We start from the raw sequence: 62,630 nt of genomic DNA, 5'->3' as shown, positions 1-62,630 counted from the left end.
TATATAAATTATTAAGTTTTATTAACATTACAGCTTTCGCTTGTAAAATGTGGGTTTTAATTTCGTTTAATCAACATAAATAAAAATTTGGAGCTTTTAATTTTATATTATAGACTGCATTGATAAAATAAATGCGAAAAAGTAGTATTATATTTCTATAGTGTATTTTAAACCATGATATTAAAATTAATCGAATTGAACTGTTCAAAAACATTCTCAGTCTAGGTTTATCTGTATTTTATACAGATAAAATTGAAAAGTCTTATTTTATCAATCGAAATTAAGTATAATAGTCATTACTTAATTTTAAGTAAGTAGGATGTATTTTCGTACACAATAAACATAATTATGAAAACCCTCTTGTATGTTTGGTTTTTATTTCTTGTGCTATACCACCTATAGTCCTACTTACCCTACCTGGTATAGACCTATAGTCTATACCAGGGGTCGACAACCTTTTGAGACAAGAGCCAAAAGTTACAATTTACAAAATTTCTCAATTTTTAGAGCCGCTAAAATGTTGTTTCAATATTATAGTACTTGCTTATAGGTACATGTTGTTAAAAATAAGCTACTTAAAATATGAAATTATATTTATCGATATACTTCAAACATACAAATATTTTAGCACAAAACATATTTTAGCTATAATAATGAAATAGATAATCCAAAGTTATTGAATAGTAGATAGTTACATCAATGTAAGCATTGGCTTTGCACGCCTTTTAAAAGTTTTAGGTAAATCTGGCTCTTGACTTTTTGTTTTGAGTTTGAAGCACAACTAGATTTTCATTTGTTAGTTAACTAGTTAGTATTAGTTCGTTTCTTAGTTTACTTTTTATTAAGTACTAGCTGATGAAGAAGCCCGCGACTTTGTCCGCGTGGATTTACATTTTTCAAAACCCCGCAGGAACTCTTTGATTTTCCGGGATAAAAGTAGCATATGTGTTAGTTAATCCAGGGTATAATCTATCTCCATTCCATATTCATCCAAATCCGTTCAGCCGTTTTTATTATATTCATGCAAGAGAACGCTTGCTCGCACGAATATTATGTTGACCTAAAGATCTTAATTAAGGATAGATTGCACGATTTCAAGGGTTTTGATAGAAAGGTATTAAATTGTATGAAACTGGAGAGCCGCAAAAGTTGCCGACCCCTGGTCACAGTTACTTACTAAAGGGCCTTCGACACGGTCAAGCACATAGATTTGTTTTGCTTGATGCGCCCGTCAAGCTTGATCTGCTTGCCTGGCTTGATCAAGCAAACGGTACTTTTCTCATAAGTACATCGAAAACTGTCCAAACGGCGCTAAAAAAAAATTAAAATCGCATCAATCACGCGTCAAGCTTGCTTGTAAATGCTTTGCTCAAGCATCAACTATCAAGCATACATTGTAAAGGAAAGGGTCAAATGCTTGACTTGAGCAAGAATATACGTGAGTGACCATTTGTTTACAATCGTTAAACTTTTAAAACTACTGAACCGATTTTAATAATCCTTTCACTATTAGAAAATATCTACTTTATCCAGAAGTAACGTGGGCTATAAGGGCTATAAATTGCATTTGTACCACAGACAGTCATGGGCAAAAACTAGTCTGAAATATAATAAGCGTCTGTAGTTTTTAATTCCTACAGTGTACAGTGTCCTAAGGAATCCCAAAGGTTATAACGGTCAGTGTGCAATACCACAGTTCAACAATACAAGGATCAAGGAAAAGCTGTTTTTAAAAATCGCGGGGCGTAAGCGCCGCGCGATTCGCGATGTATTTATGTCACGTGACTATCATCGATCCAATGGTTGAGCGCGTCTCGGGTCCATTCAACTCTGTTTCGGGCAGTGCCGGGAGGGACACTTCACAACACCAATTCTATTCATACATAGGAAATATTTATATTTCCATCTCTCTCACTCGTATTGAGAAATAATTAAATGAATGGTGAATGAGCGAAATAGGAACACGTTCGAGTGGAAATTATTATGGGCCAGGCGGCAGTCACCGTGTAGTTGCCATGTAGATTTTTTTTAGTGTGGTGTTTTGTCTCGATTTGTCAAACGCTGCAATGCAATGATTATTATTTTCAAGTGGACATAAAATTGGTGCAGAACGCTATTTACCTATTCTAATCGTGGAATTTTTCGGTGCAAGTGTACATATTTCTTTGTGATGGTGAACGATTAATGTGCAGTGAAGGCAGATAATAAATTGGTGGGGGGCTGCTGAAATACTACGACAGCAGGATAGTAACAACGTTTTACAACTATAGAGGTGTTCGGACTTCGGATTCGGGTTGCTCATAAAATTTCTCATCTCGGTGCGGGCGAGTCGGACATCCATTTTGTTTTATTATGTGGTTTAGTTGTTTACAATGTGCGTCGTGCTCGCGACAATGGAAAGCGACGGTGAGTTGATTCGAGGGAGTAGCACTAGTAAACAACGAGACGTGCGCATGTAGGCCGCACACGACAATAATCTTGCATCAGTAAATAAGTAATGGTATTCGATTTTGTGCATCGTGTCGCGCAGCCGTGGTTTACAGTCCACTGTACGCAGGGCTAGGGCGACGGGATCACGGCACGCTGCTTATATCATTAGTCATAGTGTTGAGCCGCGAGGTGCAAAAGCCAACTCGACGTATCGCGTCGAGACTTGAGTGCAGGCCGGGCAAAATTGATTTCGACTAGAATCTAAGCATGCGCCTACAGTATGCAACCTGCCGTACGTCGCTCGCGGCCAGTCGCCATATCGCGCTTATCAGCTGATTACACTACAAAATGCACTGGCAGCCTTGCTACATGAAATGTTTATAAATCATGCACTAGCTGTGGAGTTGGTGACTGCCCTGTACTGTAAGTGCAATACTTTCTTTCTGCAGCTCTTTTGTTATTATTATTATTATTTATTATTATACCATAATGTGCACTGTCCTTACAGGGGTCCTAATGCGACAGTGTACTCTAATCTATCTTATACCTATTAACAATAATTATACTTAAAAAAAAATAAAATTATTTACAACGACCATTATTAATCTACTACTTAACGGCTATCTTATAGTTATGTGTAGCTAATATCCACATTGCTATCCTTGTGAGCTCAGTCAGAGAGCAACAAAAAATATCTATTTTTTCGGCTACAAAGTTAAGGGTGCGGAGTGCGTGCGTCAGCGGCGCCTGCCTGAGCAAGTTGGTACGCCCGTACGGCACGGCCAGCAGCGGCGCCGGCGTCTCCGCTCCACGTACCTCTCCGGGGCACACAGACTAACCTGCGCCAATATGTCTGCATCGCAAACCTTCCCTCTCAATATCTTGAAGATATATAACGAGCGCAAGTTCCCTCCTTACCCTCAGCTCGTTATATCCTACCATCCCACTATTGTGATGATAGTCAAACCATGCACACATACAAGCCATAATATTATTCTGTGCTAAGTACCATGAATAAAATAGCTCGCCTATCTATGTTCATTTATAGCTACAAACAAACAATTTGATTCACTAGTTATTATCACAGATTTACTTATTTGTAAATATTATTTACCCACTGAGAAGGAAAATTGTTACGCTATTGTGATTAACATTGTATTAAAATATTTCTATCATATTACTTAATAATTGTTAATCACATCTACCTATAAACTTATATCTATGCTTATAAAAGGAGAAAAAGATTTAAAATACAGCTCAAACCTCAAGGTCTAGAAGTTTGAAGTTTTGTATGGTTATAATGTAGACTCCCACAAGGAAAAGGAAGGATTTTGAGAAAATTCAAAATGATCTTTGAAAAACATAAATCAACACACAAAGTTGCAGGGAAAAGTTAGCCTATCCTTTTCTTTAGAAGAAGAAGAAGAATAGAATTTATTTGCTGAATATGAGTCATTACTCAGATTCTGTCAAATATTCCCTCCTGTGTGGTGATTCTTATTACAATTTTCGTAAGGATCTAATTTTAAAAACTATATAGCCTATCACTCACTCAGGAATAATGTAGCTTTCTACTGGTGAAAGAATTTTTAAAATCGGTTCAGTAGTTCCAAAGATTACCCCCTACAAACAAACTTAACGACATTACCTCTTTATAATATTAGTATAGATAATAATAAGTATAGATTAGCCTGCAGGAAATATTGTATCTGTCACTTAAACCTATATGACGTTTTGTCGGTCTGAACGACAGAGACAATGCTCTACAAATCCTTCTAAAGGTTGATGTACATTATTTTCTGCCGCGTACTGTATAATCCAATTCTTACAACTGCTACATAGAGTATTTTGTTCACTGTCTCACTGTACCTATCATTCGTCCGGAAATGATTTAACTTCTAGGAATGCTCTTTAGCATTATAAATATTGTAAGGTGGTATTTTTTACGCACGACAACTTGCGTCATTCTACACGTTAACTCAGAGATAGGCAAGGCAAAAACCACATCTTAATGATTTAGTCCTGTCCCTTTTAACAATAGTTTTTAGTTACTTACCACTAGACCTACCTATTGCTTCAAACTTATTTATTTTTAAACAGTGAAACTCATTTAACACAATGCATTATAGTTAGGTAGGTATACAGTTATTGTTCTGCGGTATTCCTAAAAGCTTATATAGAGAGAGCCAGCGCGTGCCAGACCTTCCTTATTTTGTAAAAGCTGGATGTTTGTCTGCGTATTGTTCCCACTATGGGAGGAACGTTTGTTTTAATGTTTGTTTGGATCATGGTGGCTTTGGAAGATGAAGAAGAAGTGACTTCAGATTTTTTACACCTGTATTACCTGTTATCTCCCTAAGCCACCATGATTCAAACCATCGTTCCTCCCAGTGTTGGGGACAATACGCAGAGAAACTTTCAGCTTTTATAAAATAAAGAAGGTCTGGTACGCGCTGGTTCTTCAGCCATAAGTATAGAGACGTGGTAGCCCGTAAACTTATTTTAGTACTTTAACGGTGATTTGGGTTGTCTGATGTTGCAATTAGCATTTTTCTCAAGCCCTTGAGACTTGTAACAGTATTTATACATTACTTATAGATCAAAATACGAATCAAACAAGTGCACAAGCGTAAACGTACGTTTTGTATGACGGCCACTTTGAATCATTTTTTCACAAATCACGAAAACTAATCTAATACGAATGAGTGCACAAACGCCCTAAGGGCGTTTCCTCCCCGAATGCCATCTCGACCTGTCGGGTTCTATACCTATTCAACAAATTTTACTGTGTTACTGCGAACCATATTGAGTCAACTTATGGATACCATATGTTGGAAGTTTCGGGTTTCCCGGATTTGAGCATCGTTGTAACTTGTAAGACTTCGTGTTCTTTAGTCGACCGTTCATTCAAGCTTTATGTTTTTCGGTCAATAACTTCAATGAGGATTTCAGCCTGACATCATTTGTGTTAATATACCTTCAAGGCCTGGATTTACTCATAGGTATTGTATGATGTTACATGGCGCGTTGTGCGCACCAAAAAAAAATATTATGCAGAAAAAATCACAGTAGGTTTTTAGTCGATTTTATGAAAGACTAGCTGATGCCCAAGACTTCGTACGCGTGGATTTAGGTTTTTTAAAATCCCTTGGGAACTGTATGTCACTCTCCAGGTCTTAAACCGCGAACTATATTAAAAGTTAAAAAACTGTACTTACCCACCTACTTACTTAATTTTTTTTTGCCTCAGTCATAAAACGTAAACCAATATTTAGATGCATTTGTTATCTCGTAAATAATCCTTCACCCATGACTAAGTGAGGATTTATAAACAAGCTAGCACATTATCAAGGCCTTTTCGACTTGCTCTATAATGTGTAGGCTAACCAAGTATTGTTGTGAGGTCAGGTTTTCCCATTCCGATAAACAATCTTTTCTAAGTTTTGTGTCGCTGGCCGCTGCCTCTGGTTCATGTCTGTTGCCCGAAATATTTTTAATATGGACCAAATACAATTTCATCATATTAGGTCACAAGTTCACTACAGGAAACTTGTAATAAAACGTCCGTCGTCCAGGCTGCACCTGCACTGGCAGGTGTCAAAATGTAGTCGACTTTTATGTCTTTGATCATTACTTCTTTCTTTCCGCTTCACTCTGCAGGTCTTTAAGTACTTGGTACCTAAGTTTTAAAAATTATGAACGCGTCGGGCTAGATTTTACGCGTTTCTCTTTTTCGTCTCTTCTCAAGAGAATGCTCTCTCCGTCATGTTTTAGTTTGCCTTTTTGACTCTTCCCTGTTCCCAATCTTCGATATTTATTTCGCCTTGTACTTTTTCTTTAAATTCAGGTTCTATTTGAATAATTCTATCACGGCATTGTATGGTTGATAAACTTGATATTGTCATGATCACTAGTCTTGATTTGATTCTAAAGATGATGGTTAGCAGAGCAGGCACACTGTAATAATGAACATGTCGGAACTTGCCTCAGCTCGCTAAGTTCTGCGAACTACTAATCTAACTAGGCGATTCCATTGTGAAATAGGTATTACATCGATTATTCCTATGTTTTTATCTGTATTGATAAGAATTTATTTCAAACTTGCATGAAGCTTGCATCATTATTATAATTTTTGTGCTTTATCAAAACGTGTCCTTTTTCGATGAGAAACAAAGAAGAACCTTTCAAGTAAGTCCACATTTCAGGCTCGTTTGTTCGTCAATTCTTTCTGTTAGATTCTTATGTTAGGTTTAGAAGATCGATTAGGAGTGAATAAATCACAGGATCGGAAAGTAGATTAGTAGATTACAAGCTGTGATAGCCTAGTGGTTAGGACGTCCGCCTTCTAATCGGAGGTCGTTCGGGTTCGATCCCGGGCACGCACCTCTAACTTTTCCGAGTTATGTGCGTTTTAATTAATTAAAAATCACTTGCTTTAATGGTGAAGGAAATGTCGTGAGGAAACCTGCATGCCTGAGAGTTCTCTATAATGTTCTCAAAGTTGTGTGAAGTCTACGAATCCGCACATAGCCAGCGTGGTAGACTATGGCCAAGACCCTTCTCTCTCTGAGAGGAGACCCGTGCTCTGTAGTGAGTCGGCGATGGGTTGATCATGATGAACTGACATTTAGAAAGTAAATAATATGAGACAATTTTTAGAAAGCTACATAATCTGTTTACAGGTTTGAGCTCGATATTTATCACCTAAAACAATTAAGTAAGTAGGTACTAAGTAAGTAGTTAAATTAAGATGGAAAACACTTACCTGGGAGAAATGGCAATTAAATCGAAGTCCTCCTATAAATAATTTCAAGAATTGATAACTATGAATGCACCTCGGTACTCGGTAGTACCTACCTAGCAGTATTAACGCAACTGTTTTAAATACTGGGAATGTTGATCAATTTAATGGGTAGGTATTGTAGCTTGTTGTATCTTGAAACGTCGCTCTTCACTAGGCAGTGTTAAGTTACATTGTAAAGAATCATCATCATCATGATCAAGCCATCGCCGGCTAACTACAGAGCACGGGTCTCCTCTCAGAGTGAGAAGGGTTTTGACCATAGTCTACCACGCTGGCCATGTGCGTATTGGTAGACTTCACACACCTTTGAGAACATTATGGAGAACTCTCAGGCATGCAGGTTTCCTCACGATGTTTTCCTTTACCATTAAGCAAGTGATATAACTCCGAAAAGTTAGAGGTGCCGGCCCGGGATCAAACTAGGTTATCACAGAGTAGAGAGAGTATCACAAGAATAGTCAATAGCGGATTGCTTTCTAGAAACAGCACACGTAATTCTCTATCGATTAGATTACTATTAGACATGTACACAAGAAAGCTCCAGTCTCAGCCGCCCCTTTTCGAAAAAAAGTCGCAAAAAACCACAAAGAACGGTCCCACCCTTTCGTTGCTAAGCAAGCGTACAGTGCGCGGCAGAAAATAATGTGCATCGACCTTTAGAAAGAGGTAGCCGTTTTGTAGAGAGGGGTTCCCAATTTTATTTGGCCATGGAATCCTAATTGATCATACTTTTGTTAGCGGAATCCTAGCTGGCTATTTTGATAATGATAAATAATAATTATTATAAGTATTGCAAAAAATTTATTGTGACCAAGAAATACTATGACGTTAATTACCTTCGTGGCGCAGTGCGTGCACTATTGTATTAAAAGTTGGAGGTCCCGGGTCGATTTGAGGCTTCGGCCGCGGCTAGCTACCACCCTACCGCTAAAGACGTAACGCCAAGCGATTGAGCGTTCCCGGTAAAATGCCGTGTAGAAACCGATTAGGAGTATACCTACCGGGTAGCTTCCATCTTGACTGCCGTGTAGGCGTGCCGGTGCGGCGCGGTTATGGGTCTTTTCCACAAACGTTTTATTTAGATAGCTCTCGGACAGACCGTGGAACCCCTGTGACCCTTCCACGGAACCCCAGGGTTCCGCGGACCACCAATTGGGAATCGCTGTTGTAGAGTATTGTCTCTATCGTTGAGACCGACAAAACGTCACATAGGTATGAGCATAATATGAGTGACAGAGGCAACGCACTACAAATCCGAAATCTCATTCTAAAGGTCGATGTACATTATTTTCTGCCGCGTACTGTACGTTTCGTGTTTCATAAAAATAAAAAAATCGGTCCATAGCGAGTCGGACTCGCACTTGAAGGGTTCCGTACCATCGTACAAGAAATAACGCTTTTTAATTTAGTCTTAAACATGGCAGCAACAGATGTTAGGACGTCCGCCTTCTAATAGGAGGTCGGGATTCGATCCCGGGCACGCACCTCTAACTTTTCGGAGTTATGTGCGTTATAAGTAATTAAATATCACTTGATTTAACGGTGATGGAAAACATAGTTAGGAAACCTGCATGCCTGAGTTCTCCATAATGTTCTCAAAGGTGTGTGAAGTCTACCGATCCGCACATGGCTAGCGTGGTAGACTATGGCCAAACCCTTACTGTGAGAGGAGACCCGTGCTCTGTAGTGAGCCGGCGATGGGTTGATCGTGATGATAATGATTACGGTTCATGAGATACAGCCCGCTGACAGACAGATAGACGAATGACTGGACTGCGGAATCTTAGTAATAGAGTCAACGGGACTCTACGGTCACCCTTCGGGTACGGAACCCTAATTACTAGAGCTACCTGTAGTTACTTGCTCGTAGAAGTCAACGCTCACGCATATGTCATTCAAAATAATCACCACCTTTTGTGGTGTTCTAATGTTTTTGTAATGCGAACTTTTGTATGGTTTTAAAATGTCGGAGATTCTTTTGTGTTCGTCATGTTTCAACAACTGGCAATTTTAACGGATTTCTATAAATTAATGCAATAATATTTCCCCCGTCGTAGATTCAGATGACACGATAATAAAAATAAGAAGCTACTAGCTAGGTATATATATATAATATGTCATTACTGGCTGCCCTGGCGAACTTCGTTCCGCCTAACAGTCGATTAAATTTTTTAAATTTTTCTCTCCGTAAGAACCATCCTCATACTTCAAGGAATATTATAAAAAAGAATTGGCGAAATCGGTTCAGCTGTTCTCGAGATTTGCGATGAGCAACATCACATTTAGCGATTTATTTTTATATATAGAGATAATTTAGAAGAAGATCTTTTACAAAACTGCTTTACCTCAGAAATTTGGTACAGAGGTACCCGACCCGTAGTCAGACATAGGCTACTTTATATCCCGGAAAATCGAAGTTTACACGGGGTTTTTTAAATACCTCAATCTACGTGGACCAAGATCGCGGGTATCATCTAGTTAAGTAATTATAAATGTGGCCAAGAATGTCATTCTTGTTTAAAAGGGGCATCCTCTTATCCCAGGTTATTGATTCACGTGGACCAAGATCGCGGGTACTAATTATAAATGTGGCCAGAATGTCATTCTTGTTTAAAAGGGCCATCCTCTTATCCCAGGTTATTGATCCAGACTAAATCTATTTCGAATTAAACCAAAATAGCTAACTCACATCTAAGAGTTAGTACTGGAAAATTTTCATACATATATTTAAATTATATCAGGATTGATGTTTTGTATTTTGATGTGGATATTGAACTAGTTAGATACCTATTTACGTTTGTAAATTCGTACCTGATAGTGATAAGCGTCATTCAGAAAGTTGCCAAATTGTTTTGATAAGATTTTATTATAAATATGGATAGCATCGTTTGATATGACTAATTACAGTGTGCTTGTGATTAGTTGACGCCAATAATTCTGATGTGTAAAGTATAGTGCGCGATAGGTTGAGATGGCAATCGGAGTATGACGCCCCGCACACCCCGCGCGACACCCGCGCCCGCGCCCCGGGTTAGCGCGGGGGCTGTCCGGGTTTGCGGGGTGTTCCCTCCCCGATTGCCATCTCGACCCATCGCGTAATAGGTACGTTGTACATAATTAGTAGGTACAAGTAAGACACGTGTCATACGTAACACGGATACTCTATCTGTGTTTCTTTCAGGCTGATCTTAAATCGGCTTAAAGCTTGGTGTTTGGCCTGGTTTGGTCATTTCCACTCGACAATGATGTCAAAAACTCGTTTACCTCTGTCTATTATTTCATATTAGTTTTACTAGGTACATAGGTAATAGGTATATTCTATGCTAGATGTATCTAGATATATCTAGATATATTTGGAGTCTATCATTTCTATCTATACGTAGCATAATAAGGCACAGTCTGTGTTTGCATGAAATATAGTTACATATTTGAATTTAGTTAGTTATAAGTTATTTCTGTACTACTTAAATCTCACGTAAATGGTAGGTATCTATTTAAATAATTAGTACGCAAAACAAACCTGAAACCGCCAATTCAGCCAATTCAGCGCGCGTGAACCGCGTTAGCGAGCGCTAGTTTCAAGATATTCGTGCGATTACGTGAAAAGTTATTTCAAATTACCCACTTGTAAATAATATTAGCTATGGCAATGGATGTTATGAGTGACGGTAGTAAGTGTGACGAAATTCAAATGTATAGTGACCAAGAACTATGTGTGGTACAAAGTGGCGAGTGTGCAAATAATGAGTTAATGCTGAAAAAAGTCGATAAGAGACCGCGGGAGACCGAAGACAGTAGTGAGGACGGATTTATAACAGTGTCGAGAAGGAAATCAAAGAAACATGTTAGAACCGAGTCTTTTGAAAAGGACAGGTCATGCAATGAAAATACAGAAGACATGAGCGGTGTATATTATGAAGTAAGTTTATTTGGAGTGCAAATTCTTCCAAAACAGATGGCTTTTGCTAGATTGTTAAGAGACGAAAATATTTCGAATGTGCTTAAAATAAAGTATAAAAGTCCATACAAAATTTTTATACATTTTAGTGACAAAAATCAAGCCGAAAGACTTATAAATTTAAGAAAACTAATAGATTTGGATATAAGAGCTCAGTTTACAAATCAAGGTAATTTGTCTTACGGAATAATTAAAGGAGTTGATATAGGTACAAGCGAGAAGGAGCTTTTAGAAAGTTTGACGTGTGACTATGATATAATTTCAGCTAAACGATTGAAACGTCTAAATAAGGAGGGTAAGTGGGTTGAGAGCGAATCTGTACGATTATGCTTTAGAAACCCCGTTGCGCCGTTATCAATATATGCATATGGATTTAAATTTGACGTCGAACGATTTGAGTTTCCAGTAACTAGGTGCTCTGGGTGCTGGTCTTTTGGGCACATTAAGAAATTCTGTAAGTTAAATAAGAATGTTTGCCCGAAATGTGGTGGAGCTCATGATAATTGTGAAATCAAAGAATATAAATGTATTAATTGTAAAGGTCCACACATGGCACTAGACAAGTCTTGCCCCTTTTTTAGAAAAGAAAAAGAGATTCGATTTATAATGAGTGAGCATAATGTTACATACAAAAATGCGTTAGAAATATATTTGAAAAATCAGAAAGAAGAGAAGACAAACAACTTGAGAGAGGAAGTACACATAGATCTTGACAGAAGCTATACAGATCCGGTATCAGTGAATACAATGGGTAGAACTTACAGTAGCGTGCTGAAAACGACGGCTATAGTACACGAAAATGGAAATAAGGATGACCAATCAGATAAGATAATAATAAATCAAAAAAATAAGGACAAAAAGAAAAAGAGAGTTAAGAAAACGGATACTGTGAATAGCAGCGAATCTCAGAACGACAGAATAGATTATGATGGAAGTGAGGAAAGTGATCAAGATACACAAGATGAATCTACAGAAAAAGAGGGGAAAAGAAAACAAAGTAGATTTAATATTTGGAATCTGCTTAACAGAATTAAGGAAATTGTACTATCAAAAGAAAATTGGTATGATAAAGTGATGTTAGTGGTAAGAGCTGTTTTTGAAGAGTGTAAGTTGTTTTTAGTTAATTTTTTGAGTGAAGGAAAATTGTATGACATTTTTTCAAAGTTTCTTTTTAATGGATAAGGACTTTTACTTAAATATCATTCAGTGGAATGCACAAAGTTTGAAACCTAAGTTATTAATGTTAGATAATTTTTTGCATCAAGAAAAAATACATATAGCTGTTATTTCTGAAACATGGTTGGATGCAGACACTGCGCTCCATATTAGTGGATATAACATTTATCGAAAAGATCGGCATGATTCTTATGGGGGGGTTGCTATTATTGTTCATAAGTCTATCAGATCACACCTTTACTCTGTTGATTCGATTAATCCAGGAATAGAAGCTGTTCACATTAAAATATTGAACTGTAAATATTTGGAATATGTTGTATCTATTTACTGCCCCCCTTCTGTTCAAACCCGTCAATCGGATTGGGATTGTTTTTTTTCAGAAACTACCAGAAAGACACTTATATTAGGTGATTTTAATGGGCATCATTCGAATTGGTCAAATAAAATAGACCAAAGAGGAGTACATTTATTTGACTCAACACAGGAAAGTGGATTCTTATCTCTAAATAACGGAGATGCCACTAGAGTTAAATTAGTAAACGGTGTTTTACAAAGTTCGACTCCTGATATAAGTTTTGCTTCGTCGGATATAGCTGTAAACTTCAGATGGCATGTTGTTAACGAAAACTTGGGAAGCGACCATCTTTTAATTAAAATGTCGACAAGTTACCAAGATAATTTAAACCTCTCTAAAAAATTTAATTTTAAAAAAGCAGATTGGAAATTATACAATAATGACTTAATCAATGTATTTCCAAACATCGATAGTTGCAGTTGTGCGTCAAGTGACGTGCAATTATATTATGATTATTTATTGGAAGAAATTAACATCGCAGCGAATAAAAATATTCCTCAAATCATTTTTTGTACCAATCCGACGAGCAAATTTAAGCCTAAAGAATATTGGGGACCCTCATTATCTAAAATCGTAGGCGAACGTAGGCTGTCATTGAGCACTTTTCGAAGAAATCCAACTCCAGGAAATCTTAAAAAATTGGAGGAAAAAACTAGGGAATCTAATATTTTATTGCAGAAAGCTAGATCTTTGGATTGGCAAAAATTTTGTATGAGTGTCAATGAATCAACTTCTACATCGATCATGTGGGATAAGATGCGTTGGTTTAAAGGTTATCGGAAATCAAAGTTTTGTCCATCCAACGATAAGGCAAAAGAATTGCTGTATTCTTTAACTCCAGATTCAGTCATTAATTGTCCACCCATATTTAATTCAAACAACGAATTATTACAAAGATCATTTACAATGCAAGAGTTAGAATGTTGTTTGAAAAAGAAAGATACAGCTCCTGGTAGTGACGGTGTAACTTATTCGATGATTTTTAATTTACCGCCAGCTGGTAAATTATATCTATTAAATATTTATAATGCTATATTTAGGTTAGGTGTTGTACCAGATCAATGGCGGAAGACGTTGATAGTGCCAATTCCCAAAGCCACGACTAATGAAAATACAGATCCGAAACTTAGGCCGATAGCACTTATTTCTTGTCTCTGCAAAATATTTCATAACATGTTAGGCAAAAGGATTGAATGGTATGTTGAAAAACATAAAATTTTGTCTCCACATACAGTTGGTTTTAGGAGAGCCCAATCTAGCCTAGATTGCTTATCAAGACTTGTGACATATATACAAATAGGATTTTCTCAAAAAGTATCCACAGCAGCTTGTTTTCTGGACATCGAAAATGCCTATAATAACATTTTAGTTGATAGAGTAGTTAAAATTTTAGATGAACTAGACATAGGAAAAAATATTTGTAAATACTTATGGTCATTTTTGAGTGATAGACAATTAATGATTAAATATGAAAATGATGGTCAGATAACTGAGGTTAGACATGCAAATAGAGGACTCGCTCAGGGAGATCCCTTGTCACCATTACTTTTTAATATAACCACATATATGATTTGCCATCAAATAAAAAATGTTTTTATCTCGCAATATGCAGATGACTTTGTAATTTATCTCCATCATAAAGACTTAAATATGTGTGAAAAATACCTACAAGAAGCTTTAAATTATATGGTTAAAAATTTAGATGAAATAGGTCTTCAGTTATCGACTAGCAAAACAAAGGTATGTATATTTGATAGAGGATTCAGAAGAAAACAGATAAAGCTAGTCGCTAATAATAATATTACAATAGGTATAGATGAATATATTAAGTATTTGGGTTTGTGGTTGGATAGATCGTTGCGCTGGAGTAGACATATTAAGGAATTAGTAGAAAAGATATTAAAATTTTTAAATGTGTTTAAAGTGTTGGCTGGTCCCGGTTGGGGTATACACCCTAAACACTTACGGAGTCTTTATATATCACTAATTAGAAGTAGGTTAGATTATGGGAGCTTTTTGTATGATGTTAGTGCAAAGACACATTTGTTGAAGCTTGATCGAGTTCAGAATCAGGCCCTTCGAATCATTGGAGGATTTATTAAAAGTACACCTATCCACGTCATGGAGAGCGAGGTGTGCATACAACCATTGTTTTTAAGACGTTTGTATCTTGCGTATAAATATGTAATTAAAAATATGACTTGGTCAAATAATGTAACTGTCAATCTCTTAAATGATCTTGGCTCAAGCTCTCATGATAGATATTGGCGGTCCAAAAAAAAGCCATTATTGTTAATCATATATAATGAATGTAAACAATATAACATTTATTCCACTGATTTACTAGACATGTATCAATCTGAGACTTGGGTGTCTTATATAAATTTAAATAGGGTAATCAGGACGTATTTAGATTGTTTATCGGTAGCAAAAAAAGAAGTTGAACCTGGATGTTTAAAATACTTGGTAATTAATGAACTACAAGAAAAATATGAGAGCTGGGTACACATTTATACAGATGGGTCCAAAAATAATATAGGTTTGGGAGCAGCTTTTTGCCATTTGAGTGAAAGGAAATCAGTTATGTTCAAAACAAATCAACAAATTTGTATTATGACGATGGAGCTCGTTGCAATTTCCGAAGCTCTAAAATACATTTCTGGCTTAAGCGGGCAACATTTTGTTATCTTTTCAGATAGCAGAAGTGCCTTGCAACACTTAGCTCGATGCGCCTCTGGATACAGCAGAGGTCTACCGATAGCTTTCGAAATCTTGAAACAAATATATGATTTTAGGCACATAAATCTGCGATTGCAATGGGTTCCTTCTCATATAGGCCTAAGAGGAAACGAGGAGGCTGATATACTAGCAAAATTAGCAATTAATGTTGGTAAAGAATTGTCCATTGTACCATTTTTTACAGAAATCTTAAATAGTTTTAAAAATAAATGTGGTGATAAATTTAAGGAATATTTTGACATAAGAAGTAGAGAAAAAGGAATTTGGTATAAAACTATACAATGCGAGCCTCCGTGTTTCCCTTGGTTTGGTAATACTCGTTTAAGTAGGAAATATATAGTTGTAGCTCATAGGTTGCGTTCTGGGCACTATCCTTCTAATAAATTCGCATTTTTGATGAAAAAAGCTGAATCTGACAAGTGCGATATTTGTGGTATGGCAGATGATGTCCAGCACGTACTAGTGGAGTGTAGCAGATATAACTTGCGGAGGGAGATGCTGGTGCAGAAATATAACATGAATAAATATGACATAGGTGGTTTTACGAGTCTTCTCAGTGTACCGACAACAGAAAGTTTTAAATCAATTATTGAAATATTCCTGCATAAGCAGTAATATCTCTTCGGGTCTATCTGTTGCACTCCATTTTGAAATTTAGATTGTAATTTAGGTTACGATGGGGCTGGCGTGTCCGTGTCGGGCAAAAGTCCCAAAAAAATAAAGATTAAAAAAAAAAAAAAAAAAAAAAATATGTACACGTTGTATTTAGTATTAGGAAGTAGGTACCTACTTTAGTAGCGTCGTCGATACTTGACTCTAATAAAAATTAGCACTCACTTTAAAACATCATTATTTTACAAACGGATCTAGAAATCGAAAAATGATGTTCCCACACCAGTATTTTTAAAAGACCTATTCACTATGTAGTACCAATACCTGTGCAATGCACAAAAACCACATGTAAATCGGCCCAGAATTTTTACAGGAAAATAGTAACATAGTAAACAATTAAAAAAACAAGATTGCGTCGCCCCCTTGTGGTTTAGAGCTGAACATAATATAAGTCCCGCAAATCGCTACTGCGCGTGGCCGCTATTTTAGTGACGTCAGCACTAGACTGAAGTTTCGATATATTTTTATTTCGGCTGACGTCAAAATGACGTCATTTCGATGTTAATGATACATGGTTCCAGCGCAATAGCAATTTGCGCGACTTATACTTATTATTATCTAAGAACCTTCCCAAACGTGACAGGTAAGTAATACTTACTAAGTATATTCTCCCAGTCAATACCGGGCCTGTGTTTGAGCTGTAAAAAAGTAAAAAACAGACTGACAAACAGAGTTTCTTTCGCGTTTATACTTAGTAGGTACTAGATGATGCCCTCGACTTCATCCGCGTGGATATGTTTTATTTTTTAAATCCCGTGCGAACTCTTTGATTTTCGCGCATAGAGAGTAGGTAGTCGTTTAGTTCGTCTCTGCTAGAATGCAAGCTGTCTCGCCAAAATTGCAGACAAGAAGATATAAAAAGATAACAGACAGACAGAAACACTTTCACATTTTTTAGGGTTACGTACTTCAAAATAAAAAAAAGAACCTTTATTTATTATGATCACTTTGCTATCTGTCTGTCTGTTTGTCCGTCTGTCCGTCGTGTCTGTCAAGAAAACCTATAGGGTACTTTTCCGTTGACCTAGAATCATGAAATTTGTATATATTTATTATAATTTCTTATAGTACAACTAAAGGATTAAATCCGAAAACCGTGAATTTGTGGTTCAATAAAAAAAAATGTGTTCGTGAACAAATAATTAGTTTTTTTTTTTAATTATTGAGTATCATATGAAAGGGCTTTACCTGTAGGTACATTTTAAAACAGATTTTTATTTATTTTTATGCATCTAGTTTTTGATTTATCATGCAAAAGTTAGAAAGAATACGACTGTAGTACGGAACCCTCGGTGCGCGAGTCTAACTCGCACTTGGCCGGTTTTTTTATTTAGTCCTTAGTTAGTTAGTCCTTAACTGCAATCTCACCTGATGGTAAGTGATGATGCAGTCTAAGATGAACGCGGGCTAACTTGGAAAGGATATGGCCCCCATATTGGTCACTAATATGTTATTACAATATCACACATATTGGTTATTTATACACGGCCGACCAGACCAGTGACATTTAAGAAATTATAAATCCCCAAGTTGCCCCTACCGGTAATCGAACCCGAGACCTCCCACTTATACGACCACAGTGCTCTTCATTGCGCCAGGCCTTAGGTCGTCATTTTTTGTATGATTAGTATGGGTTATACCTACCGTTATCATTTTAGCAAAACGAATTTGGTAAGTAGGTACGGGTAAACACTCTTCTTATCAAATTGATCGCTCCCTAAACACTAAATCGCTTGGTGGTACGGATTTGCCGGTAAGGTGGTAACTAGATACGGCCGTAGCCTCCCGCCAGACCAGACCAGACTAGTTGCCCCTGCCGGGAATCGAACTCGGGTCCTCGCACTTTATAAGACCACAGTGCTCTCCACTGCACCAGGGAGGTCAGCAAAAATTTTTGTATGATTAGTAATCTATGTAGCAAAACGAATTAGGTAAGTACGGGTAAAAACCAAAACTTCTTATCAATTGACCTCTCCCGTTTTCACGTATATTCCATCTAACAATTCATATAAAAAGGCTTTGTGTTAAAAGACTAATTACAGTATTGTCAATCACATCCGTTGATACACATTTATTTCTAAAATAATCTTAAAATAATAACAAAAAAAAATTAAAATGCAGAAGTCACTGTTGTTTATTCTTTGCATCGTCGTTATTTCAGCGTTAGTTGAAGCGAAACCATCACCAGCAGAGTAAGTACCATAATTTTATTTATTCAATAACCCTTGACTGCCATTGCACTAATTGTTAGTTGCGTTGCTACAGTAAGATGGAAACAGTCTTTGCGTAATATAATAAAGTTGTTTCATGATAACAATAATATTAAATGTAACCAGTCCATTTATTATTCCCTCTGCAAACGTTTCAGTTTTGATTTGATATTAAACATGCAATTTTGAATGAAACACGTAACCCTTCTTAATAGTTAATCTTTATTTACACTAGTTTTTAATTATTAAAAAATTAGTTCGTCCGAGGCAAACTTGATGGTAAACTTGATCATTACAAAGAAATAGTGTATTTTGTGAGTTTGTGTGTATACTTATGTGGAGAGTAACCTCCGGAACTACTGCGCTTATTTGAAAAACTCTTACACCATTTTGAAATATAAATTATTCCAAATTGACATAGGCTATGTATAAGTACTTATATAAAACCGGACGAAGTCGGGGCGGGTTGCTATCTATACTAATATTATAAAGAGGAAAGATTTGTATTTTTATATGCTTGTAACGAATAAACTCAAAATCTGCTGTACCAATTTCAGAAATTCTTTCACTTTTAGAATAGAAGGCGTATCCCTGCGTAACATAGGCTAATACCACTAGAAAAATTAGAGATCCCTACTAAAACTGCAATAATGTAACTCAAGGTGTAAAAATAATTGTCATAAAATATCTTCGCATGCGCTGCGGGAACTATTGATGATTGAACAAAAAGTTTTTTCTTTAATCTTTATTTTTATGGCACTTTTGTCCGACACGGACACGCCAGCCCCATCGTAACCTAAATTAAAATCTAAATTTCATAATGGAATGCTACAGATAGACCCGAAGAGATAGGAATATTTCAATAATCGATTTAAAACCTTCTGTTGTCGGTATACCTATTGAGAATACTTGAGTCCACCTATGTCATATTTGTTAATGTTATATTTCTGCACAAGCATCTCTCTCTGCACGTTGTATATGCTAAAGAACAAAAAGATGCTTATCCATATCTACAAAAAACTTTGCAATACCATAATTATGTCTAACTATTGTAACTTTTTAAAATTTTGAAATTAAGTAATATAAATATTAACGACTCTTAATCTAACAGCCCGTGCGGAACCAGAACTGATATTGGAAGAGGGGACTACAATACCAACGACGTACGCAACGCAGAGAAATTAATAAAATCTTCTTGCGGAGGTAACGCTGACTTTACCGTTGGGCATGGTAGCCATGGTAGTAACACTGTACAATTTTAACCTATAAGTACCTAACATAAACTTATTGTATGCACTTCACAGAGGAAAAGTACCTACCTATATTTAGATGTGTTTAAACTTTAAACTAAATAATATTTTCTAAAGTAATTTTTTTACAATGAGTGTATTTCAAGTATCAGATGATCATAATTCTATTAACTTAAAATAGCTGTTAGTTTTGTACTAAGACATAATATTTAATGGTTCGACGAATGCATGTAAACATTACGAGAGTAATATTAGTTGTCTATTATATTTTAATCCATTTTAATTTGTAAAAGATTTACTTAATAAAATATATTATTTATAATAGTATTAAAGTTTTTTATTAGAGGCAAAAGAAAGGGAACGCGTTGGCCTCGTCTTTATAATCCCGATACCTACCTTATAATATCTCAGATACCTACTTGAAAATCTCCCATAAAGCTCCACTTATTTAATTTAATAGTTTCTGATTCAGTTCGCTTCATATTATTATTTACTAGCTTATGCTCGTGACTTTGTCCGCGTGGACTACACAAATTTCAAACCCCTATTTCACCCCCTTTGAGGTTGAATTTTCAAAAATCCTTTCTTAGCGGATGCCTACGTCATAATATAGTTATCTGCATGCCAAATTTCAGCCCGATACGGCCAGTAGTTTGAGCTGTGCGTTGATAGATCAGTCAGTCAGTCACCTTTTTTCTTTTATATATTTAGATTTTGAATATACTTACTTATTGCATCGGATGCACTTCAATTACAGTGCATTATATTGTTGTCGGAAGTGTCGTCGCGTCGAGTCCATATTTAGAAATCAGAATATATGTATTATTATACTGAATATAGATTGTGTAGCAGTGTTACTTATATATACCACTTAATTAAATTCTTTAACTTTTTCTTATCTTTGAATTATTTAAATTACAAAATTCTTTTCTCAAGATAACACTTCGGTAGCCAGGTAGGTGTTGAAAATTAAATTGAAAAGTTAACACTTAATAAATCGTCAAGGACATGGGTAATAGAGGTGCATATGGCTTCAAAGTTGATAAAGAAATAAAAGCTTTTGTAGTTTAAACTACTTATATCAAAACATCAATGTCGGTCGGTGAGGGAAGTTCCACAGATTCCATTATAAAACTTACGACACTGCGACTCGGGATCTTCGCTTCTGTTCTTTAATAACTTATATAAAGAATTTCCTCGTGATACTTTTCCTTGGTACCTACCTAAAAATATTGTGATAGGTTCGACTTATGTAGGTATACCTAGATAAATACTGAAGCCTAGGCTGTAAGTAAATCTTTAAGGAGAAGAAACTAAAAGAAGTTTTCGCCGGTTGAGTTAATTTTATTTGTAAGAACGTAATTATCTATATAAGTTTTGGTTAGGTAACTTAGGGTGGAGTTCGCCGACTTTTAAAACGGCCGATTATGTGATAACCGGGCGTTTAAGTGATTTTTACTGTTTGCTGAGGCTTGTAAATATCAAAACGGTTGTTTATACGACGGTTGGAAAGAAACCGGCCGGTTACTAAACCTTGTTGGTTTGGTTTTGTAGCTTCTGATGAACTCCAGTGTTAGTAGGTAATTATGCAATTTCTAGCGGGATAAGTAAATAAATATGTCATTATATATGTATTTATATTTTGGTATTAGATAAGTAGAGGGCGTAGTAAGAGGGCGCTGCAGTATATATAGCGAATATACTGGGTCCGCATTTAAAGTGAATTATTAAATTGAAAATCGCAAATTTACAGTTGTTTTTGTGAAAAAAGTGTAGAACTATATACAAATCGCAAGTGAAAGTGTTATCAAAGCCGTACAAGATAAGAAAACTGTGTGAAATGCTTATGAATATCTTCTCTTAACCGATCGATAGCCCAAGTGCTGTTAACAAAAGTGCTAAAATATAAAGACAAATACAATTAAATCTGGACTAAAGTATGTTAAAAAACTATTTTTCTATTGATATTAGGTACTGCAAATGAATAGCATTATAAAGTGAATTAGGTACCTAAATAATTTATCTACGAAAACAATAAAAACCAAACAGTGAACGAATGAGGGTTGCTTAAAAAATAGTTAGACAATCGCAGGTTCGCAGATAAGGATTACGTATTTCACTTTATTGACCAAGTTAGCGGTTGGCGCAATTCGAACATCACTGGTCTTAATATCAACTTTACTAAGATCGATCCCGGGTACTGAAAGTGTGCTTTTTCTTTTTTTTCTTTTTTTAAGATAAATTATTATAAAAGCAAAGATGGAAGATATTGTGCAACTATTGAAAAATATACAAGAAGACATTAATGAAACGAAAGAAAGTGTCAAAAACAGCGAAATAAATTTACTTAACAAAATAAACGAAAAATTCGACGATATCCAAAGTAAACTGCAAAATCTAGAGATCACAGTCAGTTCACAAGAGCAACGACTAGACCTCCTCGAAAAACAAGCCAGGGAGAAAAATATTGTAATTTTTGGTGTTGAGGAAAAAGAACATAATTACGAAGATTTACAGAATAATTTTCTCGAGATATTTAATGATATTATGAAGATAGATTGTAATAATTTTGAAATACAATGTATAAGAAGAATTGGTAAAAAATGTGATAAACCTAGACCTGTTGTCGTTAAACTTTCTACACTCAGGAGAAAAATCGAAATTTTACGTAGCAAAAAATCACTTGAACAGTTTAATTACTATATAAAAGAAGACTACCCACCAAAAATTTTAGAAAAAAGAAAAGAACTTCAAGAAATAGCGAAGGATGAACGGAAAAAGGGCAAAAAAGTAATAATCAAATATGATAAGTTAATTTTCGTTCCACAAAAAGAAACAAGTGAGAGCACAAAACGAGGAAATAAACGCAATCTCTCTGAAACTCCACCCGACAAACATAGTAAATTTACAAGGAAACCCAAAAAGACGACCCAAACCCAAAAAAATAACACCCTGACATCTTACTGGACCAACAAAGACACCCCAAATCATCTAAACGAAAAATACATGACTCCAGAGCCAGAGATATCTAGCTAATATACATACTTACAACCTAAGGTGCCCCCCTCCTCCTCCTCCAAGACGGCCGGTCACCGTGGAGGAGTATGACCATAACCCCCCCGGTTAAAACAGAATTTATTTACACACATAATCGAACAATAAGACATATACTTACCTAAGAGGCTATGATATTTATGTAAACAAGGAAGAAAAATTTAAGGAATTTACCTACATTATATTATAATTATTATGGATTTTCAAGACTGCATTAATGAAAAATACATAAATTATATAGACGGAACCGGGGGGAGGCCTTATACCCAAATATGGGATCCTTATCTGGACTAACAGTGAAAACTTACTCAAATAAATAATTAGATATGTAATAAGTAATAGATATAAATATAACTAGTTTAAAGCTTATGTAAACTAACAATTTTATTAACAAACAATTTTACTAGAACAATTTTATTAAGTAACAATTCTAGTTATAAGTAATTTTATTTTTACTAACTAAAGGTAACATAATGTAACATGTGAACCTCACACATAAAAACAAAACAAAAAATAATAATAGGTATGTACTAACAAAACTAACATAAAGTAAAGGTAAAAACAAAATGTAGAATAAATAACTAGACAGCTGTAAGAAAGTATATTGTATTTAAAGATAAGGAAATAAATAAATAAAGGCTTAATAATAATAATAATAATTATCTATATTATATATTATGTATAAAAAAATAAAAATGAATCGCTGAATGTGTTGCTGATCGCAAATCTCGAGAACAGCTGAACCGATTTCGCTAATTCTTTTTTCATAATATTCCCTGAAGTACGAGGATGGTTCCTACAGAGAAAATATTTTAGAAAATTCCTGAAAAAGAATCGACTGTTAGGCGGTACGAAGTTCGCCGGGGCGGCTAGTAGGTATATATTTTTTAAATGAAAGGTCTCAGTCAGCTTGTAATATTATAAATACTATAATGTTATTCCAACGGATAAATCTATATATTAGCTTCATTTATCTACACCAGAGCAACATAGTGCGACAATGCGGCATGCCACAGGACCGCTATGTTGAGTACCCGGTACGTAAAATAATAATTTAAAATGAAGGAAAATCATCGAAAAAATTCTAAGCCTATGAGGAAAATCGTCAGCACACTGGTACCTACTATCGTAATACTTACCTAATCCAATTCTACAGCACGATGCTGCGGAATGCTGCTTAGGACAGCATGTTTTTGTATTTTGCAGCATGTCGTATTGTCACAAATGTTAATGCGTTGGCGTTAAACATCATAACGGCCTATAGGCCTTATTGAATACCGTAATTAATGATAGCTTCTATTGTAACCTAATGGATGTGTTAACTCTGTGTGTTAATGTATACCTACATACAATATTATTATATTGGACTCGCTTCGCTAATGTGGCGCCATCGAGGAACATTAGCGCGTGATAGGGTCTTGTGTATTGAACGATGCAACGTAACATGCCATTAGCTTACCTTCCAAGAACTGAGGTATCTTCAGTATAAAGATGGGTATTATAGTAATACAAAGACGTAAAGTTTGTAAGTTTGTTTGTAGGGCTAGGGGATAATCTCTGGAACTACTGAACTGATTTTGAAATTTCTTTCACCAGTAGAAAGCTACATTATTCCTGAATGACATAGGCTATACTTTGTCTTCAAAATATTATATAGATTCCTACGAACATTGTAATAAGCTACCCGTGGCGGGTCGCTAGTTACTTATATAGGTCGCCTGAAAGCGCTGTCGATAAAGTCTCAGTGCTTGTTCATTTTCCTTGATGCGCAACGCAATAATAGTTATTTGTTTTGCAAGGCTGCAAAATTGTTATTTTGTCGCGAGAGTTTGTATTGAATTCTGAGCCAGCGAAGGACTCGCTTCGCTCGTGGTTCAACCTTAGATCAATAACATTTCGTATTTACGTTCAAAGTTTAATACACTAAGGGATTACGGTGTTATTTTATAGTAACAGAACACATAGAATATTAATATAAATATTAAGTATAAAAAGCGTGCAACTTTTCGCTCGGGTGGCCCATACCACAGCTCCCGGTCATCCGCAACGCGTCTAGAGAGCACCCGTGTACAACTTGAATCCCATTTTGCCTTAAGTAAGAACTTATCAATAGTTGATTCCAATGCTGCAACGGTGCAATTTCCCAACCAATGTTTCATGATCAAAACTAGGTCTTTAATTATATTCATACTAGCTGATGCCCGCGACTTCGTACGCGTAGATCTATGTTTTAAAAATCCCGTGGTAATATGATTTCCGATAATTCACAAACGTGGATTTAGGTGTTTTGAAAGTCCAATGGGAACTCTTTGATTTTTCGGGATAAAAAGTAGCCTATGTCACTCTTCAGGTCTTAAACTATACCCGTGCAAAAAATCACGTCGATCCGTTGCTCCGTTCGACGTGATTGAAGGGCAAACCAACAAACCAACAAACCAATAAACCAACCAACCAACAAACATACACACTTTTGCATTTGTAATAGAGGTAGTGATAGACAATTAAATCTGATCAATCCGTTGCTCCGTTGCGGCGTGATTGAAGGACTAACCAACAAACCAATAAACCGACAAACAAACACACTTTCCCATTTATAATATGGCCCGTATCGTTATAGTGACTATATCATTATCATTCAACATGTCAATTCGACTAAAGTGGTAAGGTATCGCAAGCACGTTTTTGTAATTATTCTTGTTATCACGAAATTCATTCAGTACTTAACATTAATTATTTAGTCTGAATATAATTTTCATGACAATGAACGCGTGACGTTATGGACTTTTCAAATGAAGGAGAGAATAAAAAGAAAAAATACGTATTTTGGATTTACTTCTTCAGACAGGTAGGTAATTTTTTATAGGCTGTTTGACGCCAGAGTAACAATGTGGCATGCTACAAAATGATTAGGTAAATAAATTTAGCATGCGGCAGTTTATCTTATGCCTAGACAATATTCGTGCTATCGAATTGAATTATTATGGTACGATAATCTGCCGATCACTGCCGACAATTTTCGCTACATTTTGAATTATACTAGCAAGCAACTCCGGCATGCCTCAATGTCGGACAAACTTTGTTGCTCTGGCGTATAACAGCCTTAAAACAAAATAACAATCCGCGCCGCGTGTGTCTGTGTCGTCGTTTATATACAGTTGTCTCGGCGCCCAATACGAATTTGTCCCGTTTGGCGTCGAGACACTGGGTCCGTGGGGCAAGGGTGCCCGGGGGCTCCACAAGGACCTCAGCAAACGCCTTAGGGAGGCAACAGGCGACCCTCGCGCGCGCAGCTTTCTCGCGCAACGACTTTCAATAGCTATTCAGCGCGGGAATGCTGCCTGCATAATGGGCACCCTCTACCTAGGGCTCAAAGTTTTGATAAGTACTTTAATTCTTAGTTTTAGTTATTTTAATTTAATGATATTTCTAAGCATAGTTTTATTGTCGTCGTTTATAATTTCTACTCTTTATATTGCATTTCTATGTGGATTGTGGTTAATAGTTTTCCGTTTCACCATCATCAAAATTTCACGAAATATTTCTCTGCGTATTGCAACCTCAACACTGGGAGGAACGTTTGATTGAACGTGGATCTTGGTGAAGATTTTTTTACGCCTTTATTACCTGTTATCTCCAAAAACTACGTGATGGAAACAGACATCCAAAAAAACGTTCCTCCCAGTATTGGGGACAATATTATGCAGAGAAACATTCAGCTTTTAAGTATAAATTAACGAAGGTCTGGCACGCTTTATTATTATTATATTCATCTGGTGGTAAGTAAGGATGCAGTCTAAGATGGAAGCGGGCTAACGGGGTATGGCAATTTTTAACCGACTTCAAAAAAAGGAGGAGGTTCTCAATTCGTCGGAATCTTTTTTTTATTTTTTTTATTTTTATTTTTTATTTTTTATGTATGTTCCCCGATTACTCGAAAACGCCTGGGCCGATTTTGAAAATTCTTTTTTTGTTTGAAAGGGTATACTTCAAAGTTGGTCCCATTTCAATTTGGTGAAGATCTGATGAACATCTTCGAAGATAGATACTGGAACTCCTCAACGGATAAGAGTAAATTGCTCGCGATCAGTGTAATAGCTTAGTAAACAGTAGATTTTTAACCAGTCATAGCATAATTCCATGGAGCCACTAAAAATTGTGAGATAAAAAATTTTTACAAAAAAAATAAAAACCGACTTCGTTACACAAACACTAAAAATTGAAAAATAATTTAATTTATTACCGAATATATTATGTATACAAGAGTTAATATAGTTACATAATAATATTTTTTGGGGTCGGTGCCAATGAGGTGCCATTGTGGAGTCCCATAAAAATATGAAGTCTAGACGATTCGCGCAGCTAAAGCTAATTGGCACCGGCACCAAAAAGTATTATTATAGAACTATATTAACTCTTGTATACATAATATATTCGGTAATAAATTAAATTATTTTTCAATTTTTAGTGTTTGTGTAACGAAGTCGGTTTTTTTTTTTTTAATAAACAGTTTCTACACGGCATCGTACCGGAATGCTAAATCGCTTGGCGGCACGGCTTCACTGGTAGGGTGGTAACTAACCACGGCCGAAGCCTCCCACTACACCGCTGGCTGTCTCTCTATAATATGGGTACATAATAAATTGACAATGCTTTTTTTCACAGTTTTTTTCATGCGGTTCAGTTATATTAAATTGCTTTATATTTGGCGTGTACACGGGCGCACCGACTGTCATCATACCTCAAATGAGAAAAGAGGCTAACTCTACTGATATTGCCACACCAGAAATGGTATCTTGGTTGTGTAAGTTTGATTTCTTTCAAAATTATTTACTTGATGATAGGAATAGTTTATGCGACAATCATTAAATTGTATTGTATTCTAATTGCCGTACAAATTAAGTATTCCTTATGGACTTAAATGTTAGGTATATCAGATAAAAATTCCACGAACATTAAACGGTCAAGCCAAACTTTTTACCAAGATGCTTGCTTGGTGCAGAGCTGATAAGTAGAGTTATTTGTCATTAATTGTTATAAATGTGATACAGTCAAGACTCAAGAGCACTTAAGGCCTATAATACTTTGGACCTGGGACAGGCTCTAACTAGAGATCTTATAACTTTTTAGGGTGTTGTTAACTTTACGTACGCGATAAAATATCGGATAATAATAAGAATTTAAAAAAGAAATCTATTATGGAATAAGGAATTTTAAATTCATAAAATGTACTTGAGCGTTAATTCTTTGCAACCGTCGATTTTCTTGTTATAATTTATCACATATTTATAATATTACAATGCATTTTTATTTTCAGCCTCTGCTTCTACCTACAGTGCAGTTCCTTGGGCAGTTCTATGGCCCATGATAGCATATCGCTATGGACGAAAAATTCCATTGATTTTAGTAAGTGTTAACGTGTTAGTGGGAAATATAATATTTTATTGTAGTACAAGTATTACAGAACTCATTATCAGTCAAGCTACGCTCGGAATGTGGGTAGGATCAACACTCCCAATCGCCGTTATGATTATGTCAGAGTACACATCGCCTAAGTACAGAGGTATTTTCTTAACATTGAAAGGAGCTACATTCTATTGGGGAGTGTGGGTCTCAAATGCTATTGGAACATTCTTCCACTGGAGGAACATTGGCGTTCTTGTTTTTATTTGCGGTATTTATAATTTAATATCTTGCATTTTCTGCTACGAATCGCCTTACTGGTTGGCTACAAAGGGACATTTTGATGAATGTGCAAAAATCCACCGATGGCTGAAGGGCACGGATGAAAACTCAGAGGACGAACTTAGAAAGCTTACTTTATCACAAAAAAAGCATTTAAATATTAAAGCTCAACTCAATAAGCAGGTAACATATAGCAGAAGGATTAAAATTTTAAACATAATACGATGTACGGGGTTTTACAAGCCTCTTGCATATGCATGCTTGCCAATCTGTTTGTACAATTTATCAGGTAAAGTAGCTTGCACAGTGTACGCTATAGATATAATTAAAAAAATAACATCGAGTGAACGAATAGCGTACGAGGGAATGCTTATATTGGATGCTGTGACTGTGGTAGGCATGTACTTGGGTTGTGCATTATCTAAAATCGTAACACGACGAAAACAATTACTAGGTTTTTCATCTGCAGGAGTCGTTTTCCTTTATGCTTTGTCAGTTTATTTATACATGATTAGATATAATGTAATATCTGAGAAGAATTTTGTTACTTTATTTCTTTTAATGGGGTATTCAATTAGTATTAGCTGCGGACCGTTGATTATTGCGACCTCTTGTGCTGCGGAGTTGTCACCATCACGGTACAGGAGTTATTTTATTTGTTGTTTCGGAGTTTTGTGTAATGTAGTATATGCGACTGTTCTTAAAATTTCACCGTTTGTATTTCAACTTTGTGGTACACATGGAGCGTTTTTATTCTACGCTGTATTTTCGAGCATTTTCATTTGTCTTGTATACAAATATTTGCCCGAAACAAAGGATAAAACTATTCAAGAAATACAGGAACTTATAATAGGTGTTCCGCAAAGAGAACTCGTTTCACTCAAGAAACAAGAGTATAAGAGTACACTACATTAATTTACAATATAGATATACCTATGTTACCTACATTATACTTTTTAATTAAGTATATTATTTTTTAACCCTTGCAGGATGTTCGAAACATGAATTTAAATTGTGAATGAAAATGTAAATTAAAAATAATAACTTGTTGTCTTTGTTGTCTTATTATTTTATTTAAGTAATAAGTATCTATTGACTAGTTGACCTACCCTGACTTCGCAAGGGTTACTTATTCCATAGACAATTCTGAATGAGTTATCCATACCTACTTGTAATACAACTGTAACTGGACAATTTCTGTACAACGTTTTGGAGGAGAAATTACTATCGATACTCCAAAACAAATTTTAAAATTTTGGTCAACATTTTATGAACTTGAAAAACACTTTGCTTTTTTGTTGGTTTAATTTCACTTTAACGTTAAACTAAGTTTAACCGCCTGGTAATGTAACTGGGCGATGAGTGGATGAAACCAGTTTATTTTACAGAGACCCACGCTTGAATCCAGGGGTATAATGGAATACTGTTGAATGTCACCTGTAATCAAATGTCGGGGGCACAATGGTTCTCGCGTTTCAATGGGCAGATTGTACGAGATGAATGCGGTAACCACTCGCCACTCATTGTGTGAGATCGCCGAGATAAGTGGCCATTTCGAAAAGCGTTCCTACCAGTTGCCTTAGCACAAAGTAAGGACTCATGTGGCCTTAGTATAACATTTTATCTTTTTTTTAGGGTTTCGTACCCCAAAAGGAAAAACGAAACCGTCTGTCTGTCTGTCTGTATGTCCGTCCGTCCGTCCATCTGTCTGTCTGTCGGTCTGTCGGTCTATCAAGAAACCTACAGGGTACTTCCCATTGACCTAGAATCATGAAATTTGGCAAGAAGGTAGGTCTTACAGCAGACATTAGGGGAAAAATCTGAAAACCGTAAATTTGTGGTTACATCACACAAAAAAAAATTAAATTGTGGTCATGAACTAATGATTGGTATTTTCAATTATCAAAGTAAGATAACTACTTATATCAAGTGGGGTATCATTTATTATGAAAGAGCTTCACCTGTAGATTCTGAAACAGTCTTTTATTTATTTTTATAAATCATAGTTTTTGGTTTATCATGCAAAATGTCGAAAAAAACGACTGTACTACCGGAACCCTCGTTGCGCGAGCTATTTCTATGTTGAAAAACTGTTTAAATCAAAGGTCATTTGGGCGTAGACATAACAATTATGATAAGAATTGTCTTCAAAGTCATTAGCAGCGAGTGCTCAATTAACCTTTTACTTGTGCAACCTAATTACCCAAAGTAATGGCCCGTTGCATTGCGGAAAAATGCTGAAGGCGACAGATTTTCTATTGGACATAAATCGTCCGTTGACCAAGCGCCTTAGCTCTGTAGGAAACCTTAATAGTGAACGCATATCAGTACGCTTATTATAAATTCGAAAGTGAGTTTGTTTGTTGGTTTATTGGTTTGTCCTTCATTCACGTCCCAACGGTGCAACGGATTGACGTGATTATTTGCATGAGTATAGATAAAGACCAGTGGCTCTACCGTGGTTGTTTGACAGCTACAATGTCACGATCGCAATCATCTCTGATTGGTTAATGCTCGCTCACTATTGGCCATAATGATTGATGCAGGTTTTAGACAATCGCTTTACTGGAGAGTGACATAGGCTACTTTTTATCCTGGGAAATCAAAGAGTTCCCACGAGATTTTTAAAAGCCTAATTCCACGCGGACAAAGTCTCGGGCATCAGCTAGTTACTTATACTGACGCAAAAGGCTAGTTACCACTCTACCAGCATAGCTGTGCCGCCAAGCAATTTAGCGTTCCGGTACGATGCCGCATAGAAACCGGGTAAGGGGAGTTACGGGTATGGGTTTAATAATACTGCCACACCCCTTCCAAGTTAGCCCGCGGGGTGATTACGTAAACCGTTGCAGTAGCGACAGCAACGCGACAGCAGTAGCAATGCGACAGTTCATTCGCTGTCTCTCTTCTTCTTCTTATTTTGCTTTGTGGATATTACTGTCTCTCTCTAGCCGCTGTTACGTGTGACGTTTGACAGCAATGATCGCGAGATTTACGCCTGTCGCAAGCCTGTCACGAGATACGTAATCACCCCGCCGATTGTAGGTACTATAGATAGATGTTATTCTATCAAATAATCTAGTGAAATTTAATACAATACGGCCGTGGGTAACTTTACCGCCCTACCAACAAAGTTTCATCATCATCTTCATCATCGTCGTCAACGGATAGACGGCTACTGGTGGAAATAGATCTCTTTTAGGGATGATGCTACTTGTGCTATAGGACATTGCTACCTGCCAAATTTCATGACTCTAGGTCAACGAGAAGTACCCTAATAGGTTTCATTCCCTTGACGGGTATTTTCTTTTTACTTGGAGATACGGAATCCAAAAAAATTTATGTCTATTGTCTGCTTCGGGAAAAATAGTAATAAACAATATGAGAGGCATGCGGCTCTAGCACCTTTTGCGGATCGCCTCGTAGTGTGCGATCAATTTTAAGACAAGCTTTTCCTTTTTTGGAATTCTTCCAAGTCGGCCATTGACACGGTCCGCGAAGAATCTTTAATTAGCTCTGTCTCCAAATTGTACAAGTTGAAGTGTTACTGCTCTTGTCGGACTAAAACACACTCGACGCGCGACGGAAATTGCACGGTAAATAGACGTGACAAAGAACGCACGCGTACACATTGAAGATTGTCTAATTAAGACGTCTTCTTAAGACGCGACTTGAAAGTAACACAGCTGATCGTTTTTCGGACGGAAGTAACGCGACCGTTATTTCACGTATTTAACATGGCCACCAAAAACAGCTGTTTTTACGCCACCATCTTTTATGAACGTGTTTTAAAGTATCAATTATTCAGTTCCAAGATTAAAATCTTCTAATAACTGCTACTAATTTTCTATTACTTACAAAAATTACTAGATCAATATTCTGTATTACTTCTACTAAGTACTACAACGTCAGCGGGCTAACTTGGAAGGGTTGTGGTGTGGTGTGCGTGAGCCTGACTGGCACTTGGCCGGTTTTTTTATAGTGTAGCCTTCCGCTTGACGACAATAATGCCGAAAAAAGCAATGATGAGGTCTAGGTTGGAGCGCGCTATATTCACTCTTGCTTTGAAAATATTTAGGCTATACGTGACAGGAATTATATTAGGTTATATAGGAGCCTCGCACGCAGTCTTATCTGTCGATCTGTAATAGACTATGCCAGAAGACTCGTCACCACTTCTTTCAGCTTCACCTGAATAGAATAGAATAGAATATATTTTATTCAAGTAGACTTATTACAAGTGCTTTTGAATCGTTAACTAGTTTAATTTACCACTGGTTCGGAATTCCGTTCCTACCGAGAAGAACCAGCAAGAAACTCGGCGGTTGCTCTTTTCAAGTGATCAATTTACAATATTATTATACCATTCTGTACAATCAATTGCAGCCCCGTGCATTGCTGGAGCGAGTCAAATCCAAGCTTTCTTATCATTTACATAGTCTTCCACTGTATAATATGCTTTTTTAAGAGCATATTTTATGCCTGCCTGCAATATATTATATTAGGCAGTCTGTCATGCGAGTGCTGTATCAATAGGTTTAATCCAAGGTTTAACTAAACCTCAATAACGCATTGAATATAACAATACCGCTATAGCGGGGTTGAACGCAGTCATGCGTAAAGTTCAGATAGTTGCTTGATTGTTCTAATTAAGTTGATCGCACAGTTGGCGTCAGGAAAATAATTTTGACCTTTAACCTGGTGCAGTTTGTCTATTTAAATTGTACTACCCTACCAAATATGTAATGAAAAGTGTAGTAATTTATCGTTCAAAGACTTGCATTGAAATAAAGGGCTGTGCAACGTATCGCTACTAGATGGCATTACCATAGTCACTTGCGTACCGAATAAAAATAAATATCGTATGCAAATGAAGTGTAATTTTTGTTATATTTTCTTCGGAATAGTATTAAAAATCTCGTCATGCATTGCCAGACACTCTTAAAGTTTAATAAATGGTTAAAGTTTGGATTTGAAGAAGATTTCATTATATACCTGTGAAATCAACTCTACCAAGAGCATTATGCTAGATAATAGATATAGAAAGCTGAAGCTGCGTTTACTTAGTAATAAGCTAAGCTGATTCTTAGTTCCATGGTTTATGCTAGGCGAGACAGGCATTAGTGGATACGAAGCTATGAATCCTCTTGGCATATTCTGTGCTGTGACCCGACACCACTCAAGCACCTGGATGCTATGCATAACTCTTCTTTTATACGTCGGGGGTTAGTAAAAAAATGTTGAACATTATAATTTCCGTAAACTCAGCCCTATCGATACTTTTTTACACCATTTAGTGACCAGGAAACAAAATGGCTGAACAAAAGTCCACAATCATTACGTACAGGCATTTCGATACGATGTTTGATTAAGTGTGGCTCAGAGAATGGGGATAATTAATTAATATGTCGACCGTGGCCCACGAGCGTTTGGGCACTCTCCGCAAATTGCCGTACTTAACGATCCAATATCCGCACTATTTGGATACGGAATATAGAATCGAAGTAATGAATCTGATGAGCATTTGATTGAACAGAGTAACAAAGCTCTGTAAATAATGAAAATTGTTAAACAAATTCTACTTGTTTTCACAAAACAAATGATTCCCAGTTCCGTAATTATTTTGTCAATGCATTCACTTGATTACCTAAAACTACCTAAAAGCTATTATATAGGTTAGGGCTATTATACAATATTACATATATATATATATATAGGGCTATGAACAGACGTCAAATAATGATAAATTGATAATTGTTAACAAATTTTATCTACTTGACGCTGTTGTTTTCACAGAAAATAAAATTATGATTCCCAATTCCGTAATTGTTTTTTGACCACACATTCACCTGATTATTTGAACGATGTTGCTTGGCGGAACGACTTTGCTGCCACAGTGGTACAATCACAATACTACAATCACAGTGCTACAATCGAAATAGCCAAGGATCGAACTTTTTACCAAACGAAATCTAATCTAAAAATTATAATCAATTAATTATTTGCGAAAATGTTTCGCTCTGTTACCTTTCGCAGCTGTATCTTTTTGTCAAAGTACGTAATATCTTTTTATTGCCGTCACATTTCTAATTGGGGAAATTTCGTTTTTCCTCCTCCAACATTGTCTCTGATTAAATTCAGCGTGATGCCCGACTCGACGCGCTCTCTGGGGGGCCGAAATAACCAGATTGTCTGTAAAATTGTAGCAAAACAAGCTTTAGGATCGCTCCCGGTGCTCTGGTGCGAATTTTATGTTACATCTTTTTGTTTGTAAGTCCCCTGTATACGGACACTAGTTACCTACTATAGCACTTAAAATCCGTAACGGCTTGCAACGCCCAACTTCGTCGGTTGTGGTGAACTCGCAAACTACCAGTCTAAAACTTCTATAGAGTTGTATTGCTTGTGCACTATACAGTCCAGTATTAGGACATTGATGTATGAAATACTACAAAGTTGACCCATACCATAGATAAAATATGGTAAGTAAAAAATATATATATATAATATATCAGTCGATTCTTTTTCAGGCAATTTTTTAGATTTTTCTCTCCGTAAGAACCGAACCATCCTCGTGTTTCAAAGAATATTATAAAAAAATAATTGGCGAAATCGGTTCAGCTATTCTCGAGACTTGCGATCAGCAATACATTTAGCGATTCATTTTTATATATAGAGATGTACCGAGCTAGTACATTCTCAATGTACAAATCAGGACAGATTGGGACAGCAACATAATATAAGATATAACGAAATTTGTCGGGTGGGCACTGAGTGAATTTCTCTTAAGGACTCCTTCGCTAATCTTTTGTTCTATTTTTAATTTTAACCATTCTACTCACGTTTGTCTGGTGGGAGGCTTCGGCCGTGGCTAGTTACCACCCTACCGGCAAAGCCGTGCCGCCAAGCGATTTAGCATTCCGGTACGATGCCGTGTAGAAACCAAAGGGGTATGGGTTTAATAAAAACTGCCATACCCCTTCCAGGTTAGCCCGCTATCATCTTAGACTGCATCATCACTTACCACCAGGTGAGATTGCAGTCAAGGGCTAACTTGTATCTGAATAAAAAAAAAAAAAAATCTTTCCTTTCTTTAGGGTCATCCCTTCGCAGTTCGAATTAGGATCATTCAAAGTATTTTTTCAGTCCATTTTTCCCTCATAAACTCACAAACACAAGGCCAAATAAAAATTGTAGGCCTAAATATAGTTTTTTCTTAAAACTTTCCAGAAGCGCTTGCTTAACTATTTATGACATTCTTGGGTGCAAAAAGCGGGCAAACGCTGCATGGCTTTGAAATTCTGGGGCATGTATTCACTTGTGAATTTGCAGCTCCGGTAAATGTGCCGTCCTAAATGTACAATTTAAGGCTCTGGGTACGAGTTAGACTGTGTTAGACACTCTTTATAATATTAGTTTTTTTAATTAAAATAAACTAGTACCTACTTTACTAAGAACTGCTAAGTACTGCAGTAAAATAGTTAGCATAGACGTATAATTTTATCATCTAGCGTTTTTGACAATATTCAGAGATGCGTCTAGCACTTTTTACGTTTAACAATAACTTTATCCTCCAGTCCATTTTTTATGAAACATATTCACACTTTCAGGTAGGTATTCAAGTTGATGCATACTCCAAATCGTAGACCGTAAAAAAATTGGTTCAACCTTACCAACTTTTTGCTTTAGTCACTTTCGTTGTCAAGGCGCTACGGCCTGCTACGATGTGCTACGATGCACTACGATGCTACAAAATGTACTACGATGCTACAAAATGTACTCCTTCCGAGTTAGCACGTACAGTACGCGGCAGAAAGTAATGTACATCGACCTTTAAAAGGAAATAGCAGATTTGTAGAGCGTTGTCATTGTCACACAACGTGCTACAAAGCCGAAATATCATTATAAGGGCCGAAGTACATTACTTTCTGGCGCGTACTGTAATTTAATATCGACGAACGTGGCAAATTTATATTTTTTGACGAATTTTATCACTGACTACGAGTTAGACAGTCTAATTTCAACACGGTACGGGTTGGACAGCTTTTACGGCCTTGCAGGTACGAACACAATATTATGTACCCAAATATTTATGGCAAAATTTTCATGCAAGATCTCACATAACATGATACTTATTATTTATTTTGTTAACTAAAGTTTCCACGTTTACTCATGACTTCTGTTTAGGGACTCGGGTGACAAAAAGGGTAAAAGCTGACAGTAAAGCATATTTCAAAACTAGAATATCCGGTTAAACTTTTAATCCGGTCCGCTACATCGTAATAGAATAATAAACTTTTCCGCTCAAACTCTTTTATAAACTTTTCATTCGATCCGACTGAGGAACTTTGGAACTTTGCTCGGTTTTTATTTATATTTATGCCCTTTCGTATGTCATGTGGAATGATTGAACTAGTACATTCTGTGAACAGTACCTAATAAAAATTTAAATCAATCCTGCCATTAAAACCGACCGTGGTCTTTCTGGCACTGAATGTAAACAACTTCCCACTTATAAGGATGCGCTTCTGCCAGATTCTTGTTTGAAATTTTTAGAAATGATTTCCAAAAACTCGACTACTCGATAATGCCCGCGACCGAGAAATATTTCTTTTCTAATTTTCCGGGATAAAAATAGTCTACATCTGTCTCCAGGATGTAAGCTAACTCTATCAAACATCAAAATCAGTTGAACGGATTGGTTGTGAAAAGCTAGCAGATAGACTGACTTTTGCGTTAATTATTAATAGTAGTCTCACCAAACGTTGCTAGAATTCGAGAGTCGAAACACTTCTGCGTTATAGTAAACTGGATCTTAACTGCCTTGTTTTAAAGCTCAAGTTTGTCTACACATCTACAGCCAGCGCTCCAAGCGGAAACGTTGCGAAATTAAAATCAGTGGTATTGAATTTTTGACTTAAATTCATTGCTCTTTAGGTCCATTTTACTTTGATGTTATTGTGTTTCGATTCTCGAATTCTAGCAACGGTTGGTGAGACTTAAAATCTTATACTACGGGTACTGAAGTCAAACTGCGGTCCTAATAATATTGCAAACGAAATTCCTCTTGCAGGGCAGTTTATGGCTTTGCCAAGTATTTTATCTTTATAAATTAAAATAAAATACAGATTAAAAACGATTTTTTAATTAAACTAATCTCTGGTTCCCCAACATTAACTGAGTTTACCTATTTGAGACGTCTTTATCGTAAAAAATAATGAATGCTAAAATATTTTTTATGTAAACGGAATTTCGCTCGTCCCAATGATTTCCCTAAAGCTCATAGATGCTAAGCTTCTTGCACTGGCGCGGCGCCAGGGTAACCCTGATTGCATGTATTGATTCAAATATCACGAATGTATTTTATCAGATATCGGGTTATACTTGCAGGTGAAAAAAATAAAATAATATTATTTACGGGTAAACGAGGGTAAATATAAAACGAAAAAACCGGCCAAGTGCGAATCAGACTCGCGCACTGAGGGTTCCGTAGTACAATCGTATTTTAACGACATTTTGCACGATAAATCAAAAACTACTTACCTACTAGATCTCGTTCAAACCAATTTTCGGTGGAAGTTTGCATGGTAATGTACATCATATTATATTTTTTTTAGTTTTATCATTCTGTTATTTTAGAAGTTACAGGGGGGGGGGGGGGCACACATTTTACAAATTTGCAAATGTCTCTCCCGCAAACTATTCAGTTTACAAAAAAATGATATAAGAAACCTCAATATCATTTTTGAAGACCTATCCATAGATACCCCACCCCACATGTATGGGTTTCATGAAAAAAATACTTTTGAGTTTCAGTTCTAAGTATGGGGAACCCCAAAATTTATTGTTTTTTTCTATTTTTGTGTAAAAATCTTAATGCGGTTCACAGAATACATCTACTTACCAAGTTTCAACAGTATAGCTCTTATAGTTTCGGAAAAAAGTGGCTGTGACATACGGATGGACAGACGGACAGACAGACATGACGAATCTATAAGGGTTCCGTTTTTTGCCATACGGCTACGGAACCCTAATAAATGGCAACTGAAATAAAATAAACGGACTAATGAACAAAACTTGCGACAACAAAGATTTCTGAAAAACCATCAATAAAAGAAATTTGTTTATCTGATGGCGTAGTCAGGCATAATATTAAATGGGCTCATGCTACTTATAATAATGGGCAAAGTAGCTGGCAAGATACGCATATTTTGTCTATAAAACTATTTTAGTAGTCGTCATATTTTCGCATGCCTTCGCCAGACATTATATCATCACCATTGCTTTGAAGTCTGACTGCAATGAATCCATCCCAGGCAACATCCTAGTTGGCAAGTTGGCACCCATCTATCTTCCTGCGTTCCGGTCAGCCAGGGCGGAATTCGTTTGTATTGTTGTATGTGAAAGCCTTATTCAACTCCATTCATTGTTTTTTTTCTTTGAATATCGTATCGAAAAGAATCTGTAGGGCTGTTGAGGATGATGTTACAGCCTACAAATTTTTTCCGATTTTCCATTAATACCTGTTATTCAAAACAATCCTGGAATAAGAAAGTTTTACTTGTTAATTTTAAAGTTTCACTAAATCCATAATACTTATTTAAATTTGTCTCAGAGGTAGCAGGGTTGGACCCAAGATGGATGTGAGCTAATTTTTGAATTCCGGGAAACGAGATGGACAAAATTTGCCCCAGGCTGAGCTATAAATAAATAAATAAATAAATAAAATGTTTTTATTTCGACCAACAAGGATCATATTGGTGTTAGTAATTACACGAAACTTAAACCTAATTGTTAGTAATTATTAATATTAGTGTTAGTAATTACACGAAACTTAAACCTATTTGTTAGTAAAAAATCTATAACTATTTAAATTAGGACAGGATCGATTTGCCAGCACGTGAATCATACAACAGTGATTCAAGTACTGGCAGTCGATCCTGTCAGAAAATACCTTCAGGAGGCCGTTGGGGCTGGACCGGACTCTACGCAACAGGGATGTGCACCGCTTTCGCATAGTAGTATAAAAACAGTCTACATGCGCCTCGGCGAACATCCCTGACGCGCTGCAGAATCTGGGCAGCCCCATCAGCATCCTGAATGCATTATTATATTGTACACGCAGGGCATTGTACTGCTTTTGCGTGTAATCGATCCACAGGCTGCTCGTGTAGAAGGAGGTGCAATATGCTCTGAAAAGAGTGATTTTGACGGCTACAGAACAACGAGCAAACCTGCGGACGATCATGTTGGCCCTAACAGACAACGCCCTGCGTTCTCTCTCTATATCTGCATCGTCTTTCAGGTCAGAGGATATAACATGCCCCAGGTATTTAAACTGCTCCACTCTCTTTAGTGGAGTCTCATACAGCTTTATAGGTGGTACAGTGGGAGGAAGTGTTTTTCCCCTGGCCTGAAAGACCATGCATTCACTCTTCTTGACATTGTAGGTCAAGCCGTGACTGTGGGCATAGGTCTCACAAATGCCCAACAGTTTCGTGATACCACAGACAGACGCACTCAGCAACACCATGTCGTCTGCATAACTAATGTTATTGAGACACGCTCCATCAATATGACATCCGACACGCGTACTGCTAAGTGCCTCTATCAGCGCATTGACGTAGAGGTTGAAAAGCTTAGGCGAGGTTAAGCCCCCCTGCCTCACGCCACACTCCAACCTATAAGGCCTAGAAAAGCTTTCCGACCATCGCACGACATTGACCTGGTTTTCATACCAAAATTTGAAGATCCTGTTAATTTCATCGGGCATTCCAGTATCTTTCAGTTTTTGCCACAGGATGTCGTAATTCACCAGGTCAAATGCCTTGGATAGATCGAGAAAACATGCGTAGACGGGGGTACGTTTTTCCGTATAGTACCGGACAGTTTGCTTAAGACACAATATGGCTGACTCTGTAGATAAACCAGGTCTGAAACCAAACTGGTTGTCATGCAGCTTAATGAACGTATCCAATTGTGTATTAAGCAAACCGTCAAGTACTTTAGCAACAACTGTAGCAAGGGAAATCGGCCTGTAGTTAGACTTGTCACAGTTTTATTTTTCACGATTGGTACCACCACGGTTTTCATCAGTGCTACAGGCAAGTACGAATGTCCTATGCACATATTATAAAATATCGCTAGCACCCGGGGAAGATGGGGACCAGCGTGTTTCAGGTGTTCTATGCTGAGGCCGTCATGGCCGGGAGATTTGCCGCGCGACATAGAAGTAATAACCTTGTTAACGTCATTGGCTGTAAATCGGACACCAATCTCCCGACCACACGTCTCCCGACCCCCCCCTGACCGTGATGACCCCAATGGTGATTTTACTGTAAAATGATCTTTAAACAAGTCAGCTATAAGCCCATGGTCACTAATGCCTTCAACGCTCACTGGAAGACCAGGCCTACCATTTGATTTGTTCGTGGCTTTCCAGAAATTTCGGAAGTCCTGCTTTGAGTGATGTGAAGCTAAGATATCGATTCGTATTTGCTCGCTATGGTTTTGACACCATTTTAGCCGTGACTTAAAAATACTGCGGCTCCTTTGCATTTCCTCAAATACATGACCTCTAATGGGTTTACCATACCATATCCACATCAAAAACGCAGACCTAGCCTCCCTATGAGCGCCGAGTACATATCTGTTCCACCCAACCACAGGACGCTTCCCCCCGCCCCTGCTGACACTACTACACTCAGAAGCGGCTCCCGTTAAGATCACAACAATATCGCTGTATAGCTTGTCAATAAACATAGTGTGATCCGCAGTTGTACAGATATATTGGGAACAACAGTTATCATTGGGAAGTTCGATAAGACCCAGTCTCTCGTTACACAGCTTACTGTACGATTCTATCTGTTCAGGTTTTCGATCTCCCCAAAGAATTTTGTTATCTACTGATTTCATGTTGAAAGTTACTTTCGGCTTAATCGAATCTAAATTACACTCTATTACTAATGGATAATGGTCTGACCAAAATACGTCATATTTAACGCAACAACGCTATGCCTATCATGAACTTAATGCCACGACTGCAAACAACATGAGACTTTTTTTCTTGAAATAGAAGATTTTTACTATTAAGTAAATGGCAGATATGTCATCTCTGTACACATTTATTAAATGTCACATATATTATCATCACTGTACAATCTCCTTTTGCGTGGTTTATGGAAAACCGATGATTGTAAAAATCTAATTAAAAAATATTGATACTGCAAATATTTTCCCATCGCAGTAAGATTTGTACCGTGCCAACTGCCAATGATGTGCCTAAACGTCATAGATGTTCAGTATGTGTTCAGTACTGTGCACTGGCACTATTCCAAGTGTCTATGCCAGTCAGAGCTGATTGCGTGTATTCATTCTGATATTGCCACTGTATTTCATGTGATATTAGATTTACCTACTGGCGCCGAACTGGCGTAAAAGACTAATAATAATCATCATCATCATCATCATCATCAGCCTGTGGACGTCCACTGTTGGACATAGGCCTTCCCTAAAGAGCGCCACCACACCCGGTCCTCAGCCTTCCTCATCCAGCCACTTCCCGCCAGCCTCTTTACGGGAATAGTAGGGCTGCCGGGGACTGGGGGCTATTGTGTATTGTCGCTACTCATGGGGAGAATATGCCCATAATGACCACGCTGGACAGGCGTGTTGGCCATCGCAGTCCTAGACTTGCTTTCGCTGGTGTTGCTGTACCCGACACCAGGCTGTGTCATTTGGTCAAGTCTAGCTACTTGGAAATGGTTATACCGCCATTTGTCGGTCGTTAGAGCCTCGTTCGTTAATCAGCAGGGGGCACCGCGGGCAGGTGAGGTTGACTGTTGGAGCGCTAAGGTGGAAGTGCACTACCTTGTAATCAGTGGCGTGCATAGGGCTTAAAGCCAGGGTAAGCAGTAGTTAGGTAAGCAAGTCAAAGAATAATGAGCATTAAGCAATTTCAACAGAGTTAACTATTTCTTGGGTAAGCAGCGCTTTTATGCATCTATGAGTTGCACGCCACTGCTTGTAATGTAATGTAATGTAATGTATGTATGTTCGTGTAATGTAATAAATAGCTTGTAATCTACGCCAGGCGACAAATCCTTTTGCAAGTTTAAAGCGCAATAAATCCATTTGCCAATAGTTGTGAGTCGGCGCTCATCGATTTTCTTATACCTAACGCGGCGGAGGAAGTTGCTCGTATTGTGCTGTTACTTCCGTCCCATTGCAATAAATGTAGCTTGTAGTTGAAAAATAGAGGATATTGGCGCCGATTCTGTTGTCTTAAAATAATACATCTGACTAACGCTAGAGGTCAACGAACGTTGCGTAATAAGGCCACCCGGAGTCAATGTCGCATCATAGGTGTCGCATGGCAGTGGGGTGGACCACTGAAATATACCTACATACCTACATCTAATAAAATACAAAGTCAGGCTCGGGCATATTGGAATATTGTAAATTATAATACATTGAGACATTCCTGTTCTTTGTACCTGTGTTTCCTAGAACAATCTTTTGGATTAATTGCATAAGAAGAGAAAATAAATTACCTATTTATGTTTAAGAGGCTAGGTATTTATCTCTATCGTCCATAACTCAATGATGGGAGCACAATATATTTAGAGAAAACATTACGTACACCGTCAGTATAGTTATTACTTATTTGTTCCCGCTCAGTCATGATGTAAGCATAAGTCTAAACTTCGCGAGCTCCCGCGTACTTCACGAGCTATAAGAGGCTAGGTATTTATCTCTATCGTCTATAACTCAATGATGGGAGCACAATATATTTAGAGAGAACATTATCGTGTACACCGTCAAAGTGTAGTTATTACTTATTTGTTCCCACTCAGTCATGATGTAAGCATAAATCTAAACTTCGCAAGCTCCCGCGTACTTCACGAGCTATAAGAGACTAGGTATTTATCTCTATCGTCTATAACTCAATGATGGGAGCACAATATATTTAGAGAGAACATTATCGTGTACACCGTCAAAGTATAGTTATTACTTATTTGTTCCCGCTCAGTCATGATGTAAGCATAAATCTAAACTTCGCGAGCTCCCGCGTACTTCACGAGCTATAAGAGGCTAGGTATTTATCTCTATCGTCTATAACTCAATGATGGGAGCACAATATATTTAGAGAGAACATTACGTACACCGTCAGTATAGTTATTACTTATTTGTTCCCGCTCAGTCATGATGTACGCGTAAATCTAAACTTCGCGAGCTCCCGCGTACTTCACGAGCTATAAGCAATTAAGTAGATGCTTGTACCACGTACCGCCTGTACGTTGTAATTCTCGGTAATCCTTGCTTTGATGTTATAATATCAATATTATTATTAATAATAATAATAAGTAATAGCTTATGCTCGCGACTTCGTCCGCGTGGACTATACAAATTTCAAACCTCTATTTCACCCCAATTTAGGGGTTGTACTCTCAATCTGAAAACTGATCGTGGGAGGTTTTTACAACACAGCCGAATACCTTTGAACTATTGGAATATTCGGATATACAATACAAAGCAGAGCAAGCAAGGCAGAGCTTGAGAGGAAAGTTGGTGCAATCTGCAAGTCATTTAGCACCCAACACAACAATAGCACGGAGCTCCGCCATTTGTGGTGGAGACGTAAGAAAATCGATGAGCACAAACTTTCCCAACTGTCGGCCGGGCACGGATTTATTGCAGGCGAAGTTTGGAGGAAATAGTTATTTGTGTTGATCTTGATAGGATGACCAGCTGCGCGATAACAGAGACGTCCTACAAATTCGCTCATTTGTTTCTTGCCGTTGTGTAGGTACGTTTGTTTGAGTGACCCACAGAATTCGCAATAGGAATAGTCCTGATGATTTAAAAGCACAGTTTTAAGGTTATAATATTTTCGTGGTTTAATGACATAAAATTGTTAATGTACATTTTTTTATTCAGATTCAAGTTAGCCCTTGACTGCAATCTCACCTGGTGTTAAGTGATGATGCAGTCGAAGATGGAAGTGGGCTAACCTGGAAGGGGTATGGCAGTTTTTATTAAACACATCCCCCTTTGGTTTCTACACGGTATCGTATCGGAACGCTAAATCGCTTGGCGGCACGGCTTTGCTGGTACCTACGGTGGTAACTAGCCACGGCCGAAGCCTCCCACCAGACCGGGCCGGAAATTTAAAAATTAGAAAATTCTAAACCCCTGCCAGGAATCGAACCCGGGACCTACCACTATTATGACCACACAGCGGATAGGTAGGTAGGGTACAAACCACGAAAAATCGGACAAGTTTGAGTTGAACTCGAGTGGAAAGGGTTTAGTAGGTACGATGAATATTATGTAAGTTTGTATGCATAATATTGAGAGACTTACCTACGATAAAAAAAACTACGTGTATTTTCTGTATTTTAAGTAAAGAGTTCTGTATTTTTTTCGAAATTTTAGGCTCAGAAGTAGTAGCAGATAACTTATATTTATTTCTCAGTTAACTAATTTTCTTTAAAAAAATAAACATAGGTAGTTAAGTGCGGAAAAGAAACGCAGGAAGTAGAAAAAGAAGAACATTGGTTCGTTGTAGCAGATAACTCATGTTTACTTCTCAGTTAACTTATTTTCTTTAAAAAATTTAACTTCTAGGTAAGTGCGGAAAAGAAACGCAGGAAGAAGATGAAGAAGCAAGGAAGAAGGAGCATTGGTTCGATTATATTCCAATACCGTAATAAATCAAATCCGTATCTGAATTGCGGCGGAATGCATAACAATCGTATCAGTTCATGCTCCACTGCGAATAAACAACCCCGTCCGAGTTAACTAGACCTATAGTACGGGACAGGTTGAAATGGCAATCGGGAAGGGAACGTCCCGCCCACACGCACAGCCCCCGCGCTAACCCGGTGCGAGCGTGCGCGGGTGACGTGCGGGTGTGCGGGGCGTCCCCCTGCCCCATACCTCGATTGCCATCTCAACCTGTCGCGACTCGCGGACTATAGGTACTCGCATAACAGCTGTTACTACTATACTGAGAAGTAACGATCGAGTTACGGTCGAGATCTTTTCGAAACAAAATTCCTCATGCGGCGCGGCCTAGTGTCTGGATGTTTGTCTAGCCTCTCAGGTGCGTATTTTAAGATTTAGCACCCTGGGCCAATAAAGTTTGTCACTCACTAAAATATCGAAAAAAACTGGCCCATTTGTATTTTTTTTAATCAATTCATTTTTACGATTGTTTGATGTTGTTTCATTTGTATTGTAATTTGTACACTTATCAGCACCGTATGTTATTCGACGAGTTTTCTTTATAGTTTATACTTATCTTTTGTTTATTACAGCCAAATGGTATGAAATTCAACTAGGTATGTACCTATTTCATAATGTTACTAGCTTATACCCGCGACTTCGTCCACTTGGACTACACACATTTCCGAATATCCTTTATTAACGGATGTCTACGTCATCTGCATGTTAATCTGATTCGTCCAGTAGATATGCAGTAGTTTGAGTTGTGCAATGATAGATCAGTCAGTCAGTCTGCTCCGTCATCTTTTCCTTTTATATATAATATAGATTGCATCTTTAGTTTAATTTTTAACACAATCGAGATATCTGTGTACTCAAATGGTAAAGTCGGTATATTTGGCTTCCTCAATTTACATTTACAGTAGTGTACTACACACACGTCGAATCCAGCATTTGCGGGTGAAAATGTCGGCTGCCAATCATAAGATTGTGGTGGCCCGGATGCGTGATCGTCAAATTTTCTTTTCAAACAATAAAATGGAAGGACATGTACTTCGTTCAAAGTTAATCAAGTGGCTAATCAATCTAGTCAGTATGATAGATAGTAACTAAATCCCCTCTTTCGTAAAATAATAGGTCGGTGCTCGGTAGTGTACCGGTCATGTCACAGTACAATAACAGTGAGCGAATGCATTCAGGTACCTTGGCGGTACTTTCCTTTGTGAATTCGTTAGAATTCCTTTTCAAAATAGCTGGGTTCCTGGGGTAAACAGTGGTTGGCTTTTTTCGTCCCGTCCCATTATAGGTACTCGCGATGTTATTTAATGAATTTTGCCAATTAGATCTCGCGCAAGCGTAAGACTAAGGCTGATCGAACAAGTATGAAATTAGTGTTTTCCGAAACGGGATGAGGGAGATAATTATGCCGCCCAAGTGCTAGACTAGAAATTCTAGTCTCTAGCCCATTCTAACCATCGTCCCGTAGCATTGAGATTATCCCTACGCTGTTAAAACAGCCTTGATATCAAGTTATGGGGGCTGCACAGAGTTGGTCCTTTTATCACGCTGAGAAGCGGTTATATCCTCGACTGACAACTAGTGCCAGGAGCTAACTATGTGGGCTTAGAGCCCGCCCCATGTACCATGGATTTTGATATATATATAAATTGTTATGGTATGGTTTTTGACTTGGCCAAGTCAGGTCGAACCAACTCATTCGTGCTGGGGAGGGCGTGTTTGGTATGCCCAGACGATGCCGCTAGCGGTTGCCCATCAGGAACAGCCAAGCTATGATAGTCGAACCCAAAGGTAAGACGATATGTATATATATATGTTGTCACTATACCAAATGCCATTCGCCCCGTTATGTACTTAGACTCAGATAAAAAGTATGTTTACTTAGCACTTTCAACTCATTGAAGTCTCCAACAGCAGCTAGACCCTCCTCTCGTTATTAGGTACTAAAGCTAGCAATTTAAATTATGTGCTAGTACAGTATTTGCAAACGGTAGCTTACTAAGGTGATAGCATTCTATCTTGTATAGATTAAGATATCTACAGAGACCTATTCCTGTATTAACTAGCTATGGAAGGTATTGGAAATAGCTCTTTGTCCTCGAGTTAGTATGAGGTTAAGTTCATCAATAATTCTAAGAAAGAAATGAACTTTGTGTGGCAAAGAGGTAGTTAGTTCCTCTCGTCTATTGTTTCACACTGTCTATTGTCTCTATAATGCTAGGTAGGGTAACTCATTTCACGAAAGCGTCAAGCGGTAAGGGCTCATATCACATAGATAGGTAGTAATAATATTATTACATTGAGCTATAATTTAATCTCTTGTTTGACTCAGACCATAGATCGATGTAGCCCCTTATCTCTTGACCTCTTTTGAAAAACCAGACTAATATTATAATAAATGAAAGAGGTTGGTTAATTCAAAATCTATTTATTGTACTTTACTTTGTTAAATGTATTAGTCAAATCTCTGATGGAGCAAAACTCTACTCTGACCATTAGAAGAAAAGCCTTTTATGTTATTCCTCTAATGGTCAGGCACTCTATTCAAAAGCCATGCTACATTTTCAAGGGAAAATAGAGTGCCAACAAAAAACCCTTGGGCTGATGTTATATACACATTGTATAACTAAATTACAATTATGTACAATAATCTTAGAAGTACAGTCTATAAGCTACAGTCTTACGGAACCTTTTTACAACTCATGGAGACACGAAATACAGACATGTTTTATTACAGCGAACATAATAATCATATCCGAGGACATCGTAAAAGCAACCTATCTTGGCTTTCACAAATTTAACATTTCTATGTTAGGTATTTCCGGATCGCGGCTAGGTCTGTAACCACTAACCCATTGGGTGCACTTGACCCATGCTTCCTTGAACATTATACAAGCCAGCAGTATTAAGAAGATTAGAAATAAGCTCAGACAAATTTGATCTAAGCCATTCCAGACTTGTAGAGGTAATTTATTATCCATGTCGATAGTATACTCGCTTCTATTACTTTGAAAATCACGTTCTATATTTAATTCCGGCAAGCAATTATATGTTGTAATTTTAAGAGATCCTCGGATATTACATAATAAGACAGTTTAAGTTGTACATTACCCATAGACTGGAAAGTGTAGACCGTCTTGCTTAACACTGGCTTTAATTAATTTCCACTTATCGACTTTATACAGATATTAAGGATAAAAGGTACCCGGACAAACTCGTTAAACAAAGAGATTTTAAGGAAGGAAGGCCGCTCGGAAACGTAGAGCTTCGTCGTGGCACTCCCGCGTCACACGTCACACTTCTGTCCCCTTTGCGAGGTTGATTCGAACTGTCCTGTGCGACTCCTGCGCTCCCCCTTGCCTGTCGTCTCCCCCGCTTCCGAGTTTGTCCCCTCTCGCTTCCTCCAAACTATCGCCTTCTCTGTCAACAAAAGTCACTCGGCAGAAAAAATTCTCTAGTTGCAATGGTAAAATCTGGACCAGCATCTGTTTCGCATTTTCGTACCCTCGAGCGTAAAAACTGTATTCAGAACTATCGCTTTATGGCGCCTTGCCCGTTATTTATTGCTATGGGAACGAATCACTTTGGCCGTTTCTTATTTTTTGTTTGTCTGCGTATAGAGTACTAAAATGTTTTTTGTTCATTAGAATTTCTAGAAGGCAGCGAAAAAAAAAAAAGATAAGTTATTGCCGACAGCATTATACGAATGCCTTTCTAGGAACTCAGTAAAATAATAAAATAATGTTTCTATTTTGGTGATGCCGTGAAGGTGCCTACAACACACTCCCCCGAAATAAGTTTATTTTTCCTTTTGTACTATATTCCTTGTATTTTGCAAGGAGTCAAAAAAAAAGAAACTCTATTTCACTAACTATATTTAATTACCTATTTTTTATTTTTTTTTGAAAAGTCAATTCTATGTACTGTTCGCCCCGGCAGACGTGACAGGTATTCTTTCGTGCGCACAAGTCTCAAAAAAACCTCACTCCTTTCTTGTTGTGCTTTTATTTTAAGTGTCTCTATAGTATCGGAAAAGGTGGATGGCGTTATAGTTTCCCTTTATCTCATTGGTATGATAGCCGGATTAATTTGCTGAAGGCGTCTTGCATTACGAATATGTATTTGAACCCGAAACGTCCTGATGGCAGAGGGCCATAAATATCGCAAAAGACTCTATCTCCTACCTCATTGGCTATTACGGTTTTAATCGGACCCGTGTGTGTTTCTAACACATGTTTAGACTTCTGACATGTCTCACATGACCTTACGACTTTTCCTATAGCGCGCGACATATTTGTAAAGTAGTATCGCCGTTTCATCAAAGCATAAACTTTATAACGTCCAACATGACCTATTTCCTCATGGACGCTAGTAATTAACTTCTTCTGTAAGTCCTCGGGGACATATAACCTTAAGGTGTTTCCTTTCATATCGGTTTTATATAAGACTCCTTCCTTAAGTATATAGTACTTGGATTCAGATGTGCCGACTACATTCATACGTTCGACTATTTTGCTACCGAGCTTATCGTGTCTCTGAAGGCTACCTATTTCTTTCCATTGATCTCGTATTACTCGTTCTAACGATGCCCTAAACAAATTCATTTCAGGACCCGATGCTTTGTTTGTTAAGACATCGGTGGTACCTGCTATATGTCGTGATAACACATCTGCCACCGTGTTTAACTTCCGTTTCACGTGCTCAACAGTGTAATCAAAACGTCCTATGTAATGCACCCAGCGTATCATCCGTGCGCTCAATAACTTACACGTTTGTAGAAATACTAAGCTCTTATGGTCTGTTCTTATCACTAATTTCGCGCCTCTCAAGTACGTTTCGAATTTAGACAGGCTAAATATGATAGCCCATAACTCTAATTCCGTCACTGTCCATTTACTCTCCGCTAACGTAAGTGCCTTGCTACAGAAACCTAACACTCTCTCTTCTCCCTCATTATCTAGTTGGAAAACATATCCCGAGACACCTAGGTTACTACTATCAGTTTGTAAATAATAGGTATCCTTCGGATTTGGATGCGTTAAAAGTATCGTATCTATAAATAGACCCTTGACCTTCTCAAAACAATCATTTATTTCTTTCGTCCACGTCCATTTCGTACCGAGTTTCAAAAGATTACAAAGCGGCCTAACTACTTCGCTATACTTGGAAATGAACCTTCTATAATAGTTAATTACACCCAAAACCCTCTCAATTGTTTTATGGTTCGAGGTATGGGAAACTTTAATATAGCATCTACCCGTTCAGGGTCCATACACACTCCGTCTGTGTTCACTATATGGCCTAACAGTTTCACCTCGTCACATAAGAACCGACATTTATTTAGTCTACCTGTTAATCCTGCTGCTTCTATTCTATCTAGTACCCGATCTAGGTGCTCTAGATGTAAATTGATGTCGCCTTTCGTGAATATTACAATGTCATCTAGGTAATTCACACAGAATTCACGCACGCCTTCCAATATGATATCCATGGTTCTAGAAAAGCCCGCTACAGATGTTTTCAAACCTTGAGGTAACAAGGATAAGTGTAGGTACGTCCCATAAATAAAAATCCGGTATATTTCCTCGAATCTTTATGTAACGGTATTTGAAAGTAAGCATTGTTTAGATCGATTAAGCTAATGTAATTCACCCCGTGAAAAGATTGTAAAATCTCAGATGTAAGAGGCGGGGTCTCTGCGTCTCCTATCATTTTCTTATTCAACTCGCGAGCGTCTAACAAGAGTCTTATTGACCCGTCGCGCTTCCTAGTAAAGGTGAGTGGGCTGCAATACGGTGTGACATCCTGCTTTATCACTCCCAAACCTTCTAACTCGTCTAGTTCCGTCTTAACCTGTTCCCTATAGGCCAAAGGCACTGGATAACTATGCCTTGTAAAGGGTTCCTCATCTGTTAGTTTGATAATGTGTTCGTATCTGTCTGTTAGTCCTAACTTCTCTACAAATATTTTACAGTGTTTGTTCAACACAGGCAATAAGAATTTCCTATGTTCATTACTTATGTTCGATTTTTCCAATTGGGATTCTATAATTTTCTCACTACCTATGTCCCTACTCAATACTCTCTGATCTATTGTTCCGGAATCTTGATCTAGAATCAAGTTAATTGTGGCTGCATTCTACTCTCCCCCTAACCTTTCAATCTCGCAATCAGAATTTAGCCTAACACAAGACCTAACTTCTAAATGTTCTATGGTCATCGTCCGTTCACTCCCACAGTTAATTATCCCTTTTACTCTTTCTAACCAATCATAACCTAGTATTAACGATCTAGGCAACCGTCGCATTATTAAAATGGGTGGCTCGACTAAAGTGTTTCCCAATTGGAATTCTATCAAAACCAACCGGTTGGTACTCTCGCTTCTAGAACCAAAAGCTCCCTGAATCTGTAAGGATGGAATAGCGATTTCAGGTAGCGTTCCTCTCTCTCTAACAATCGAATCGTACAATTCTCTAGTCATTCCACTAATCTGACTTCCTGTATCTATGAGAGCCCTTACAAAGTTGCCGTATAACTTAACACATACTTCGGGTAATTTAGGCAAGGAATAATCGATACCTACGTCGGTAGACTCACTATCGAGGTCGTGGAACATTGTATACAGTTTCACACTATTCCTTACGTCATGCTCACACTTGGCTCCTCTCTCATAACATTCCAATACGTTGTTAAACTGATTTTCCAATAAGATTGCTATGCCTCTGTTTTCCTGTTGGGAATCGAACCCGTCGGAAATCGCACTAACTCTCAAGCGTCGTTGAATGCCATTCAACTTGCCCCCCAGACTATGCCCTGGTTTCCAGCCGTTGTTAATTAGAATATTGTAAGCTACGTTAGCCGCATCGCGCCTCGTGGTCCGTTCACCCCTTTCGTCACAAAACGTCAAAACATTGGACCGCGTGTGTGTGGGGAAATCTAGTTTTTTGCTAGTGTGTTTTCCTCCACTGGTTTCGGTCCGATACCGCTACCGCTTTCCTTCACAAACGCAACAGCCGGTCTGTTGTTTACATTCTCGTTTTTGTTGAATGTAGGTTTACCGTAATACGATCTGTTACCTGCATACCCCCGACGGTATCCACGTCCTCTACCTGCATTAGAGTTACCTACTCGCCTGCTAGTTGATATCGTTGCAACGACGGGTTGTGCCGGGATCGACCTACCGTATTGTCTATCTCTATACGTTCTACCTGACGCGACCCGCGCAATACCTTTCGATTTCTCGCTAATGTTTTGTTCAAGACTTCGTAAGAAATTTATACCATCCATTATGGTCACCTCGCCCTGTCGTGTAAACCACAAGCGTTGCATGTCTATCGGAAAATGTCTCATGATGGAGTTAACTAAATCTCTTTCACTGAATGCGATTGTTAGTGATTGCATTGACTCAGCATAATTTGCGAAATGTTCCGACATAGACATCCCAGACTCACTAGTATAAGTCGCATTAATCAGTTGATACCTAACTGACTCCTGGATTTGTTCCGTCCAGTAAACGCGTCTAAAATCCGTTTCAAAATCTGTGAAAGTTACCCAATTTTTTGAGTAAAGATCCATGACCTTTCGTGCATGACCCGTAATGCACCCTAACGCGATGTCTACACCCCGATCAGACCCATTTACTGCCTTAATATATCTATTCAACTTCTTCAAAAAAGTTATAGGATTGGTCAATGGTTTACCATCAAAGTTAGGTTTATTTATAGATGGTTGTACCACATATACGTTTCTTGTCCCAGTGGATGACGCGTTAGGCGCGTTCGAACCTGAGCTGGTAGATTCTTGCCTATCTAGACTACAATTATCCGATACATTGTTAGCCTCGCTCGATAGAACACTCGTATTATCTACTGATGCTAGGGTTTGCAATTTTTTTTTCAAATTCGCCTAATTTTTTCAAAATCAACTCTAAAGTCGAGTTGGTTACGGTCTCATTTCGCGTATCCGTTCCTATCTCGCCGAGCTCTGATGTTTGGCTAGTGGATGGTCCGGTTTCTACGAATGTCCCTACCTGGACTTGGGTTTGTGAGACCTCTGGTTTTTTCCTAGTATTACGTTTTACCTTGCTTGGCGGCATAACTATTTGTTATTATATTCTCTTTAAAATTGCTCTACTGTTGCCCGGCGGTTCCGTTACTCCGACAAAGTTCGGTTTGTCCGTTTACTCACGCCTACTTTGTTAGTAGTTAGGTAAGTTGAGTACAGTGTTTACGCTTGGAGTTGGCGAAGTTACAGATGTAATAATAATCTTAAGTATAGATAAAGCTTAGTCTAGGGTTAAGCAAGGAAACAGGTTCCTGGGTACCGCCGCTCCTTAATGATCCTGTAATAGATACATCTTATATAAGATATGCAGCTTCTTTATGCTCCCCCTATATCCTAGGATAGCTTGTAAATGTTATAATACATTATAATTAAAATGACAAGTACACCAGCTTGTTGGAAATTCCTGTAAATTGTACATTTCTAAGCATAATCATTATATATGTAATAACATGCAATCTGTATTTTGTCTCTCCATATGTTGTTTGCAAATGGTCCCTACTGTTTCTACGTTGTGTATATCATATATATATATATATATATATTTTATTTATATCCAGTCGTATCGTTATTTCGAATACGTATCTGGATCCTGGTCTTGCGGTACCATTTTCTGTGGTGGCCCGGATGCGTGATCGTCAAATTTTCTTTTCAAACAATAAAATGGAAGGACATGTACTTCGTTCAAAGTTAATCAAGTGGCTAATCAATCTAGTCAGTATGATAGATAGTAACTAAATCCCCTCTTTCGTAAAATAATAGGTCGGTGCTCGGTAGTGTACCGGTCATGTCACAGTACAATAACAGTGAGCGAATGCATTCAGGTACCTTGGCGGTACTTTCCTTTGTGAATTCGTTAGAATTCCTTTTCAAAATAGCTGGGTTCCTGGGGTAAACAGTGGTTGGCTTTTTTCGTCCCGTCCCATTATAGGTACTCGCGATGTTATTTAATGAATTTTGCCAATTAGATCTCGCGCAAGCGTAAGACTAAGGCTGATCGAACAAGTATGAAATTAGTGTTTTCCGAAACGGGATGAGGGAGATAATTATGCCGCCCAAGTGCTAGACTAGAAATTCTAGTCTCTAGCCCATTCTAACCATCGTCCCGTAGCATTGAGATTATCCCTACGCTGTTAAAACAGCCTTGATATCAAGTTATGGGGGCTGCACAGAGTTGGTCCTTTTATCACGCTGAGAAGCGGTTATATCCTCGACTGACAACTAGTGCCAGGAGCTAACTATGTGGGCTTAGAGCCCGCCCCATGTACCATGGATTTTGATATATATATAAATTGTTATGGTATGGTTTTTGACTTGGCCAAGTCAGGTCGAACCAACTCATTCGTGCTGGGGAGGGCGTGTTTGGTATGCCCAGACGATGCCGCTAGCGGTTGCCCATCAGGAACAGCCAAGCTATGATAGTCGAACCCAAAGGTAAGACGATATGTATATATATATGTTGTCACTATACCAAATGCCATTCGCCCCGTTATGTACTTAGACTCAGATAAAAAGTATGTTTACTTAGCACTTTCAACTCATTGAAGTCTCCAACAGCAGCTAGACCCTCCTCTCGTTATTAGGTACTAAAGCTAGCAATTTAAATTATGTGCTAGTACAGTATTTGCAAACGGTAGCTTACTAAGGTGATAGCATTCTATCTTGTATAGATTAAGATATCTACAGAGACCTATTCCTGTATTAACTAGCTATGGAAGGTATTGGAAATAGCTCTTTGTCCTCGAGTTAGTATGAGGTTAAGTTCATCAATAATTCTAAGAAAGAAATGAACTTTGTGTGGCAAAGAGGTAGTTAGTTCCTCTCGTCTATTGTTTCACACTGTCTATTGTCTCTATAATGCTAGGTAGGGTAACTCATTTCACGAAAGCGTCAAGCGGTAAGGGCTCATATCACATAGATAGGTAGTAATAATATTATTACATTGAGCTATAATTTAATCTCTTGTTTGACTCAGACCATAGATCGATGTAGCCCCTTATCTCTTGACCTCTTTTGAAAAACCAGACTAATATTATAATAAATGAAAGAGGTTGGTTAATTCAAATCTATTTATTGTACTTTACTTTGTTAAATGTATTAGTCAAATCTCTGATGGAGCAAAACTCTACTCTGACCATTAGAAGAAAAGCCTTTTATGTTATTCCTCTAATGGTCAGGCACTCTATTCAAAAGCCATGCTACATTTTCAAGGGAAAATAGAGTGCCAACAAAAAACCCTTGGGCTGATGTTATATACACATTGTATAACTAAATTACAATTATGTACAATAATCTTAGAAGTACAGTCTATAAGCTACAGTCTTACGGAACCTTTTTACAACTCATGGAGACACGAAATACAGACATGTTTTATTACAGCGAACATAATAATCATATCCGAGGACATCGTAAAAGCAACCTATCTTGGCTTTCACAAATTTAACATTTCTATGTTAGGTATTTCCGGATCGCGGCTAGGTCTGTAACCACTAACCCATTGGGTGCACTTGACCCATGCTTCCTTGAACATTATACAAGCCAGCAGTATTAAGAAGATTAGAAATAAGCTCAGACAAATTTGATCTAAGCCATTCCAGACTTGTAGAGGTAATTTATTATCCATGTCGATAGTATACTCGCTTCTATTACTTTGAAAATCACGTTCTATATTTAATTCCGGCAAGCAATTATATGTTGTAATTTTAAGAGATCCTCGGATATTACATAATAAGACAGTTTAAGTTGTACATTACCCATAGACTGGAAAGTGTAGACCGTCTTGCTTAACACTGGCTTTAATTAATTTCCACTTATCGACTTTATACAGATATTAAGGATAAAAGGTACCCGGACAAACTCGTTAAACAAAGAGATTTTAAGGAAGGAAGGCCGCTCGGAAACGTAGAGCTTCGTCGTGGCACTCCCGCGTCACACGTCACACTTCTGTCCCCTTTGCGAGGTTGATTCGAACTGTCCTGTGCGACTCCTGCGCTCCCCCTTGCCTGTCGTCTCCCCCGCTTCCGAGTTTGTCCCCTCTCGCTTCCTCCAAACTATCGCCTTCTCTGTCAACAAAAGTCACTCGGCAGAAAAAATTCTCTAGTTGCAATGGTAAAATCTGGACCAGCATCTGTTTCGCATTTTCGTACCCTCGAGCGTAAAAACTGTATTCAGAACTATCGCTTTATGGCGCCTTGCCCGTTATTTATTGCTATGGGAACGAATCACTTTGGCCGTTTCTTATTTTTTGTTTGTCTGCGTATAGAGTACTAAAATGTTTTTTGTTCATTAGAATTTCTAGAAGGCAGCGAAAAAAAAAAAAGATAAGTTATTGCCGACAGCATTATACGAATGCCTTTCTAGGAACTCAGTAAAATAATAAAATAATGTTTCTATTTTGGTGATGCCGTGAAGGTGCCTACAACAAGATCCAGCAACACTTAATTATACTGTACATCTTTTCTTTCTTTCCAGAACATTTCAATACTGTTCGCATTGAAATATTCTGGAATTATTTTTCTTTCAGTCGTAAGTTTTTAATTTTTCTGCTTTTGAAATTTTTTGCCGTGTTGTGTACTAAAAAAAACAAGAAGAAAAAAAATACCCGTTGCGATGTAATTTCTCCCTAATAATAATTATGTTAGACTTTTAGTTGGTTATTATTTCAAGAGAGTCCCCTACAATTAAAGGAAAGGGGTCACAATCTAGCAATGAAGAATACGCCACACAGAGAGAGAGAGATTAGCATCGATTCTGATGTTTTTCTTTAAACTTTTAGAGTGTCCGCATCCTTTTCTTTTTAATTTTGCTAAAAAGGACGGAACATGAATTTTACATTTAAAGACTCTAAATTTTAGTGCGCTCTACAAAATCAATAGGCTCACGACTGGCACCTGAAATAACGAGGTTTGATAGTTCTAAATTAAATTAGTTTTGTCTGTATACCTTTCTTATTACATTGGTAAGAATAAGATGCGAATACTTACTCTAAAAATTAAGTTGTACTCAGAATCAGTACCAATGGCACCGATTCCGTTGTCTTTCTCTAAACTAAATTTAGAGTATCTGCATCCTTTTCTTTTTAACAATGCTAAAAAGGGACAGAACATCAACTTTACATTTAAAGACTCTAAGATATAGTGCACGCTACAAATTTAAACAGTAGGCTCGCGACTGTGCGCTTAAATCACGGGTTTTACCACCTAAAAATAAAATTTAAAACTGTCAAACTGCGTCTGTCCTTTTTATATTACATTAGTAAGAAGAGTATGCGAATACTCTAAAATTAGGTTGTGCTCAGAACCAGTACCAATATTTGAATATTTTGAATGCTAAACGTGTCATAAACTAAAGCAAAACACTATCTACTATATTAGTTTCCAGGGTAAACAAGCCACCGCGGAAGGAAGCTTGTGTACGCAAAGACCATTAGATAAGTACTTGCTCAACTTTCCAAGTATTGAACACACATTAATGCCCGCTATAACTTTAATATCGCTTTCCACTAAGATTGCTTGTTTGGAGATTCAATAGGTACCTATACTGAAGTGAGATAAATGACACAATGGGGCCGATTCTCTTGTACACAATCTCTAAACTAAACTAAATTAACAGGTCTAAATCTGGTGCTATCCTTTCCCGCAAGCAACATTATGAAAGGGATAGCAATAGATTTAGACGTGCCATTTTAGTTTAGTTTAGAGATTGTGTACAACGGAATTAGCCACATTGGCGCCGATTCTGTTGTCTTTCTCTAAACTAAATTTAGAGTACCTACCTGCAGATAGGTAGGTACTCTAAATTTAGTTTAGAGAAAGAAGTCTTTTTTTAATGTTGCTAAAAAAGGACAGAACATGAATTTTACATTTAAAAACTCTAATACCTATAGTTAACGCTAAGTCACGAGGTTTGACAGCTCTAAAATTAAATCTAAAACTGTCAAACTCTGTCTGTCCTTTTCATATTACATTAGTAAGAAGAGGATGGGAATACTCTAAAATTTAGGTGTGCTCAGAATCAGTACCATTAAAATAAAATAAAAGAAGATTCCGACGAACTGAGAACCTCCTCCATTTTCGAAGTAAGATAACAATATCAAGTGGGGTACCTATCATGTGAAAGGTCTGCACCTGTGCATTCTAAAACAGATTTTTATTTATTTTTATGAATCATAGTTTTTGAATTATCGTGCAAAATGTCGATAAAGTACGATTGTACTACGGAACCTCAGTGCGCGAGTCTGATTCGCACTTGACCGGGTTTTTTAAACAATACCTAACAGTTGGATTTATGATTTCATTTCTTTCCAAAGCTCCCCGTAATACAGTTGGACCACAAGTGAAGCTAATATCGCTTGACATACATTCGCAATATTTGAATCAATACATGCAATCAGGGGAGCTTTGGCTCGATGCCAAAGCTTTAGGGAAATCATTGGCACGGGCGCAATTCTTAGGCGCTCAGATGAAGTTTTTTAAGGTAAAAGTAAAAATTTTCCTCCGCGCTACCTTAAGAAAAATTCTTTGATAAATAATATTTGAAAAACGCATACTTAAAATAAAATATTTTGGAACAATACCCATCATATCCGGCCCGAAAGAGAATTCTGACGTGAATTTTCTTAAAACGCTATAGAGGTCAATCCGTCGCTTAAACCGTTTGTAAAATGATATTTTTTAATATCCTAGACACAATATAATAATCATTAGGTACCTCACTTTCCTAAAACCCTAATTTCCTTGACATTATCTGCTCACATTGCTACGATATCGTCTTAGAAAAAACCCTAAAACATGTACTTTACTTACTTGGTTTTCGATACAAAAGGTTTATACGCTGTTAAAAAGGCTTATTATACCTTCCTTCCCAAATAAGACGTCCTAAATACCATGATATAGTTACCGTCAAACTAGCCAACTTTGCCACTTCCCCAACAAGCAATTTATCAGCAAATTAGCTATGTAATTTTTTGATAAATTAACATTTACACCAAAATTTGTCCGATTTTGATGGCGGGCAAAATAGGTACTTAATCCGGACTTTTAGCTAACATTGCCCACATCGATTTTTCATCGATTGACAGGTGTCAAAAGGTGCGTAAACGCCGCCATCTATCTACCTAGTCTATGTCACTAGTCACTACCTATTATTTTCACTCACACAAGCGTAGGTAGGTACTAATTTGTCGTCACTTTAATTAAAATATGAAATAGTTTGCCTACGTAGATATCTGGAGTTTTATAATATTATCTTTGCGTGACACCATGTAAGTATAGTCTGCGACAGGTTGAGATGCTAATCGGGGTATGGGGCGGGGGACGCCCCGCACACCCGCACGTCACCCGCACTCGCCCACTCCGGGAGCGCGGGTGTGCTTTCCCTCCCTGATCGCCATTCCAACCTGTCGTTTTGAAACGTCTTCGCATATCTAATCATGTGAAAGCCCAAACGCCTGTAACTACCCAATTTAATTTCGTTTCTACGAAGACTAGCTATTTTTAAATTCTTTCGTTCCTTTGTCTTCTTGCCTTATTAATTTTTTCAGCTCCGCCAGTTCTGTTCGCTAAGCAAATTGCATTCCAAGCGTGAATAAAATTATATTAAATACGAATATGTTCTGCTTTCTCTCTTTATAATTATTATTTATTTTATTTTTATTATTCATGTACCAAAATTGTAGTTACAAAGTAATAATAAATTAAGTTACATTGGAAATGCTTATCTCTAAACAGAGATTTCTTCCAGCTTCCCATTCAAGGTTGTGAGTAAGGCGTATCAAGAAGTGGACTATATATAGGTCTACGGTACTAGAATCTAATAAACTGTAATTATATAGATGTATGAAAAATAATTTTTATAGGTAAGTAGGTAAGTAGATACCTATTTTCTACGCGGAAGAAGTTGCGAACATCATCTAGTACTCTATAAATATAGAAGGAGATAAAAAGTAAGTTTTTACATTATTAAGTCTTACCTGAATGCCTAATGCACTTTGACCCCTCATTGTGCCTGATTTTTTTTTACACGAATGCAAAGTGTGGAACCAACTCCCTTCGGCGGTTTTCCCGCTAGATTACAACATGGGGTTATTCATGGAGCGGATCAACAGATTCCCAAAAGGCAGCAACGCATCGGCAATTCAGGTGATCTACCTGCTCATTTGCTCGCTATAAAAAAGTAGATAAAGGTGAAGCTAATTAAACCTGAAGCGTGTAAAAATATTTAGATAGTCTACGTAATTTATTAATTTGAATAAAAACTCATGTTGTAACCAAAAACACAAGTTTATTAGAGGAACTAATTCGAAAGCTAAACAAAAGTAGCCAACAGTGAGCAAACATTTCTAATTGCTCACGGCCCATTTCTTGTTACTTTGGCTCATTGCGATCGTAAAATGGTCCGCTATTAACAGAGAACTGTTGCAACATAAAGGTGAAATGTGGGAACTGGGAAGGGCTTAGTTTATCCTCGTTTAGTGGGTCGTAGGGATACATTTGGGTTTTGGGTTGTAAACAGATGAGTCGGTAGGATGATATTGAGATAAACTCTACTTACGAATATGTTTTCAAAGTTGTGTGAAGTCTGCCAATCCGCACTTTGCCATCGCGTAGTAGACTATGGCCAAACCCGCCAAACCCTTCTCATTCTGAGAGGAGACCCGTTGTCCGTAGTGCGCCAGCGATGGTTTTAATTATGATGATGATGACCTTACACTTACAAATCTTTTAAAAGTAACTACATAGCCTATGCTCGCGACTTCTTCCGCGTGGACTATTTCACCCTCTGAGGGGTTGAATTTTCAAAAATCCTTTCTTAGCGAATGCCTACGTAATAATAGCTATCTGCATGCCAAAATTTAGCCTGATCAGTCCAGTAGTTTGAGCTGTGCGTTGATATGTCAGTCAGTCAGTCAGTCAAATAAGATCATGAATTTGTTTGACAAAATTAATTATTTCGACTGGTAAGTATAAATTATTCCGACTCGTAAATCTCAATCTAAAGCTATAGATTCGTTACCAAATAGCTAACCAGGCATAGGATCGTTAAGTGAGTCAATTTGCGGAGAGTGCCCAAACTCTCGCGTGTGTCGGGGCGGTGGTTCCCGCACTAATTAATTATCCCCAATCTCCACACATCCTGTTAATCAAGCATCGACAATCGACATGCCATTTCTACGTATTGATTGTGGACACTTTAACCACAACTTTGCTTTCTAAACATCATCTAATTTACTATATGATGCCGGTTGACTTTATGCAAATCATAGTGGTGGCTCTCCGTTGTAAAGATAACTTACATGACTTAAATGTCAAGTTTCTAGATCCAGTGGTTTGAACTGTAGGTAGGGATTGCTGTTGAATTAAAACTATACTCGTCGATCGCGGCATTCGCTACCCGCTCCCACTAAAACGTGGACACTGACAAAGACCTAATCCGCCAACATAATATAGTCGCTCAACTAGCTATAGAAAGGGCTATGATAGAAGTTTCTGTGAAGACCAATACTCGACAAGAAGAGATCCGCAGGAGAGCCAAGGTCACTGACATAGCCATCATCAAGGGGCAGGGAGCAGGCCATCAGTCAGAGTCGCGCACTCCGATTGTTCCATACTCGGGTATTTTTTTCGACATTTTGCACGATAAATCGAAAACTATTGCACAAAAATAAAAAAAATCCGTTTTAGAATGTACCTACGTATAATACTTTAGTAGATACTACAATATATTCTGTGCTACATACAGGTAAAGCCTTTTCATAATATGATACCCCACTTGGCATAGTTAACTTAGAAAATTGAAAATACTAATTATTTGTTCATGAACACATTTTAATTTTTTTATGTAGGTACCTAATCACAAATTTTAGATAAATTCTAGATCAACGGGAAGTACCCTATAGGATTTCTTGACAGACACGACAGACGGACAGACAGACAGGCAGACAACGAAGTGATCCCATAAGGGCTACTTTTTTTCCTTTTGAGGTACGGATTACGAAAATTACTTTTCTGGTGGGAGGCCTCGGCCGTGGCTAGTTACCACCCTACCGGCAAAGCCGTGCCGCCAAGCGATTTAGCGTTCCGGTACGATGCCATGTAGAAACCAAAGGGGTATGGGTTTAATAAAAACTGCCATACCATCTTAGAGTGCATCATCACTTACCACCAGGTGAGATTGCAGTCAAGGGCTAACTTGTATCTGAATAAAAAAAAATAAAAAAAAAAACTCTAAAAAAGTCAGTCAGTCACCTTTTCCTTTTATATATTTAGATTGATACCAGTTCTAAAATGAAAATGAATTATGTTAAATGATTCTCGACAGCCCTGCCTTTTGATGAAAGCCATTACGTAGAGTCTTTATGTTAATGATTGCTTCTGTCAATTACAGGGAACATTTTATTACACGCCTTGCCTTAATACACTTCATTGTTCTGCTCGAGTAATTTTGATTAACGACTCTTTTCTTATGTGTTGAGGGTTTAATTTATTACCAACTCG

At 37.5% G+C, this 62,630-nt stretch overlaps 2 protein-coding genes across 2 annotated transcripts; both read left to right on the top strand.

The window, feature by feature from the left end:
• Positions 1 to 10,878: 10,878 nt before the first annotated feature.
• Positions 10,879 to 14,022, top strand: LOC117986995 (uncharacterized). The gene has a single exon (XM_034973958.2). It carries the CDS (start codon positions 10,884 to 10,886, stop codon positions 12,372 to 12,374), a length of 1,491 nt encoding a protein of 496 aa, XP_034829849.2. The 5' UTR covers positions 10,879 to 10,883; the 3' UTR covers positions 12,375 to 14,022.
• A 9,925-nt stretch (positions 14,023 to 23,947) lies between these two features.
• Positions 23,948 to 29,382, top strand: LOC138403094 (facilitated trehalose transporter Tret1-2 homolog). The gene is made up of 3 exons (XM_069502219.1): positions 23,948 to 25,493; positions 27,311 to 27,449; positions 27,963 to 29,382. Exons 1-3 carry the CDS (start codon positions 25,425 to 25,427, stop codon positions 29,243 to 29,245), a joined length of 1,491 nt encoding a protein of 496 aa, XP_069358320.1. The 5' UTR covers positions 23,948 to 25,424; the 3' UTR covers positions 29,246 to 29,382.
• The last annotated feature ends 33,248 nt before the right edge of the window (positions 29,383 to 62,630 follow it).

Source organism: Maniola hyperantus, chromosome 12 (assembly GCF_902806685.2).
Source record: "Maniola hyperantus chromosome 12, iAphHyp1.2, whole genome shotgun sequence".
In the NCBI taxonomy this organism is placed as follows: domain Eukaryota; kingdom Metazoa; phylum Arthropoda; class Insecta; order Lepidoptera; family Nymphalidae; genus Maniola; species Maniola hyperantus.
This window is presented reverse-complemented; position numbering and strand designations above follow the sequence as displayed.

Bases quoted from the DNA above. Each gene is read 5' to 3' on its own strand.
- LOC117986995 (XM_034973958.2), top strand. From the start codon at position 10,884: ATGGATGTTATGAGTGACGGTAGTAAGTGTGACGAAATTCAAATGTAT.
- LOC138403094 (XM_069502219.1), top strand. From the start codon at position 25,425: ATGGACTTTTCAAATGAAGGAGAGAATAAAAAGAAAAAATACGTATTT. The intron at 25,494-27,310 runs GTAGGTAATTTT...TTTTTTTCACAG, and splicing joins GGATTTACTTCTTCAGACAG to TTTTTTTCATGCGGTTCAGT. The intron at 27,450-27,962 runs GTAAGTTTGATT...TTTTATTTTCAG, and splicing joins AGAAATGGTATCTTGGTTGT to CCTCTGCTTCTACCTACAGT.